Source organism: Lolium perenne, chromosome 2, assembly GCF_019359855.2.
Source record: "Lolium perenne isolate Kyuss_39 chromosome 2, Kyuss_2.0, whole genome shotgun sequence".
NCBI classification, from domain to species: Eukaryota; Viridiplantae; Streptophyta; class Magnoliopsida; order Poales; family Poaceae; genus Lolium; species Lolium perenne.
In genome coordinates this window covers 38867653-38939192 of record NC_067245.2, presented here as the reverse complement: position 1 = coordinate 38939192, position 71540 = coordinate 38867653, and the positions used below count along the sequence as shown (strand labels likewise).

At 47.3% G+C, this 71540-nt stretch overlaps 3 protein-coding genes across 3 annotated transcripts; 1 reads left to right on the top strand and 2 right to left on the bottom strand.

Annotated features, from left to right (window-relative positions):
* Positions 1 to 32229: 32229 nt before the first annotated feature.
* Positions 32230 to 36498, bottom strand: LOC127331843 (E3 ubiquitin-protein ligase SP1). The gene is made up of 11 exons (XM_051358053.2): positions 36300 to 36498; positions 36163 to 36215; positions 35591 to 35715; positions 35415 to 35510; positions 34573 to 34710; positions 34431 to 34496; positions 34209 to 34321; positions 34013 to 34123; positions 33532 to 33575; positions 33347 to 33446; positions 32230 to 32791 (listed from the first exon to the last, which is right to left on the bottom strand). The coding sequence occupies exons 1-11, from the start codon at positions 36374 to 36376 to the stop codon at positions 32689 to 32691; spliced, it is 1026 nt and encodes a 341-aa protein (XP_051214013.1). The 5' UTR covers positions 36377 to 36498; the 3' UTR covers positions 32230 to 32688.
* A 267-nt stretch (positions 36499 to 36765) lies between these two features.
* On the top strand, positions 36766 to 39856 carry LOC127331842 (DEAD-box ATP-dependent RNA helicase 57). Its single transcript, XM_051358052.2, has 11 exons — positions 36766 to 37012; positions 37098 to 37234; positions 37461 to 37552; positions 37680 to 37776; positions 37870 to 37950; positions 38017 to 38249; positions 38434 to 38628; positions 38707 to 38797; positions 39044 to 39166; positions 39291 to 39441; positions 39519 to 39856. The coding sequence occupies exons 1-11, from the start codon at positions 36790 to 36792 to the stop codon at positions 39719 to 39721; spliced, it is 1626 nt and encodes a 541-aa protein (XP_051214012.1). The 5' UTR covers positions 36766 to 36789; the 3' UTR covers positions 39722 to 39856.
* A 922-nt stretch (positions 39857 to 40778) lies between these two features.
* LOC127328389 (scarecrow-like protein 34) lies at positions 40779 to 58853 on the bottom strand. Its single transcript, XM_051354992.2, has 6 exons — positions 58765 to 58853; positions 46624 to 46774; positions 44611 to 44689; positions 43842 to 44175; positions 43348 to 43426; positions 40779 to 42834 (listed from the first exon to the last, which is right to left on the bottom strand). Exons 1-6 carry the CDS (start codon positions 58851 to 58853, stop codon positions 40954 to 40956), a joined length of 2613 nt encoding a protein of 870 aa, XP_051210952.2. The 3' UTR covers positions 40779 to 40953.
* Positions 58854 to 71540: the final 12687 nt, after the last annotated feature.

The following is a 71540-nucleotide window of genomic DNA, read 5'->3' as shown; positions in this document are numbered from 1 at the left end:
GGAATCATCTCCCGGAGGACTCTTCATCGCCATGATCGCCTCCGGAGTGATGAGTGAGTAGTTCACTCCTGGACCATGGGTCCATAGCAGTAGCTAGATGGTCGTCTTCTCCTTATGTGCTTCATTGTTGGATCTTGTGAGCTGCCTAACATGATCAAGATCATCTATCTGTAATACTATATGTTGTGTTTGTCGGGATCCGATGAATAGAGAATACTATGTTATGGTGATTATCAATCTATTACCTATGTGTTGTTTATGATCTTGCATGCTCTCCGTTATTAGTAGAGGCTCTGGCCAAGTTTTTGCTCTTAACTCCAAGAGGGAGTATTTATGCTCAATAGTGGGTTCATGCCTCCATTAAATCTGGGACAGTGACAGAAAGTTCTAAGGTTGTGGATGTGCTGTTGCCACTAGGGATAAAACATTGATGCTATGTCTAAGGATGTAGTTGTTGATTACATTACGCACCATACTTAATGCAATTGTCTGTTGCTTGCAACTTAATACTGGAAGGGGTTCGGATGATAACCTGAAGGTGGACTTTTGAGGCATAGATGCATGCTGGATAGCGGTCTATGTACTTTGTCGTAATGCCCAATTAAATCTCACTATATTTATCATATCATGTATATGCATTGTTATGCCCTTTTCTATTTGTCAATTGCCCGACTGTAATTTATTCACCCAACATGCTTTTATCTTATGGGAGAGACACCTCTAGTGAACTGTGGACCCCGGTCCTATTCTTTACATCGCATACAATCTACTGCAATACTTTCTTTACTGTTTTCTTCGCAAACAATCATCTTCCACACGATACGGTTAATCCTTTGTTACAGCAAGCCGGTGAGATTGACAACCTCACTGTTTCGTTGGGGCAAAGTACTTTGGTTGTGTTGTACAGGTTCCACGTTGGCGCCGGAATCCCTGGTGTTGCGCCGCATCACATTTCGCCACCATCAACGTTCAACGTGCTTCTTGACTCCTTGGGGCCACGATTAAACCTTGGTTTCTTACTGAGGGAAACTTGCCACTATGCGCATCATACCTTCCTCTTGGGGTTCCCAACGGACGTGTACATCTACGCGCATCAAGCAAATTTCTGGCGCCGTTGCCGGGGAGATCAAGACACGCTGCAAGGGGAGTCTCCACTTCCCAATCTCTTTACTTTGTTTTTGTCTTGCTTTATTTTATTTACTACTTTGTTTGCTACACCTAAACAAAACACAAAAAAATTAGTTGCTAGTTTTACTTTATTTACTGTCTTGTTCTCTATATCAAAAACACAAAAAAATTAGTTACTTGCATTTACTTTATCTAGTTTGATTTATTTACTGTTGCTAAAATGAATACCCCTGAAAATACTAAGTTGTGTGACTTGACAAACACAAATAATAATGATTTCCTATGCACACCTATTTCTCCACCTGCTACTACAACAGAATTCTTTGAAATTAAACCTGCTTTACTGAACTTTGTTATGAGAGAGCAATTTTCTGGTGTTAGTTCTGATGATGCTGCTGCCCATCTTAATAATTTTGTTGAACTTTGTGAAATGCAAAAGTATAAGGATGTAGATGGTGATATTATTAAATTGAAATTGTTTCCTTTCTCATTAAGAGGAAGAGCTAAAGATTGGTTGCTATCTTTGCCTAAGAATAGTATTGATTCATGGACTAAATGTAAGGATGCTTTTATTGGTAGATATTATCCTCCCGCTAAAATTATATCTTTGAGAAGTAGCATAATGAATTTTAAGCAATTAGATACTGAACATGTTGCTCAAGCATGGGAGAGAATGAAATCTTTGGTAAAGAATTGCCCAACCCATGGACTGACTACTTGGATGATCATCCAAACCTTCTATGCAGGACTAAATTTTTCTTCGCGGAATTTATTGGATTCAGCTGCTGGAGGTACCTTTATGTCCATCACTTTGGGGGCGGCTACAAAGCTTCTTGATGATATGATGATAAATTACTCTGAATGGCACACGGAAAGAGCTCCACAAGGTAAGAAGGTAAATTCTGTTGAAGAAACCTCTTCCTTGAGTGATAAGATTGATGTGATTATGTCTATGCTTGTGAATGGTAGATCTAATGTTGATCCAAATAATGTTCCTTTAGCTTCATTGGTTGCTCAAGAAGAAAATGTTGATGTGAATTTCATTAAAAATAATAATTTCAACAACAATGCTTATAGGAACAACTCTGCTAATAACTATAGGCCATATCCTGCTAGTGGTAATGATTATGGTAATTCTTATGGTAGATATGAGGAAAAGATGCTAGAAATTGAAAGATCCACTAAAAACTTTATGCAATCACAATATGAGGAAAATCAATTGTTTACTAAAACTATGAATGAACAATCTACCTTGTTGAAAAATATAGGAAATCAACTTGAAAACTTGAATAGGGAGATTTCTGGTCTGCAAACTAAAATTTCAAATGCTGAAACCCGAATCTCATACATGTCCGCATCACAATCCTCTTTAATTAATAAAATGGCTGCTAAACCTGAGGATATTGATAATAAGATTACTACTACAGCAAATGCCATCCAGGTTAGAATTAATGAGAATATAAGATTAATGGCTGAATTGCGTGCTAGGTGGGATAGAGAAGAAAATGAAAAACTAGCTAAAGAGAATAATGTAGCTAAAGTTTGGACTATTACCACCATTAGTAATTATAATGATTCACATGTTGCTGCACCTCCTACTATCAATGGTAAAATAATTGGTGTTGGCAATGTTTCTACTCCTAGTGCAAAGCGTACAAAACTTCCTGAAATTGCTAAAACTGCTGAAATCACTTGTGATAAAACTGCTGAAATTTTTTCCAACCTTGGGGACAATGATCCCATTGCTGTAGCTCATAATGATTTAGATTTTGATGATTGCCACATCTCTGAAGTTATAAAGTTCTTACAAAAACTTGCTAAAAGTCCTAATGCTAGTGCTATAAATTTGACCTTTACAAAACATATTACAAATGCTCTCATTAAAGCTAGGGAAGAGAAACTAAAACTTGAAACTTCTATTCCTAGAAAGTTAGAAGATGGTTGGGAGACCATCATTAAAATGAAATTCAATGACTTTGAATGTAATGCTTTATGCGATCTTGGTGCAAGTATTTATGTTATGCCTAAAAAGATTTATGATATGCTTGACTTGCCACCATTGAAGAATTGTTATTTGGGTGTTAATCTTGCCGATAATGTTAAAAAGAAACCTTTGGGGAGGATTGATAATGTGCGCATTACGGTTAACAATAACCTTGTCCCCGTTGATTTTGTTGTCTTGGATATCGAATGCAATGCATCTTGTCCTATTGTGTTGGGAAGACCTTTTCTTCGAACTGTTGGTGCTGTTATTGATATGAAGGAAGGTAATATTAGATATCAATTTCCTCTCAAGAAAGGTATGGAACACTTCCCTAGAAAGAGAATGAAGTTGCCTTTTGATTCTATTATTAGAACAAATTATGATGTTGATGCTTCTACTCTTGATGTTACTTGATTCACACTTTCTGCGCCTAGCTGAAAGGCGTTAAAGAAAAGCACTTCTTGGAAGATAACCCATGTGTTTATTTTAGTACAGCAATTTTTGTTTTGTTGAGTCTTGGAAGTTGTTTACTACTGTAGCAACCTCTCCTTATCATGTTTTTGTGCCAAGTAAAGTTTCTATGTTAAAGTTGATGTTATATTTGGGATCGCTGCGCAGAAACAACATTCCTGTCTGTCACGAATTCTGGCATAAGTCTCTGTAGAAAATTCGAAAAAATCTGCAAAATTACGAGCGTGATCCTCAGATATGTACGCAACTTTCATTAGTTTTGAGTTTTTCCATTTGAGCAAGTCTAGTGCCCCTTTCAGGTTCGTCTTTACGGACTGTTCTGTTTTTGACAGATTCTGCCTTTTATTTCGCATTGCCGTATTTGCTATGTTGGATGAATTCCTTTGATCCATTAATGTCCAGTAGCTTTGTGCAATGTCCAGAAGTGTTAAGAATGATTGTGTCACCTCTGAATATATGAAATTTTAATTGTGCACTAACCCTCTAATGAGTTTGCTTGAAGTTTGGCGTGAAGGAAGTTTTCAAGGGTCAAGAGAGGAGTATGATATACTATGATCAAGAGGAGTGAAAGCTCTAAGCTTGGGGATGCCCCCGTGGTTCATCCCTGCATATTTTAAGAAGACTCAAGCGTCTAAGCTTGGGGATGCCAAAGGCATCCCCTTCTTCATCGACAACATCATCAGGTTCCTCCCCTGAAACTATATTTTTATTCAGTCACATCTTATGTTCTTTGCTTGGAGCGTCGGTTTGTTTTGTTTTTGTTTTTGTTTGAATAAAATGGATCCTAGCATATGTATGGGAGAGAGACACGCTCCGCTGTTGCATATGGACAAATATGTCCTTAGGCTTTACTCATAATGTTCAAGGCGAAGGGTGAAACTTCTTCGTTAAATTGTTATATGGTTGGAATCGGGAAACGCTACATGTAGTAATTCTAAAATGTCTTGGATAATGTGATACTTGGCAATTGTTGTGCTCATGTTTAAGCTCTTGCATCATATACTTTGCACCCATTAATGAAGAAATACATAGAGCTTGCTAAAATTTGGTTTGCATATTTGGTCTCTCTAAGGTCTAGATAATTTCTAGTATTGAGTTTTGAACAACAAGGAAGACGGTGTAGAGTCTTATAATGTTTACAATATGTCTTTTATGTGAGTTTTGCTGCACCGGTTCATCCTTGAGTTTGCTTCAAATAACCTTGCTAGCCTAAACCTTGTATCGAGAGGGAATACTTCTCATGCATCCAAAATCCTTGAGCCAACCACTATGCCATTTGTGTCCACCATACCTACCTACTACATGGTATTTCTCCGCCATTCCAAAGTAAATTGCTTGAGTGCTACCTTTAAAATTCCATCATTCGCCTTTGCAATATATAGCTCATGGGACAAAATAGCCTTAAAAACTATTATGGTATTGAATATGTACTTATGCACTTTATCTCTTATTAAGTTGCTTGTTGTGCGATAACCATGCTTCTGGGGACGCCATCAACTATTCTTTGTTGAATATCATTTGAGTTGCTATGCATGTCCGTCTTGTCTGAAGTAAGAGAGATCTAGCACCTTAATGGTTGGAGCATGCATATTGTTAGAGAAGAACATTGGGCCGCTAACTAAAACCATGAATCATGGTGGAAGTTTCAGTTTTGGACATATATCCTCAATCTTATATGAGAACATTAATTGTTGCCACATGCTTATGCATTAAAGAGGAGTCCATTATCTGTTGTCCATGTTGTCCCGGTATGGATGTCTAAGTTGAGAATAATCAAAAGCGAGAAATCCAAAATGCGAGCTTTCTCCTTAGACCTTTGTACAGGCGGCATGGAGGTACCCCTTTGTGACACTTGGTTGAAACATGTGTATTGCGATGATCCGGTAGTCCAAGCTGATTAGGACAAGGTGCGGGCACTATTAGTATACTATGCATGAGGCTTGCAACTTGTAAGATATAATTTACATAACTCATATGCTTTATTACTACCGTTGACAAAATTGTTTCATGTTTTCAAAATAAAAGCTCTAGCACAAATATAGCAATCGATGCTTTCCTCTTTGAAGGACCTTTCTTTTACTTTTATTGTTGAGTCAGTTTACCTATCTCTCTCCACCTCAAGAAGCAAACACTTGTGTGAACTATGCATTGATTCCTACATACTTGCATATTGCACTTGTTTTATTACTTTATATTGACACTATCCATGAGATATACATGTTATAAGTTGAAAGCAGCCGCTGAAACTTAATCTTCCTTTGTGTTGCTTCAATACCTTTACTTTGATTTATTGCTTTATGAGTTAACTCTTATGCAAGAATTATTGATGCTTGTCTTGAAGTACTATTCATGAAAAGTCTTTGCTTTATGATTCATTTGTTTACTCATGTCATTACCATTGTTTTGATCGCTGCATTCATTACATATGTTTACAATAGTGTGATCAAGGTTATGATGGCATGTCACTCCAGAAATTATCCTTGTTATCGTTTACCTGCTCGGGACGAGCAGAACTAAGCTTGGGGATGCTGATACGTCTCCGACGTATCGATAATTTCTTATGTTCCATGCTACATTATTGATGATATCTACATGTTTTATACACATTATATGTCGTATTTACGCATTTTCCGGCACTAACCTATTAACAAGATGCCGAAGAGCCAGTTGCTGTTTTCTGCTGTTTTTGGTTTCAGAAATCCTAGTAAGGAAATATTCTCGGAATTGGACAAAATCAACGCCCAGGGTCCTATTTTTGCACGAAGCTTCCAGAAGACCGAGGGGGAAAGGAAGTGGGGCCACGAGGCGCCGCCACACTAGGGCGGCGCGGCCCAGGCCCTGGCCGCGCCGGCCTGGTGTGTGGGGCCCTCGTGTGGCCCCCCGCGTTGCCCTTCCGCCTACTTAAAGTCTTCGTCGCGAAACCCTCTGTACCGAGAACCACGATACGGAAAACCTTCCAGAGACGCCGCCGCCGCCAATCCCATCTCGGGGGATTCAGGAGATCGCCTCCGGCACCCTGCCGGAGAGGGGAATCATCTCCCGGAGGACTCTTCATCGCCATGATCGCCTCCGGAGTGATGAGTGAGTAGTTCACCCCTGGACCATGGGTCCATAGCAGTAGCTATATGGTCGTCTTCTCCTTATGTGCTTCATTGTTGGATCTTGTGAGCTGCCTAACATGATCAAGATCATCTATCTGTAATACTATATGTTGTGTTTGTCGGGATCCGATGGATAGAGAATACTATGTTATGGTGATTATCAATCTATTACCTATGTGTTGTTTATGATCTTGCATGCTCTCCGTTATTAGTAGAGGCTCTGGCCAAGTTTTTGCTCTTAACTCCAAGAGGGAGTATTTATGCTCTATAGTGGGTTCATGCCTCCATTAAATCTGGGACAGTGACAGAAAGTTCTAAGGTTGTGGATGTGCTGTTGCCACTATGGATAAAACATTGATGCTATGTCTAAGGATGTAGTTGTTGATTACATTACGCACCATACTTAATGCAATTGTCTGTTGCTTGCAACTTAATACTGGAAGGGGTTCGGATGATAACCTGAAGGTGGACTTTTTAGGCATAGATGCATGCTGGATAGCGGTCTATGTACTTTGTCGTAATGCCCAATTAAATCTCACTATATTTATCATATCATGTATATGCATTGTTATGCCCTTTTCTATTTGTCAATTGCCCGACTGTAATTTGTTCACCCAACATGCTTTTATCTTATGGGAGAGACACCTCTAGTGAACTGTGGACCCCGGCCCTATTCTTTACATCGCATACAATTTACTGCAATACTTTCTTTACTGTTTTCTTCGCAAACAATCATATTCCACACAATACGGTTAATCCTTTGTTACAGCAAGCCGGTGAGATTGACAACCTCACTGTTTCGTTGGGGCAAAGTACTTTGGTTGTGTTGTGCAGGTTCCACGTTGGCGCCGGAATCCCTGGTGTTGCGCCACATCACATTTCGCCACCATCAACCTTCAACGTGCTTCTTGACTCCTACTGGTCCGATTAAACTTTGGTTTCTTACTGAGGGAAACTTGCCACTGTGCGCATCATACCTTCCTGTTGGGGTTCCCAACGGACGTGTACATCTACGCGCATCACTTCCCTCTGCGAAGGGCCTATCTTTTACTTTATTGTTGAGTCAGTTTACCCATTTCCTTCCATCTTAGAAGCAAACACTTGTGTCAACTGTGCATTGATTCTTACATACTTGCTTATTTGCATTCATCATATTACTTTGTGTTGACAATTATCCATGAGATATGCATGTTGAGAGTTGAAACCAACTGCTGAAACTTAAATCTTCCTCTGTGTTGCTTCGATGCCTTTACTTTGAATTTATTGCTTTATGAGTAAACTCTTATGCAAGACTTTTGATGCTTGTCTTGAAACTACTATTCATGAAAAGTTTTGCTATATGTTATCTATTTGTTAGCAAATATAGATCATTGCCTTGAGTCACTTCGTTCATCTCATATGATTTGCAATGGTATGATTAAGATTATGTTGGTAGCATGTCACTTCAGAAATTATTCTTTTTTATCGTTTACCTACTCGAGGACGAGTAGGAACTAAGCTTGGGGATGCTGATACGTCTCCAACGTATCCATAATTTCTGATGTTCCATGCTTGTTTTATGACAATACCTACATGTTTTGCTCACACTTTATAATGTTTTTATGCGTTTTCTGGAACTAACCTATTAACAAGATGCCACAGTGCCAGTTCCTGTTTTCTGTTGTTTTTGGTTACAGAAAGGCTGTTCGGGCAATATTCTCGGAATTCGACGAAACGAAGACCCAGCACCCTATTTTTCCCGGAACCTTCCAGAAAGTCAAAGGGGGACCAGAGGAGGGCCACAGGGGGCCCACACATGTGGCTGGCGCGGCCCAGGGGGGGCCGCCCTGTTGTGTGGCGCCTTCGTAACCCCTCCGACTCCGTCTCTTCGCCTATATAAGCCCTTTCGACCTAAAAACGCGATACCGATTGACGAAACTCCAGAAAGACTCCAGGGGCGCCGCCGCCATCGCGAAACTCCAATTCGGGGGACAGAATCTCTGTTCCGGCACGCCGCCGGGACGGGGAAGTGCCTGATGTCTACGAGTGCTTCTATTCTTGTAGACAGTGTTGGGCCTCCAAGAGCAGAGGTTTGTAGAACAGCAGCAAGTTTTCCCTTAAGTGGATCACCCAAGGTTTATCGAACTCAGGGAGGAAGAGGTCAAAGATATCCCTCTCAAGCAACCCTGCAACCACAAAGCAAGAAGTCTCTTGTGTCCCCAACACACCTAATACACTTGTCAGATGTATAGGTGCACTAGTTCGGCGAAGAGATAGTGAAATACAAGTAGTATGGATGGTGGTAATATTGCAGAAAGTAAAGATGCAGTAAAACAGTAAACAAGTGGCGCCAGAAAATAGCTTGTTGGCGTAGGAAGCAATTCTTTGTGGTGGAAACAAGGCCTAGGGATCATACTTTCACTAGTGGACACTCTCAACATTGATCACATAATAAATAAGTTCTCTTCCTTGTGCTACATATACTCTTGTTTGATAATGAACACCATTCGTTGCGTAGGATTACACGAACCCTCAATGCCGGAGTTAACAAGCTCCACAACATTCGATATTCATGTTTAAGTAACCTTAGAGCATAATAGATCTTTGCAAAATAGACCGAGTACTAACATAGCATACACACTGTCACCTTTACACTATGAAGGGGGAATAAATCACATCAATACTATCATAGCGATAATCAACTCCATAACCTACAAGAGATTATGATCATAATCTACGACAAGAACTACACGATGCACACACTGTCACCATTACACCATGCAGGAGGAATAAACTACTTTAATAACATCACATGAGTAGCACATAGATAAATAGTGATACAAAACACATTGCAATCATAAAGGGATATAAATAAGCACTTCAATATGCTATCCATAACAGTGAATAAGTATTCTGTCCAATATAGCCTAAGAGACCCACACGGTGCACACACTGTCACCTTTACACACGTGGACAAGGAGTCTCCGGAGATCACATAAGTAAAACCCACTTGACTAGCATAATGACATCTAGATTACAAGCATCATCATATGAATCTCAATCATGTAAGGCAGCTCATGAGATTATTGTATTGAAGTACATAGAAGAGAGATGAACCACATAGCTACCGGTACAGCCCCGAGCCTCGATGGAGAACTACTCCCTCCTCATGGGAGACAGCAGCGGTGATGAAGATGGCGGTGGTGTCGATGGAGAAGCCTTCCGGGGGCACTTCCCCGTCCCGGCGGCGTGCCGGAACAGAGACTCCTGTCCCCCAGATCTTGGCTTCGCGATGGCGGCAGCTCTGGAAGGTTTCGCGTACCGTGGCTTTTTCTCGGGTTTTAGGTCAGGGACCTTTATATAGGCGAAGAGGCGGCGTCAGAAGGTCAACGAGGCGGTGACACAACAGGGGGGCGCGGCCCACACCCTGGCCGCGCCAGCCTGGTGTGTGGGGCCCCCAGGGCTCCCCTCTGGCGGCTCTCGGGTGTTCTGGAAGCTTCGTGGAATTTTAAGACTCTGGGCGTTGATTTCGTCCAATTCCGAGAATATTTTCTTACTAGGATTTCTGAAACCAAAAGCAGCAGAAAATAGGAACTGGCACTTCGGCATCTCGTCAATAGGTTAGTTCCGGAAAACGCATCAAAACGATATAAAGTGTGAACAAAACATGTAGGTATTGTCATAAAACAAGCATGGAACATCAGAAATTATGGATACGTTGGAGACGTATCAGTGCCCCCGGAAGCCATCTCCATCAACGCCACCGCCTCCATCATGCTCCGTGAGTAGTTCCCCCATGGACTACGGGTTCTAGCTGTAGCTAGTTGGTATTCTCTCCCCCATGTACTTCAATACAATGATCTCATGAGCTGCCTTACATGATTGAGATTCATCTGATGTAATCGGTGTTGTGTTTGTTGGGATCCGATGGATTGTTACATTATGATTAGTCTATCTATAAAGTTTGTGAAGTTATTGTTGCTACAATCTTGTTGTGTTTAATGCTTGTCACTAGGGCCCGAGTGACATGATCTTAGATTTAAGCTCTATACTTATTGCTTAGATTGTATCTACTAGTTGTTTGCACATGTCTATGTCCGGAACCCGAGGCCCCAAAGTGACAGAAATTGGGATAACCGGAGGGGAAGGCGTAGGTATGAGGATCACATGTTTTCACCAAGTGTTAATGCTTTGCTCCGGTGCTCTATTAAAAGGAGTACCTTAATTTCCAGTAGATTCCCTAGAGGCCCGGCTGCCACCGGCTGGTAGGACAAAAGATGTTGTACAAGTTTCTCATTGCGAGCACGTATGACTATATATGGGAAACATGCCTACATGATTAATAGACTTGATATTCTGTCTTAATGCTATTTCAATCCTATCAATTGCCCAACTGTAATTTGTTCACCCAACACTTGTTATTGGAGAGTTACCACTAGTGTAGATAGCTGGGAACCCCGGTCCATCTCGCATCATCATATACTCGTTCTATATGTCATTGGAAGTAGTATCAACTATTTTCTGGTGCCATTGCTCTCATATTACTGCCTCACTGTCGTATTCTTGTTACCTCTTTGCTCTCATATTACTGCTACTTTCACATCACCACTGTTACTAGTGCTTTTCCAGGTGCAGCTGAATTGACAACTCAGTTGTTAAGGCTTATAAGTATTCTTTACCTCCCCTTGTGTCGAATCAATAAATTTGGGTTTTACTTCCCTCGAAGACTGTTGCGATCCCCTATACTTGTGGGTCATCACTGGCGGCGACCGTGGCGGCGACGCCATCGCCACGAGATCGCCCAGGAGTTAGGGTTAGGGTCTGTGAGCGCGCGAGAGAGAGAAAGGAGGGGAAAGTGAGGCCGGTGGGCCGACCGACCTGGGCCGGTCCGATTCAACCAGTTGGTTGACCTGACTGGTGGGCCCAGGGGTGTTTTAGTCATTTCACAATTCAAATAACCCTTGAACTTTGTAAAATTCCAAATAAATTATAAATATCTTTAAAAATTCAAGAAAAATTGGAATATTATGTTAAAAATAATTCTTAACTAGAATAAAATAATAAAATAAATAAACAACACAAGTTCAAATTTTGAATTTTTGAATTTAATTATAAACTTGGAATTTGAAATTTACAATTTTCCTTGGATATTAAAATCAAGGAAAATTCCAAATGAATTTAAATATTTGTTTATCAAATATTCTCAAAAGAAAATTCTATTATTCCAAACCCTTTCTTTTAAAGGATAAATATTTTCCAAAAAGGAAATATTCTATTATTCTGAAGCCTTTTTTATAATCAATATTTCAAAAGGGGAAAATCTATTATTTCAAATTCTTTCTTTGAAATAAATATTTTCCAAAGGAAAATCCTGTTACTCTTAAATCCTTTTCTTTTTAAGTAAAACCTTATTAAAAAATCTATAGGGATTATAAATTATTGCCTAAGGCATAAATATTTAAATGAAACCTAAATCATTCAAATCTTAATAGGTACTCCGAGGAAAGGGATTCAACATAAAATAATGGACCCATGCATGCATCATTTGGATTTTATAACATTGTCCTTATCGGACAATGATGCTTCTTTTCAGAACAGAGGTCTAGGTTCCATCCAAACCATCGAACTGCATTATCTCGCAGTCACCAGGCAAGTTCATCGCTTGCTCATGTCATTTGATTATTTTTATCAAACTATATGCAAAGTACTATACTTATCATCCTTGCATTAAAAAGCAAAATATTATTTTACAATTATGAATATGATTATGTGGTGGGCAATGGAACCGTGGTATGTGTTGATTGGTGGAGGTTCCATTGCAAGGGTTTTACTCATCTAGGACTAATTACCAATGCCGTCTAGTGATTATAGCGCATTACATATCGCGTTAACCATGAGATCTATAATGGCTCTGGGGAAGTCAGCTGTATCTTTTCCTTCTGCATATCAACGGACTTGATAGAGCTTGGCTGGGTGTTGCGATAACACTGCAGTAAGTTGGGAAATCCTCTAAAATCCCCATCCGTGTGGATGAGAGCGCTCTACCGTCTATGATGGATTGTCTGTAGCACATCGTGTGTAAAGCCGTATGATCGGGAGATGTCTACAAGGGATGTGCGGATGGACAGAAGGGTGGGTATGGAGGGTCGCGGAGAAGGCAGTGATTGACTTGGTTCTTACACCTGGCCTCACACCAAGGAAGGGTGGACGAGCACGCGACTCGGTTGGCAACAAGGATAAGTTCTCTTATGGGAAAAGTAACGCACCTCTGCAAAGTGCATCAAATTGTGGCTGTCACTCCTTGTTCCGGGAAGGGAACTAAGAACGCTGCATGAAAGGAACTCCGTGAAGTTCTGGTCAACCTGTGAAGACTGGCGGGCATAGTTTTCAAAATAAAATAAACCTTTTGAAGAATTTTTTTCGAAACATGCATTGACCTGAGATTTTCTGATCAATAGTCGTAGCTAGTGCATCAAACACATTTTCTCTTTTGAACTTGCTGAGTACCTCTGTACTCACTTTCTTTCGACACCCTTGCTAGACTGTGACAATGAAGAGGAGGCCAACACCGGAGCACCAGAAGGGGACTACGAGCTGGTCTACGAAGAGCCTGATCTGTCAGGAGGAGTGGAAGGCTTGGACTATGGGATAGTCTACGGAGCTGACAACACCGAGGCGGAGGAATAGACTCTTACCCTAGACATCTTAGAGCCGAGCAGCATAGTAGCTTACCTAAATAAGTTGCTGAGCTCGTTATGATCTTTAAGTTTGAGTTGTAAGAGTACTTTAGTAATATCGTAGGGTGTTCTCATCGGACCTGTGAGAATACCAACTTGTTAATACCATGTTTGTAACATAATCTCGAGTGTTATGACCTGCAATGTTTCTGTTGTACCACTCTGAGGGATGTGATATTTGTGAAGAAGTCCCTTCATGAAGATCATATCAACGACTTGTATACTACAACATGCAGTGGTATGCTGAGTCACCGCAGCTGGTATCAGAGCAAATGTTGGACCTTAGGTTGGAAAAAACCTAGTAAAGGGAAAAACCTGTAGGAGTCAAGTAGGAATAGTAAAGAATTCTCTAGAAATATGATGTTTATTCACTTGAGAATAACAAAATCATATCTTTTAGTGCGATAATTCTTTATTATAACTATTACGATGCATCATCACTACTAATAACTCATGTATATAGCCGGAATGGCGTACACTTTTCTAACAAGGACATTAAGGAAGGTTGAAGGCTGAATTGGCGATTATGAGGGAAATCTTACAGATCTCCTACGAGGGATGCTGAAAGATCTTGGTTGCGAAACCAAGATTCCTGTTATCAAGTACATCTACTATGATGGCGAGATAGTAGCCAAGTGCAGAGTTGCAGTACAATTACCCAGAACACTGGAGATGAGCGCCATTATGCCATATGGAGAAGCCAAAACACTCACAACGGCGTACCACACGGCTATCTTTAAGGCCATTCTCAAACTCAGGCAACACAAAACTTTATATTTCCTGTGTTCAGAGTATTCTCATGTGCCTCATGCCGAGGAAGATGAGGATCCTTCTCTGAATCATCTACTCATGGCATATAAACATCCTGAAGAAGCAGCACATCACATGGACAGCTGCAAGTCCTTGTTGACTACGCTGTACTTACTTCACATGAAGATGGTGGAGGAAGTCACACACATGCTTTCTGAGTTCACGGACCCTGACAAAGTCCAGGCTCGAATGCATGATCTTAGGAAACGGCCCCAACATACAACACCTTTCTTCAGCCTGAACAGCTACGTAGATTTGAGTAACCAGGTGCCAAAACCAGTTCCACCTACACCCAACTTTGTTCCACATTATCCCAATGTGTCAGAGTCATATGATGCAGGATATGTGGGAGACAATTTGGGAAACCAGCTAATCCGGAGCCACCAATCGAGAACTCGACTGGTTGCCGTTTCGGGGAACCCTTTGGGGATGAAGAAGAACCTATTCCGTGTGATACGGAAGAAGAAGGAGGCGAGGTTAATCAGTATCGTACCTAACCCTACGGGCAGGGTGAGAAGGATACCAATTCCATTTCGCTTGATTTGGAGATGGGGGTATCAAACACATCTCGTTATGAGGTAGGTGAGAGTTCTAGAGTGAATAAGAAGAAGTAAATAAAAGAAGATGAGGGGGCAAGTTGATAGAAACCCTCCATGGATGGTGAATGAGGGAGGTGTGTATCTGATGGCGTGTAACTCACACGTTCGTTGGGAACCCCAAGAGGAAGGTATGATGCGCACAGTAGCAAGTTTTCCCTCAGAAAGAAACCAAGGTTTAATCGAACCAGGAGGAGCCAAGAAGCACGTTGAAGGTTGATGGTCGCGAAATGTGATGCGGCGCAACACCAGGGATTCCGGCGCCAACTAGGAACCTGCACAACACAACCCAAGTACTTTGTCCCAACGAAACAGTGAGGTTGTCAATCTCACCGGCTTGCTGTAACAAAGGATTAAACGTATCGAGTGGAAGATGTTTGCAAAGAAAACAGTAAACACAATTGCAGTAGATTGTATGCTATGTAAAGAATAGGACCGGGGTCCACAGTTCACTAGAGGTGTCTCTCCCATAAGATAAAGCATGTTGGGTGAACAAATTACAGTCGGGCAATTGACAAATAGAGAAAGGCATAACAATGCATATACATGACATGGTAAATATAGTGAGATTTAATTGGGCATTACGACAAAGAACATAGACCGCCATCCAACTGCATCTATGCCTAAAAAGTCCACCTTCAGGTTATCATCCGAACCCCCTCCAGTATTAAGTTGCAAAGCAACAGACAATTGCATTAAGTATGGTGCGTAATGTAATCAACAACTACATCCTTAGACATAGCATCAATGTTTTATCCCTAGTGGCAACAGCACATCACAACCTTAGAACCTTCATCACGATCCCATTCAATGAAGGCAAGTACCCCCTATCGAGCATAAATACCCCCTCTTGGAGTTAACAGCAAAAACTTGGCCAGAGCCTCTACTAATAACGGATAGCATGCAATATCATAAACAACACATAAACAATAGATTGATAATCACCATAATCATAGTACTCTCTATCCATCGGATCCCGACAAACACAACATATAGTATTACAGATAGATGATCTTGATCATGTTAGGCAGCTCACAAGATCCAACAATGAAGCACAACAAGGAGAAGACGACCATCTAGCTACTGCTATGGACCCATGGTCCAGGGGTGGACTACTCACTCATCACTCGGAGGCGACCATGGCGGTGTAGAGTCCTCCGGAGATGAATCCCCTCTCCGGCAGGGTGCCGGGAGGCGATCTCAGAATCCCCGAGATGGGATTCGCGGCGGCGGCGTCTCTGTAAGGATTTCCGTATCGTGGCTCTCGGTCCTGGGGGTTTCGCGACGGAAGCTTTAAGTAGGCGGAGGGGCAACGCGGGGGGCCACCCGAGGGGCCCCGGGGAGAGGTCGGCGCGGCCAGGGCACAGGCCGCGCCGGCCACCCCCGGCTGCCTCGTGGCCCCACTTCGTTAGGTCTTCGGTCTTACGGAAGCTTCGTGCAAAAATAGGACCCCGGGGCGAAAGTTTCGTCCAATTCCGAGAATATTTCTTTACTAGGATTTCTGAAACCAAAAACAGCAGAAAACAAGCTGGCTCTTCGGCATCTTGTTAATAGGTTAGTTCCGGAAAATGCATAAATATGACATATAATGTGCATAAAACATGTAGGTATCATCAATAAAGTAGCATGGAACATAAGAAATTATCGATACGTTGGAGACGTATCAGCATCCCCAAGCTTAGTTACGCTCGTCCCGAGCGAGTAAAACGATAACAAAGATAATTTCTGAAGTGACATGCCATCATAATCTTGATCATACTATTTGTAAACATATGTAATGAATGCAGCGATCAAAGCAAAGGTAATGACATGAGTAAACAACTGAATCATAAAGCAAAGACTTTTCATGAATAGTACTTCAAGACAAGCATCAATAAGTCTTGCATAAGAGTTAACTCATAAAGCAATAAATCAAAGTAAAGGTGTTGAAGCAACACATAGGAAGATTAAGTTTCAGCGGTTGCTTTCAACTTATAACATGTATATCTCATGGATATTGTCAACATAAAGTAATATAACAAGTGCAATATGCAAGTATGTAGGAATCAATGCACAGTTCACACAAGTGTTTGCTTCTTAGGTGGAAGGAGATAGGTAAACTGACTCAACAATAAAAGTAAAAGAATGGTCCTTCAAAGAGGAAAGCATCGATTGCTGTATTTGTGCTAGAGCTTTTATTTTGAAAACATGAAACAATTTTGTCAACGGTAGTAATAAAGCATATGAGTTATGTAAATTATATCTTACAAGTTGCAAGCCTCACGCATAGTATACTAATAGTGCCCGCACCTCGTCCTACTTAACTTGGACTACCGGGTCTTCGCATGCCATGTTTCAACCAAGTGTCACAAAGGGGTACCTCCATGCCGCTTTGTACAAAGGTCTAAGGAGAATGCTCGCATTTCGGATTTCTCGCTTTTGATTATTCTCAACTTAGACATCCATACCGGGACAACATAGACAACAGATAATGGACTCCTCTTAAATGCATAAGCATGTAGCAATGATTATTATTCTCATATGAGATTGAGGATATATGTCCAAAACTGAAACTTCCACCATGGTTCATGGCTTTAGTTAGCGGCCCAATGTTCTTCTCTAACAATTTTGCATGCTCCAACCACCAAAATGATAGACCTTCAGACAAGACGGACATGCATAGCAACTCACATGATATTCAACAATAGTTGATGGCGTTCCCCAGAAGCATGGTTATCGCACAACAGGCAACTTAATAAAATATAAAGTGCATAAGTACATATTCAATGCTACGATAGTTTTTAAGGCTATTTTGTCCCATGAGCTATATATTGCAAAGGTGAATGATGGAATTTTAAAGGTAGCACTCAAGCAATTTACTTTGGAATGGCGGAGAAATACCATGTAGTAGGTAGGTATGGTGGACACAAATGGCATAGTAGTTGGCTCAAGGATTTTGGATGCATGAGAAGTATTCCCTCTCGATACAAGGTTTAGGCTAGCAAGGTTATTTGAAGCAAACTCAAGGATGAACAAGTGCAGCAAAACTCACATAAAAGACATATTGTAAACATTATAAGACTCTACACTGTCTTCCTTGTTGTTCAAAACTCAATACTAGATATTATCTAGACCTTAGAGAGACCAAATATGCAAATCAAATTTTAGCAAGCTCTATGTATTTCTTCATTAATGGGTGCAAAGCATATGATGCAAGAGCTTAAACATGAGCACAACAATTGCCAAGTATCACATTATCCAAGACATTTTAGAATTACTACATGTAGCATTTTCCAATTCCAACCATATAACAATTTAACGAAGAAGAAACTTCGCCTTGAACATTATGAGTAAAGCCTAAGGACACATGCGTCCATATGCAACAGCGGAGCGTGTCTCTCTCCCACAAAGTGAATGCTAGGATCCCTCTTATTCAAACAAAAACAAAAACAAAAACAAAACGACGCTCCAAGTAAAGAACAAAAGATGTGATTGAATAAAAATATAGTTTCAGGGGAGGAACCTGATGATGTTGTCGATGAAGAAGGGGATGCCTTGGGCATCCCCAAGCTTAGACGCTTGAGTCTTCTTAAAATATGCAGGGGTGAACCACGGGGGCATCCCCAAGCTTAGAGCTTTCACTCCTCTTGATCATAGTATATCATTCTCCTCTCTTGACCCTTGAAAACTTCCTTCACACCAAACTTCAAGCAAACTCATTAGAGGGTTAGTGCACAATTAATAATTCACTCATTCAGAGGTGACACAATCATTATTTTCACTTCTGAACATTGCATAATGCTACTGGACATTAGTGGATCAAAGAAATAAATCCAACATAGCAAAAGAGGCAATGCGAAATAAAAGGCAGAATCTGTCAAAAACAGAACAGTCCGTAAAGACGAATTTAGAAATGGCACCAGACTTGCTCAAATGGAAAAACTCAAAACTAATGAAAGTTGCGTACATATCTGAGGATCACGCTCGTAAATTGGCAGATTTTTTCGAATTTTCTACAAAGAATTGTGCCCAGATTCGTGACAGACAGCAATGCTGTTTCTGCGCAGCGATCCCAAATATAACATCAACTTCGACATAGAAACTTTACTTGGCACAAAAACATGATAAGGAGAGGTTGCTACAGTAGTAAAAAACTTCCAAGACTCAACAAAACAAAAAATTGCTGTAGTAAAAACATGGGTTGTCTCCCATAAGCACTTTTCTTTAACGCCTTTCAGCTAGGCGCAGAAAGTACAAATCAAGTAACATCGAGAGTAGAAGCATCAACATCATAACTTGTTCTAATAATAGAATCAAAAGGCAACTTCATTCTCTTTCTAGGGAAGTGTTCCATACCTTTCTTGAGAGGAAATTTGTATTTAATATTACCTTCCCTCATATCAATAACAGCACCAACGGTTCGAAGAAAAGGTCTTCCCAACACAATAGGACAAGATGCATTGCATTCGATATCCAAGACAACAAAATCAACGGGGACAAGGTTATTGTTAACCGTAATATGCACATTATCAATCCTCCCCAAAGGTTTCTTTTTAGCATTATCGGCAAGATTAACATCCAAATAACAATTCTTCAATGGTGGCAAGTCAAGCATATCATAAATCTTTTTAGGCATAACAGAAATACTTGCACCAAGATCACATAAAGCATTACATTCAAAGTCATTGAATTTCATTTTAATGATGGGCTCCCAACCATCTTCTAACTTTCTAGGAATAGAAGTTTCAAGTTTTAGTTTCTCTTCTCTAGCTTTTATGAGAGCATTTGTAATATGTTTTGTAAAGGCTAAATTTATAGCACTAGCATTGGGACTTTTAGCAAGTTTTTGTAAGAACTTTATAACTTCAGAGATGTGGCAATCATCAAAATCTAAATCATTATGAGCTACAGCAATGGAATCATTGTTCCCAAGGTTGGAAAAAATTTCAGCAGTTTTATCACAAGCAGTTTCAGTAGTTTTAGCAATTTCAGGCAATTTTGTACGCTTTGCACTAGGAGTAGAAACATTGCCAACACCAATTATTTTACCATTGATAGTAGGAGGTGCAGCAACATGTGAAGAATTAGCATTACTAGTGGTGGTAATAGTCCAAACTTTAGCTACATTATTCTCTTTAGCTAGTTTTTCATTTTCTTCTCTATCCCACCTAGCACGCAACTCAGCCATTAATCTTATATTCTCATTAATTCTAACTTGGATGGCATTTGCTGTAGTAGTAATCTTATTATCAAGATCATTATTAGGCATAACTTTCAATTTTAGAAGATTTACATCAGAGGCAAGTCTATCAACTCTAGAAGCAATAGTATCAATTTTATCAAGCTTTTCCTCAACAGATTTGTTAAAAGCAGTTTGTGTACTAATAAATTCTTTAAGCATGGCTTCAAGACCAGAGGGTACACTCCTATTATTATTGTAAGAATTCCCATAAGAATTACCATAACCATTACCATTAGCAGAAGGATATGGCCTATAGTTATTACCAGAGTTGTTCCTATAAGCATTGTTGTTGAAATTATTATTTTTAATGAAATTCACATCAACATTTTCTTCTTGAGCAACCAATGAAGCTAAAGGAACATTATTTGGATCAACATTAGATCTACCATTTACAAGCATAGACATAATCACATCAATCTTATCACTCAAGGAAGAGGTTTCCTCAACAAAATTTACCTTCTTACCTTGTGGAGCTCTTTCCGTGTGCCATTCAGAGTAATTTATCATCATATCATCAAGAAGTTTTGTAGCCGCCCCCAATGTGATGGACATAAAGGTACCTCCAGCAGCTGAATCCAATAAATTCCGCGAAGAAAAATTTAGTCCTGCATAGAAGGTTTGGATGATCATCCAAGTAGTCAGTCCATGGGTTGGGCAATTCTTTACCAAAGTTTTCATTCTCTCCCATGCTTGAGCAACATGTTCAGTATCTAATTGTTTAAAATTCATTATGCTACTTCTCAAAGATATAATTTTAGCGGGAGGATAATATCTACCAATAAAAGCATCCTTGCATTTAGTCCATGAATCAATACTATTCTTAGGCAAAGATAGCAACCAATCTTTAGCTCTTCCTCTTAATGAGAAAGGAAACACTTTCAATTTAATAATATCACCATCTACATCTTTATACTTTTGCATTTCACAAAGTTCAACAAAATTATTGAGATGGGCAGCAGCATCATCGTAACTAGCACCGAGAAAATTGTTCTCTCATAACCAAATTCGATAAAGCAGGTTTAATTTCAAAGAATTCTGCTGTAGTAGCAGGTGGAGCAATAGGTGTGCATAGGAAATCATTATTATTTGCATTTGTGAAGTCACACAACTTAGTATTTTCATGGTTGGCCATTTTAGCAACGGTAAATAAAACAAACTAGATAAAGTAAATGCAAGTAACTAATTTTTTTGTGTTTTTGATATGGAGAGCAAGACAGTAAATAAAGTAAAACTAGCAACTAATTTTTTTGTATTTTGATTTAGTGCAGCAAACAAAGTAGTAAATAAAATAAAGCAAGACAAAAACAAAGTAAAGAGATTGAGAAGTGGAGACTCCCCTTGCAGCGTGTCTTGATCTCCCGGCAACGGCGCGAGAAAAAGAGCTTGATGGCGTGTAACTCACACGTTCGTTGGGAACCCCAAGAGGAAGGTATGATGCGCACAGTAGCAAGTTTTCCCTCAGAAAGAAACCAAGGTTTAATCGAACCAGGAGGAGCCAAGAAGCACGTTGAAGGTTGATGGTCGCGAAATGTGATGCGGCGCAACACCAGGGATTCCGGCGCCAACTAGGAACCTGCACAACACAACCCAAGTACTTTGTCCCAACGAAACAGTGAGGTTGTCAATCTCACCGGCTTGCTGTAACAAAGGATTAAACGTATCGAGTGGAAGATGTTTGCAAAGAAAACAGTAAACACAATTGCGATGATTGTATGCTATGTAAAGAATAGGACCGGGGTCCACAGTTCACTAGAGGTGTCTCTCCCATAAGATAAAGCATGTTGGGTGAACAAATTACAGTCGGGCAATTGACAAATAGAGAAAGGCATAACAATGCATATACATGACATGGTAAATATAGTGAGATTTAATTGGGCATTACGACAAAGAACATAGACCGCCATCCAACCGCATCTATGCCTAAAAAGTCCACCTTCGGTGTTATTGTCCGAACCCCTCCGGTATTAAGTTGCAAAGCAATGCACAATTGCATTAAGTATGGTGCGTAATGTAATCAACAACTACATCCTTAGACATAGCATCAATGTTTTATCCCTAGTGGCAACAAAGACATCACAACCTTAGAACCTTCTCACACGATCCCGATTCAATGAAGGCAAGAACCCACTATCGAGCATAAATACCCCCTCTTGGAGTTAAGAGCAAAAACTTGGCCAGAGCCTCTACTAATAACGGAGAGCATGCAAGATCATAAACAACACATAAACAATAGATTGATAATCACCATAATCATAGTACTCTCTATCCATCGGATCCCGACAAACACAACATATAGTATTACAGATAGATGATCTTGATCATGTTAGGCAGCTCACAAGATCCAACAATGAAGCACAACAAGGAGAAGACGACCATCTAGCTACTGCTATGGACCCATGGTCCAGGGGTGGACTACTCACTCATCACTCCGGAGGCGACCATGGCGGTGTAGAGTCCTCAGAGATGAATCCCCTCTCCGGCAGGGTGCGGAGGCGATCTCGAGAATCCCCGAGATGGGATTCGCGGCGGCGGCGTCTCTGTAAGGTTTTCCGTATCGTGGCTCTCGGTACTGGGGGTTTCGCGACGGAAGCTTTAAGTAGGCGGAGGGTCAACGCGAGGGGCCACACGAGGGGCCCAGGGGATAGGTCGGCGCGGCCAGGGCCTGGGCCGCGCCGGCCACCCCCCTGGCTGCCTCGTGGCCCCACTTCGTTAGGTCTTCGGTCTTCTGGAAGCTTCGTGCAAAAATAGGACCCTGGGCGAAAGTTTCGTCCAATTCCGAGAATATTTCTTTACTAGGATTTCTGAAACCAAAACAAAGCGAACAAAGAATCGGCTCTTCGGCATCTTGTTAATAGGTTAGTTCCAGAAAATGCATAAATATGACATATAATGTGCATAAAACATGTAGGTATCATCAATAAAGTAGCATGGAACATAAGAAATTATCGATACGTTGGAGACGTATCAGTATCCTGCTGGGGATACATACGAGTCACTGTCCAGCTATTTCGGCATGACAAATCTCTGTCTCGGCACTTCGTCTGATTCAGACTACATTCCAACTAGAAGGACTTATGTTTCAGACGGTGTTCGGAAGACCAACCGTTGTACCGGATGCACTCCATGCATGTACACGGAGACAAACGAAGATGACGTGTTCTTCCGAACACCGTCCGAAACATAAGTCCTTCCAGTTGGAATGTAGTCTGAATCGGACGAAGTGCCGAGACAAAGATCTGTCATGCCGAAATAGCTAGACAGTGACTCGTATGTATCCCCAGCAGGATACACACCTCCCTCATTCACCATCCATGGAGAGTTTCTATCAACTTGCCCCCTCATCTTCTTCTTTTTCTTCTTCTTCACTCCAGAACTCTCACCTACCTCATAATGAGATGTGTTTGATATCCCCATCTCCAAATCAAGCGAAATGGAATTGGTATCCTTTTCACCCTGCCCGTATTGTCGGGTACGATACTGATTAACCTCGCCTCCTTCTTCTTCTTCTTCCGTATCACATGGAATAGGTTCTTCTTCATCCCCAAAGGGTTCCTCGAAACGCCAACCAGTCGAGTTCTCGATTGGTGACTCCGAATTAGCTGGGTTTCCCGAATCGTATCCCACATATCCTGCATCATATGACTCTAACACATAGGGATAATGTGGAACGAAGTTGGGTGTAGGTGAAACTGGTTTCGGCACCTGGTCACCCAAATCTACGTAGCTATTCAGGCTGAAGAAAGGTGTTGTATGTTGGGGATGTTTCCTAAGATCATGCATTCGAGCCTGGACTTTGTCAGGGTCCATGAACTTAGAAAGCATGTGTGTGACTTCCTCCACCATCTTCATGTGAAGTAAGTATAGCGTAGTCAACAAGGACTTGCAGCTGTCCATGTGCTGTGCTGCTACTTCAGGATGTTTCTGTGCCATGAGTAGATGATTCAGAGAAGGATCCTCATCTTCCTCGGCATGAGGCACATGAGAATACTCTGAACACAGGAAATCTAAAGTTTTTTGTTGCCCGAGTTCGAGAATTTCCTTAAAGATAGCCATGTGGTACGCCGTTGTGAGTGTTTTGGCTTCTCCATATGGCATAATGACGCCCATCTCCAGTGTTTTGGGTAATTGTACTGCAACTCTGCACTTGGATACTATCTCGCCATCATAGTAGATGTACTTGATAACAGGAATCTTGGTTTCGCAACCAAGATCTTTCAGCATCCCTCGCAGGAGATCTGTAAGATTTCCCTCATAATCGCCAATTCAGCCTTCAACCTTCCTTAACGTCCTTGTTAGAAAAGTGTACGCCATTCCAGCTATATACATGAGTTATTAGTAGTGATGATGCATCGTAATAGTTATAATAAAGAATTATCGCACTAAAAGATATGATTTTGTTATTCTCAAGTGAATAAACATCATATTTCTAGAGAATTTTTTACTATTCCTACTTGACTCCTACAGGTTTTTCCCTTTACTAGGTTTTTTCCAACCTAAGGTCGCAACATTTGCTCTGGTACCAGCTGCGGTGACTCAGCATACCACTGCATGTTGTAGTATACAAGTCGTTGATATGATCTTTATGAAGGGACTTCTTCACAAATATCACATCCCTCAGAGTGGTACAAGAGAAACATTGCAGGTCATAACACTCAAGATTATATTACAAACATGGTCTTATCAAGTTAGTATTCTCACTGGTCCGATGAGAACACCCTACGATATTACTAAAATACTCTTACAACTCAAACTTAAAGATCATAACGAGCTCAGCAAATTATTTAGGTAAGCTATTACGCTGCTCGGCTCTAAGATGTTTAGGGTAAGACTCTATTCCTCCGCCTCGGTGTTGTCAACTCCATAGACTATCCCATAGTCCACGCCTTCCACTCCTCCTGACAGATCAGGCTCTTCGTAGACTAGCTCGTAGTCCCCTTCTGGTGCTCCGGCGTTGGCCTCCTCTTCATTGTCACAGTCTAGCAAGGGTGTCGAAAGAAAGTGAGTACAGAGGTACTCAACAAGTTCAAATGAGAAAAGGTGTTTGATGCACTAGCTACGACCATTGATCAGAAAATCTCAGGTCAATGCATGTTTCGAAAACATTTCTTGAAAATGTTTATTTTATTTTGAAAACTATGACCGCCAGTCTTCACAGGTTGACCAGGACTTCATGGAGTTTCTTTCCTGCCGCATTCGTAGTTCCCTTCCCGGAACAGGGAGTGACAAGCCGCAATTCAATACACTCTTCAGAGGTGCGTTATTTTTTCCATGAGAGAACTTATCCTTGTTGCCATCCGGGTGTACCTTCCCGTCCACACTTCCTTGGTGTGAGGCCCAGTATAAGAACCAAGCCAATCACTGCCTTCTCCGCGACACCGCATACCCACCCTTTTGTCCATCCGCACATCCCGGTAGACACATCTCCCGATCATACGGCTTTACACGCGATGTGCTACGGACAATCCATCATAGACGGTAGAGCGCTCTCATCCACTTGGATGGGAATTTAAAAAGATTTCCCAACCTACTGCTGTGTTATCACAACACCCAGCCAGGCTCTATCAAGTCCGTTGATATGCAGAAGGAAAAATATACAACTGACTTCCCCAAAGCCATTATAGATCTCATGGTTAACGCGGAATGTACAACGCTAGAATCACTAGACGACATTGGTAATTAGTCCTAGATGAGTAGAACCCTTGCAATGGAACCTCCACTATAAACACATACCATGGTTCCATTGCCCACCACATAATCATATTCATAATTGGAAAAGTAACATTTTATTTTTAGTGCAGGAATGATAAGTATATTGCTTTGCGAGTAAATTGATAGAAAATAATCAATATGACATGAGCAAGAGTGAACTTCCCTGGTGACTACGAGATAATGCAGTTCGATGGTTTGGATGGAACCTGGACCTCGGGTTCTGAAAAGAAGCATCATTGTTCGATAAGGACAATGTTATAATATCCAAATGATGCATGCATGGGTGCATTATTTTATGTTGAATCCCTTTCCCCACAGTACCTATTAAGATTTGAATGATTTAGGTTTCATTTAAATATTTATGCCTTAGGCAGTAATTTATAATCCCTTTAGATTCTTTAATAAGGTTTTCCTTAAAAAGAAAAGGATTTAAGAGTAATAGAATTTTCCTTTGGAAAATATTTATTTCAAAGAAAGAATTTGAAATAATAGAGTTTTCCCCTTTTGAAATATTGATTATAAAAGAAAGGCTCCAGAATAATAGAATATTTCCTTTTTGGAAAATATTTATCCTTTAAAAGAAAGGTATTGGAATAATACAATTTTATTTTGAGAATATTTGATAAACAAATATTTGAATTCATTTGGAATTTTCCTTGATTTTAATATCCAAGGAAAATTGTACATTTCAAATTCCAAGTTTATAATTAAATTAAAAAATTTCAAAATTTGAACTTGTGTTGTTTATTTCTTTTCTTATTTTATTCTGGTTAAGAATTATTTTTAACATACTATTCCAAATTTTCTTGAATTCTTGGAAATATTTATAATTTATTTGGAATTTTACAAAGTTCAAGGGTTATTTGAATTGTGAAATGACTAAAATACCCCTGGGCCCACGAGTCAGGTCAACCAACTGGTTGAACCGGACCGGCCCAGGTCGGTTGGCCCACCGGCCTCACTTTCCCCTCCCCTCTCTCTCTCGCGCTCACGAACCCTAACCCTAACTCCTGGGCGATCCCGTGGCGATGGCGTCGCCGCCACGGTCACCGCCACTCTCCGGCCGATTCCGGTGGTCCTAGGGCTCGCCACTGGCCTCGTTCGACGCAGCGCGCGACGACGCTCCTTCCTATCCTCGTCGATCCGGTTCTCCTCTCTTCTACTGGCCATGCGCAAGGACTCCCGTGTAAGGCGTTGACGAGTTCATCGATGAACTCCGTCGATCTGAGCTCCTTGGACACGCTCGTGCTGCTCGCCGCCTTCTCCAGTGGTGGTGCGTGGCTGGCACCGGCCTGCCCACGGTTTGGCGCCGCCGTGGCTGGCCTGTGCCACCGTGCCGCCATGGACGCCGCCATGGACACCTCCAGGTATCACTGCATCTCCTTCTATTCCTCTATCTACTCCATCTCCTCCATCTACTCGAGTTCTGGCTACTGGTCTCTCTGATGCTTGTGCTGCAGGTGATGCGCTTGCTATACTATTCTACTGCCATGCCTAAGCCTACTGCAGCCATGCTCATGCTTGTCTTGACCTACTGCTTCTATGCTCATGCTTGTTTGATCCTACTGGATGATTGTGCTAGTCCTATTCTACCTGTTCATGCTCCTGTGCTGCTTAATTGCTTACTAGTGGCCTTTGCTGTTGACAGTGGCTAATAATCCTGACACTTGTGATGCCAGTGGTGCTCTCCTGTGTCTTGTACATGATCTAATTGGTCCATTAGGATCAATGCATGCTAGTGGCTAGGTTACAGGTTCCATTCTTGGATAATTTGTGTGCTTTCCCTAGCTACTGCAATAGTTTAAGCTTGCTCTAGCTGTTGCTCATGAGTTGCTGAGCTGTTGTTGCTGTCCATAGCACATTGAACATGATTCAATGGCTAGGATGCCTTTGGTCATCCTACTGGTTGCCTCTCACTGCTAGCTGCTGGTTGATGTCTATCTGGTCGACTGGATTGACCACTCCAGTTGATTCTGCCTATTTATACTCCCTGGTGGTTCATCCTTGCCTTGACACACAGGCCTGTGCATTTTGGTGACTATGCATTGGTTGCCTGGGTGTTGCTCATGCACATCAGCTTGTGAGCTGTGTGTGTGCTTGGGATGGGAACTTGAGCCCATCATTGCTCTAACTTTGGTCTACTGATGCGTATCTCACACTTCCGGGCATGGTTTTGGACATTGGCAAGTGGCATTGACACTTGTATTTCACATACTGGTTAGTTTCTATCTCTATGCAGGTGTAAAGCTCCATTTGATCCAGGGACAAGAAATCAAGACTAGTAGTTTAGGATTTTTGTTTATAGATCAATACTTGTAATCTTCTTTTATTTTATTTATTATATTTCTCATTCTTGTATATTTAATATTGTAAAGACAATGTAATTTGTGTGTATGATTAATAAAGCTCAAGGTTTTGTGTATGAGTTTTTATGTAATTTTATATTCACTTATGAATTATTTGTGTAAGTGTGATGTGGTTTTGAATTATTAATTCATAATTCATTTATATATGGATTACTTTATACTTCTTTTGTTTGAATTTAAATTTGAAATGCCAAATCAAATATTCTCCAAAAACTCTAAGTTTCAAAAGAGGTCATGTCGAAATTCATAACACTCACATTGCTCTAACCCTAATAGCAATGAGAGAGAAACCTCGACCCCTCTTAGGTTTTATGCAATAAGACGCGAAAATTTCCAGCGTTTTACGACGAAATGCACATCCCATTTCTAAATCTACCCTTCGCTGGTCCTATGTTCTGGGATATTACAAAGCAAAACCTGTGGCACCCCCGGGATCAGGGTTAGACAAATACCAGATCTTCGTCTGACATAAGCCTAACCTAGAACTCGAGAGACTACAGTGAGAGAATCGGTAACACAACAGTGACTCTACGACTCAAGAAGTAATGCAAGCTCATAACTGAGCGAAGAACCAAATGATTACAAGCAGAGGTCACTGACCTGACATACATCGATCAACGGAAGCGAAGTTATGCTATTAGACATAGCAAGATAGGAAAAGGCCTAAGAGGCCAGGAGCATAACGGCGACGTCCCAGCCCATAGATTCCAGGCTGCCACCTGGGAACACCAAGCTACTCGTCGATGTCGACCTAAAAACCACCATCTGTTGGAGCGACTTCGTCTGAAATAAAAACATGCAAAGATGAGTACAGGGACTCAGCAAGACTTAGTAAAACCTTTTAGCAAAGCGGGTATGCGGGCTTTCTGTAGAGCTTCTTTTGCATAAAGCCAGTTTTCCTTTACAAGAGGGAGAAGAAGCTCGACTACTCAGAACCTTTAAAAGAGGGATAATAGAGCGATATCTCTATCTCTATTGATCATTATATTATATCCACCAATCTTCATCAGGTCGAACCACTATCCTCGGATCACCCCCTCAACAACCCGGAGAAGGTATCCGTAAACACACATTGATTGCCAAGTTTTACGATGAGGTTCAAGTTGTCTATCATCACAGAATCCATTCCCAAGTCGTTCGTAACCGTGGACACGACTTTTTGAAAAGATTTAACCCTGCAGGGGTGCACAACTTTACCCACACGTACCAACCGACTCTTAATGTCAGATCATAAGGTCTCTTCCTTGGAAAGCCGGCAGAGGGTGGTTGACCACGACCTTTAACTTACTGTCGCCTAGACCATGACTCACGCGATAAGGATTGTTCCGCCGTAGCGGGTCAGGTCCCGAAGTCGTTCCTTAAGGATGTGAGCCGAGGTGGGTTTCACCAGAGGTCGCAACCCCCAGCCACCACAACCACGCTTACCTACCTGTTATGCTATGCACCTTTTCATAAACATTTTCGATGCATATGTCTAAATAACGCGCAACCTATGTGACTCATGGAATCTACTAGGCAAGTTAGTGAGTCGAGAGGTTACCATAATAGGGCCTCGCGTGGTTGTACGCTCAGTCTTGGTTCAGGAGGCGAGAACTTGGTTCTTAGGGTCGGCAGAAACGAAACAACCCACCACATCCCAATGTGGCCTTTCGTCTGAGCCTTTAGTCATGTTTAACAACTATATACTTACCACGTCAACCTGTCATGCTATTTCATTTCATTGTAAGGCTACAGACCGAAGACTAGAGTAGTAGCGTAACAAACTAAGCATGGCTAAGCATAATAAAGATATAAAGGCTCTATCGATGCACACATGCCAAACCTAGTTATGCTAGGAGCAGTGGATTAGGGATTTGAGGCTACAAGGGTGGAGCATGCAATAGATAGGATAACTCTACCTATCGATAAAAGACAGTTGAATCGTGTGCAATATGTAGGAATCAGAAGTAAAAACATTTAAAAAACATATATGAACCAGGCTAGGGCTTGCCTTTGTCCCTGACAAACCGAAGTGGATATTCGATAATCTTGTACTTGAATTTTTTGTCGGTGGACAAATATTGAACTTTGGTGTTGTTGATCTTCATCGTTTCAGACTCGTGCTCAATCAATCGCGAAGAAGCACACACTAGAAATAGAGAAATAACATTCAATACACGGCATAATGCAATGAACACTCAAAGATGATGACATGACATGTTAATTAGGTACTGAACTAACCCTAAGACATTATCAGATTAACTAGGGTCCGACGGGACTAGGGTTAGTAGTTCCGGAACCTCAAATGGGTACAATTAGTTCTTCTAAAACAACTATGGTTCAAAGTTGTTTAACAATGCATGATTTTGATACCGAAGTGTAGATCTCATTTTTCTGAAGATTTTGATATATTATACACATTTTTCTGATTTAAAATGAATAAGATATAGATTTTACAAGTTTTATTCATTTTCTTCAATTTCTGGAAATTCCTGTAAAATATTAAAAGCCTGACAGACTGGACCCACATGTCAGGGTTTTATTCTTTTCCTAAGCATTTTTGAAATGAATAAAACTCTGACGAAGGCCCCATCAGTCAGAATTTTAATAATTACAGAAAAATACAAAAATAAAAGAAAAGAAAAAAGAAAAGGCTGACAGACAGAGGCTCGTCGGGGTCAACCGCGTGGTCAACCGCCGGCGGCCTGGCGCCGGAGACGAGCGGAGCAGCCGCTCCAGGCCACGCCTGGACGCGCGACCAGGCGCGTTGGACGCGCGCCGACGCGGCGAGCCGAGGGGTGGTGGCGCCGCCCGAAGGAGGTCGCCGGAGCGGCTGTGCCGGCGAGCAGCGCGGCGGCCGGGCACGGGTGCACGAGGCGGCGGCGATACAGCGAGGGAGGGAGAGGGTAGAGGGGCGCCGGAGAACGGCCAGCTCACCAGGAGCGCGATGGTGGCGTCAGCGAGCTTGGAGGAGGCCTGCAGGCACCGCGGCGGTCGCCGGAAGCTTCGCCGGCCTCGGAGAAGACGGTGCCGGCGGCGGCGATTCGAGCCCTCCCCGGCCGATTCCTTCGACGGGGAAGCTAGGGGAGGCGAGGCGGAGCCGATGGCGTGCTCAGCTGGGCGCGGGGGTGGCCGGAACAGCGGCGACGAGCGTCGGCCGGGCTAGGGTTTCATACTTGCAGAGAGTTGGAGAAAGGGAGAGAGAGGGCGCGTGCGCCAGGGATGGGAGAACAGGGGGAGGTAGGGGGCGTCGTGGCGCGCGTGAAGAAGCTCCAGGGCGTCCCGGTGGACAGCAGGAGGTGGCACGCCATGCTCCAGGGAGCCTCCACGCGGTGTGTGCATGTGGAGAAGACAAAAGGGGTTTTATGATTAACCCCCTGCCCTTTGGAGATTTTCCCAAAACTTTGAAAACAACACTAAAACCATTTGTATTTTGCTATTTGGCAACCTTTTGAAGATTTGAAAATTACTCCAGAGTTTGTGTAAAATATTTACTGTCCTTCTTAGTACATGAGAAGGTTCACATATTTTGGTTTTCAAGATTTGAAACAATTTTGGGAGAATTTAAACAGAGGGGAGTTTGCATACATTTTGGGTTTCCACTTTATTTATTTGCAAATTTTTCTTACTGAATTTTAAATGATGCTCATGTGAACCGAGGCATAGCCCGGATGGTTGCCGGGTGCTAAGACCTGTGCTACCCGCGAGATCGTGAGTTCGAGTGCTAGCGCCCACTCTCTCGCCGTACACACCAAATTACCATCTATTGAATTGCTTGGAAGGCTTCTTACCCCCCAAGTCGCATTTTTTTTTTTAAAATGATGCTCATGAATGCACAAACAAATTCCTAATTAGAATTTTGCTAAAGAGGGATGCTTTGTTCTTTGTTGAATGCTGGGATCCTACAAAAACTAATATGGCAGATAATTTTATTGAAACAAAATACAGATCTGATAGAAGAGGCCAAGTTTTGGAGGATTTGGATTTGGAGTATTTCAACACTTATTTTCCTTATTCCCTTGTTTTTGGGCTTTTGCAAATCAGAGGCCCTAAACATCTAACAAAATGCATCTCTATTGGCTATACTGACGACATGCCATTTTTTGAACAGTTGAGAGGACTATGTAGAACTAACTGGACTTCATGCATACAAGAAAGCAAAGCTTGAGAAAACAATGACATATTACATTTTTTTTCTTCTGCGACCACAAAATCATCGGAGCAGTGAGCAGACAAGAACTATCAAGAGATGGTGACCCATACATCAGAAGAAAATATTATCTTTTACAGTGTAAAATAACATAGTACCTTCCACCAGTAAATACTAGCATCCATGTTGCTAATAAGAGCGCCGTTAGAAACAAGGCGTTACACAAGAACATTCTGTACAGAATTGCAGAGTACAAGCAAGATCAGTCACTGGCGGAGTGTCAACTGTGAACTATGAGTTCGTGAATTACTTGAAGTTCTGTTTGTAAGGAAAACTCCGGTGAACAAGAGCTCCGTATCGCAGTCTAAGATATTGGCAGACTGACATTCACGGCAACTGGAACTTGAAGAGTTCACAGTGGTGTTGTATGTGCAGGATTTTGCATCATATAGTGCAATCAGTGCCGGAATGTTCTGACAGCTTGGTCAATTCTTCTCCGGCAAAGCGGACAGTTTGTTACGTGTGAAGAGCAGGTCATACAGCAACACATGTGGCCACATCTGCAAAAGGTTGAATGGTCAGGCACATTTTGGATTGACATAGCAAGAGCAGAGCTAGCAGGGAAATATGCTTATCAACGAGCATTTGTGGAGACGGCTCAGGAAAAAAATCTTTGCTAATCAGAGCTAAAAATGTAAATAAGGTTTGTGAGGTCAGGGGAAACCAATCAGATTCCAACAGAAATTGAAATGAATAGCTTTCGATAATGTTTACTAAGTTGCTTCATCATTTAGAAATATTCCCACTGGTAAGCAAGTTAAATGCAAGGCGTTAAACAGAAAAATGTGGGTTTTTAATTGAGGAGAGACAAGCATGATGCACCGCTCCTGACAGGGATCAAACATGGGTGGCAGGCTGCACGCAAACAGCTAGCCAACTGGTCGAGGCTCAGTTCTTGATCAAAATAAAACAGTTCACCCAAGATGGAACAGCAAACAGTACAATGTTTATAACGTATACTTGGAATTATCCAAAATGAAAATGTCAAAAAGCATGATGCACCGTCTCCACAAATACTACGCAATGAAATGTGGAGTGTAAAATAAGGTACTTACGGCACAAAAACTGCATTATACTCCTGTTCAAGGCATATGACACATATTTCCAGGACCAACTGATCCTTCTTACTGTTAGGCTCACCGCCTGATGTACCATCTGCCATTTCACATAATAATAAAGGACATCATAAGATAGGAACTAGTACAGACAAGATAGCCTAATCAATCTATAAGAAAATCACCTTCAGCTTCCCTAGCCTGCCTTTGTGCTGCAGCAGCACGAGCCCTGTATGGATAAAATGAACACGTTATCTTACATAACATCATTGTTCTGAAACTCCATATCAACAACATGCTTAGTGCTTGGTAAAGTATCTTAGAATTGCCTATTTGGCCCCATGCATGATTGCTAGTTTGTGGTGTTCATCGAACACACCAGTGTAAAAACATTTGTCATACAGTGTGTCTAGTGCATTCTTTTTCAACTGCATGTGACCTTTAGAATACATGGATTAGCTGCAGGTGTCTGATATGCAGTTTTTGCAATTGAAAGCATACGGAAATTTAAGTACTACTCAGTGATCAAGATGAAAAAAAGGGTCATCCAACCATGTCCAGCACATATGAATGAACCTCAGGAACAAATGAAAAAAAAGGACGGAATTGCTGTCCAAAGAACCTAGCCCCTATACTCTTAATAAAGGAACTGATGTTTGTCCATACTTCCTGTGAAATTCATGCTGACGCTTTTTCTGTAGAAAATGCTCTAGTGCACGCTTAGCAAGAAGAAAGACACCAAAAGCTGCAAAGCCCATGGAAGCAAGCTTGTACAATCTGTCAAAAGAAGACATGCCATCATCAGCAAGACCCTTGAGGCCTTAGCAGAGATAGAAATATGGTTCTAACATCATTTCCATACTTGGCCCATTTGCCGAGATTCAAGATAAGTTGATCGATGCTTTTAGGAGATGCATAAAATGGTCCTTTGTGTGGTCTCTGAATTCGAATAGTTCCAACATCGTCTTTAATGGCCTGGTCAAATAGCATAACAAACAAGAACAAAATTAAGGGACTAAAGAAATCAGCCATGCCAACGAAAATTCACAACAGCCTGAAATCCAATTAAATCTATGGAGACTACCTCACCAACAACAGTCAATGAAGTTCCAGTTGGAAGAACTCTTTCAGTTCGCTTTACTCCGAGCATCTACAAAAGTTATTGCTAAGATTATGAATAGCAGTTCCACAAGCATTGGCCTTGCTCAAAATTTGGTTGCACAAACCTTCAGTCCTTGTAAATAATCTAGAGTTCCACGTACAAGTGTTCGCCCTGACTCCTCAAAAACCTCACTTGCAACAGTTAAAACTAACCCGGCTGCAGAACGAGCGCCGACTACATAAACACGCCCAGTGCCATCATCCTGGCGATGAATTGGATGTTAGAAAAGTAATGAAGCTGAGCACATAGTGAATTTATAAATACAATTATCTTTTCTCTTACGAGCAGTCACTTCATTTACGTTTACATAACAATTTGGAGCTTAAGCTTAGGAATATTGTTTTTACTGTACATGCATTAACAATGCCCAATAAGCTAAGGTCCTAACGTCAATACATTAACAATGCATAAGCTAAGGTCTTAACGTCTAAAGTCGGTGCTGAGGGAATGCTCTTTTCAAAACAATACTGCTACTCTTGACATAGCCCATAGCATATAGCACCACATATAGGTGCTAACTGATACCAAACATTCACAGGTTCATTTTACCCATGAACAGATGATTTAGCATCACCATCCAAGCTTAGCTTTGTGCCATAGATACTGGAGTTGGCAACCATGGCTACAATACTTAGCATCAACATTACCAACATTTTCTCACCTACACGACTATCCTAGCAGCTAGGGGCACAGGGTGTTGTTGTTTGGCATAGATCTGGTCAGCAAACAGAAAAGGTAGTCTAGACTCCAGAGTACAAACAGAGACAGCTAAAACCCAAGCTTTCCACAAATACAGTTCTAGATAAACTCAGTTTGGACACATAATAGCAACATCAATATTCAAAGTAAGGCTTAAAATTAACTACTTGTATCGGCAGAGGAAAAAAAAAGCCCACAGAACATTACCAGGTACCATGGAACTTCTTTGCTAACAGAAAGCATCACAGCCGAATCTTGAATCCAGGATCCAGCATCATTGTGCTTTAGGAAATGTTGTTCTGCCTACAAATAGCAAAAGATTAGCATAATGTTACAGTTACTAACAACAAACCCATCAATAAAACAATGAAATCAGTAGCTACCGTTTCCTCGACTATTACGCCTCTCATACCACTTTGTTGGCAGACAAGCGGTGTATCTGAACTAACTCGCCCAGAGACTGCCACTACAAGTGGCAGGACTTTACTCGCAGCGTCCAAGATAGCAGCTGTCAAAGAGAGTGAAGCATGTTAAAACATAACTTTACATATTTAACCAAGCATGTCAAGTTATATTCTCCTTTTCCGTATGCACACAGACATCTATGATCTATCTACCAACAAATGCAAGCAAATCACTGATAGCTAAACCAGGTACTACCATTTTACCAGTGAACAGCACGCAATATCGTTATCTGCAAACCTAATCATCGACATCATTACTCTAACTCCAATCTCCCTTTTAAGAGTTCATCTCATGGGAGGAGGGCTAAGAAATTAAGATCAGAGTAGCTCAGAGGATAAGCAGTTGCTGAAAACTAGAGCACAAATGACTTCACTGCCGCAGTGCCCAAGAAACTGCAACCCAGTTCAAGTTGAAACCCAGTGCACCGCTACTCAGGAATTCATCGGACAGCCTAGAACACATCGACCAAACCCTAGCTCAGCTCACCCACCCAAATCCTTCAAGCTGCCAGTCCTCGCCACCGATCGCAGCACCTCCGCGTCCCTGAGGATCAAACCAACCACAAGTCAGCACCACCAGAATCCCCTCCTAAATCGCCAAATGGAAAACAAAAAAGAAAATCCGCACCTCCCGCTGCTCCTCCCGAGGAGATACAGCGCCGCGGCGCTGAGGCAGCACCCGACCCCGCCCCACGGGATCATCATCTCGCGCCAAGGATCGAGCAGAATCCGGCGCGCGGGAACGGATTACGCAAATTCGGCTGTTGGGGAGAAGAAGATTTATTTTCCTTCCCCTGTTTTTGGGCAGGATTACGGCGATGGTGGGCAAAGCACTGGATACCAGAACTGCAAGCGGACGGCATTGGTCACGAGCGGGTCCCACCTGTCATTCAGCAAACTCCACTGACATGTGGGGCCGATTAACTGGATAAGCACGCGCTCGTGGGACCCACGGTAACCGACGCATTTTGGACGGCGAATGGCGTCGAGGTCAGATCTGGACCGTCGAATTTCGATCGGAGGGACTGTCCGATCTCCGTGGCTGACATGTGGGACCGGGCTAGGGTTTAAGAGGGGGAGCAGGTTCCCCGGCGGCGGCGCATCCACCCACCGCCACCATGGAGAAGACGAGCCTGTCGTCGGCGCTGTTCGCCGGCACCCGCTTCGACCGCAAGCGCTTCGCGGGAGACATCGCGCGCTTCCGGAAGGGCGGCCCCCCTGCCCACGTCCCCGAAGCCGCGCCGCCGCCGCCGGCCCCGGAGAAGAAGCGGAAGCGCAAGAGCAAGAACAACGCCAAGAAGAAGAACAAGAAGAAGAAGCGCGCCGAAGGGGCCCCCTCTGGTGAGCTTTCGGTTCCAGGCTGCTTGGTCTCGGACGGTGGCTGTGCTGGTAAGTTTAATTCCGCTGGGTTTGCTGCTCTCTGCAGATGTCGTGGAGGGGTTCAGCGTGTTCAAGGGGGCGGAGGTGAAGGATGCCGCGGAGGACTCTGTGGAGGTGGAGCCGCGGAAGGACGAGGACACGGAAGCTGAACGCCGGCGGAAGGAAGCCGAGAGGGAAATCGAGGTAATGCTCATGGTTCATCATCCATTCTGTGGTTTGGCAAGCGTGTTGGCAGAAATATGTATATCTGAATATGTGATGAGCAAGTAGCTATGCTGCGAGGTATGAGTTGTGCTCCCATCGCCATGTTGATTGGGTAGAAACCAGCCGTGCTGAACTGTTTATGTTTCCAATTGTAAGCCTGTAACCTCCTGAGGTTGGATTTTTAATCTTGTGGGTTGGTTTCCAGAGAGCTGCCATTCTCCGGAAGAGGTTTGACATCCACATTTCAGGCCATAATGTTCCAGCACCGCTTGAGAGCTTCGAAGAACTGGTTTCGAGGTTAGCTGTTCGTCATTGCAGGGTCCAGAAATTGCTTGTCGTAGCCTTGTTGGTGTACACAACATCATGTCATCATGTAATTATCTAAGTTCGTTATGCTAAGCCTCTTTATTTGTGTGATGACCAGGTATGGCTGTGATTCATATTTGGTTGGGAACTTGTCAAAGCTTGGCTTCCAAGAGCCTACACCTATTCAGAGGCAGGCCATTTCCATTCTTCTTTCAGTGAGTGATTTCCCCCTCTGTTTTGGACTTCAGTACCCTTGGCACAGGAAATTATAGTTGCTTACAGAAATTGCCTCTCGGTGCTTGCTTCAGGGCAGGGAATGCTTTGCTTGTGCACCTACAGGCTCTGGCAAGACACTGGCTTTCTTGCTCCCTATACTTATGAAAATCAAGGTATTTATCTTTGTTATGCAGTTTAGATTCCTTAGACATGCTTTATGATGATTGTTATTCTAATAGCCAGGGTCCAAAGGAGCTATCAAAGCTGTTATTCTTTGCCCGACAAGGGAATTGGCAGCACAAACTACGAGAGAATGCAAGAAGTTTGCAAAGGGAAGAAAGTTCTCTATTAAGCTAGTTACCAAAGATCTTTCGCAAGATGGGAATTTCAAGGATATGCACTGCGATATCCTTGTATCCACCCCCCTTCGTTTGAACCATGCTATACAGAAAAGAGACCTTGACTTAAGTAGGTATGTGATCATACTGTAGAGCCTTGAGTATTAAGTGTTTTTATTTGTTAAGAAATATATCATCTTCGTCATCTGTGTCCTCATATTGTTTGCAGAGAACCCAAGAATTTTGCTTAAACATTTTCTTTATCTTTAGAACTATAAACAACATAGTCCAACCATAACACGGAATTGCCTCATGCAGGGTGGAGTACCTTGTCTTGGATGAGTCTGATAAGCTTTTTGAGCTTGGATTTGTTGAAGTGATAGACTCAGTTGTTAAAGCATGCTCAAACCCTTCAATAATCCGATCTTTGTTCAGTGCCACACTGCCTGAAACAATTGAGTCTCTTGCACGCACAATAATGCATGATGCTGTTCGGGTCATTGTGGGAAGAAAGTGAGTATCATGTCTTCTTGTGAATAGACAGATCTACTTTGCAGGGGCTATTTTCATAATGAATTATTGAACTTGCAGAAATTCAGCATCCTCACTGATTAAACAACGGTTAATTTTTACTGGAACTGAGAGGGGGAAGTTGATAGCTCTTCGCCAAAGCTTTGCAGAAGTAAGTCATGTTCCTTCACTGGCAGTTTCTCCCGGTTTCCATATATCTGGCATGGTTTTAGGACTGTTTTATGCCTAACCTGCTGAACACTAATGCATCAACATCCTTCTATGTATGCACATATATAAATGGTAAAGCTAAGCCTATCATTGTGTTATTAGCCTTAATCTAACTACTTGCAAAATAGGAGTTTCTATGTGTTTCATATTTTATTACGAGTTGTTGACCAACTGTCTTCAATTGTAGTCCCTGAATCCTCCAGTGTTGATATTTGTTCAAAGCAAAGAGAGGGCAAAAGAGCTCTACAAGGAACTGGCATTTGATGACATTAGGGCTGATGTAATTCATGGAGACCTTAGTGAAGAGCAGGTAACTTTTGCAAAATACATGTTACTACTGATTTTTTTATAAATGCTCATGTTATTTTGATTTTCACTTGTGTAATATTGTTGACATCGAGCTCACTAGCTCAATTTGTATTTCCTAACTGTAGCGCGAAGATGCTGTTGACAACTTGAGAGCTGGCAAGAGTTGGGTACTAATAGCGACGGAGGTCCTTGCCCGTGGAATGGATTTCAAAGGTGTCAACTGTGTAATCAACTACGATTTTCCAGAGTCTGCTTCTGCCTATATTCACAGAATAGGTAAGGAAGATATTCGGCTTTCCCACCTGGACATGGCCGTTGCAGTAAGATTATAAATCACGTGTCTTGTTATACAGGGCGGTCTGGAAGAGCAGGCAGATCGGGGGAGGCGATCACGTTCTTCACAGAGGAGGACAAGCCATTCCTGCGCAACATTGCGAACGTGCTGGTATCTTCAGGCTGCGAGGTTCCTTCCTGGATGGTGGCATTGCCGAAGCTCAAGAGCAGGAAGCACAGGGTGGACAGGGACCACATCTCCTTTTTAACTGATGAAGATTGAGATGCTGCGATTGTAAGTTTATAACCATAACGATTTGTTAGATGACACGTTTGGCTTCAGTTTTCCATGTTTGATTGCCTTGTGTGTCATTCATTCCGTTCGGCTAAAAATTAATACATGAGATGGGCTTATGCATGTTTCTTGCTACAGTTTTGTGGATAGGTAAAGTAGGTTGGTTCTGGAATTTGACTTATAATTAGGTACATCTCAGAACATGATACAAAGAATAACGGACGTAATTGAGTCGTTTCGGACCTGACCTCGTGGCTCAGCTTGTTTTGTTAGCTCATCCCCTAGATCCGTGCTGCTGAACAGGATGCACAGCTCCTCGTTGCCGGTCTCTCAGAATCTCCATCCTGTGTACCCTTGAGCTTTATGAATTCTAGTCCCGAGTCCTGACTTTTGTCCTCGACTTTTCTCCAAAAGGAGAAAAAAGGCTTTCAGCCACCTCAACCTCGTTGATAGGCAGCGTTTCTAAGATTATAATATAGATATGACTACAATTGACGGCACAAATAAAAAATTTGATGCAAGGTGAAGAAATTGACAGCTCTGGCGGTGATGACGCCGATGCACATAGTGACATACCCCCTCCGGACGGATTTAATCGACGCGGAGGGAGCCTGCACATTCATGTTGTTACTCCTGCGCATTGGTCAATTAATTAAGACCAGAGGTAGTACTGGTGGTTGATGAGTGTGATCGTCTTTTCGGTTCCGGCAGAGGCATCCTCTCTAGGTTGCTAATATTCCTCAATCTGTGCTATCTGCTCGTTACTAGCGTAAACAAAAGAGCAATGCCCCTAGTCTCCGGGGCAGGGGAAGAGAGTCAGAGAGACCCTGCTCCACTTGACTATTTGAGGCTATAAAAACGCCGGCAGGCCGGCTCCTTCTCCACTAGCAAGTTACGCTCAGCTCAAGCTAAGACCCTGTTCCTCATATATCATCTCATGTCTTATTGACGGATCTGTATCTCAAATATCATTAATTCTAGAATTGCAGAAAGATATCCAGCCAAGCTGATTGATTTTGATTTTCAACGTAATCTTATGTCTCTCACAATGCAGTGAGAAACTTTCACGGTTAAGATAGATTTATATGTGCTCACTACAGCTCTGAAGAACATGTTCAACTTGACAACCTGATCATGGTCTCCGTTACTAAGCTACAGCTACAGAAATACTGGAGAAAACACGCACACACACAAATCTGATGCTATCAATCTATCTGATTCTACGTGGGTTGGGAGCCATTAGCATCATCAGCTGCCCATGTCGAGAGGGCGTAGAGCACCCTGCCTTTCCATCCCAGCAGAAGCCAGCGGCCGTCCTCATTGATTATGAAATGCCTGTGGTACTGCTCCTTCACTTGGTCCTTGAGTATCTCAACAATGTCACGGTCCAATGGCAGTTGCCTCAGGCCCGCTCGCTGGTTTTGTGTCTGCCATTCCTTGTAGTTCTGAGGGCGCTCCACCCGGTCAGCGCCCTCGCAGGCAATGATATTCACTGCGCGCCGGCCCAATACTTTGCGCTCAAGCAGTAACCTCTTGCCGCTGTCCCGCTCCCGCGGCATGGTGGTTGCCATCATGTCAAACTGCGCCGTGAAATTAGAGAGCGCTTGGTGGAAACGAGTCTTGAAGAGTGCAGAGCTGTAAGGTCCGTTTATGGTGGCGTGGACGAACACAGACGGTTTCATCTTCCTGACAGTGTTGAGCACCAAGTCCCTTGGGTTTACCATGTCGAAGGTGAGGCTTTCGTCCATCAAGGTCCTAAAATGGAAAAGGTTGTTCACGACGAGCACCTCATCAGGATCAATGTCGAGGTCCTCGGCACGGATGACCTCTAATTTGGCTATGATAGCATGGAACTTGAATGGCACGCCTAACTGGCTTGCGCAGTGGCTGAGCCTGTGTTTCGTCTCCTCGGCATGCTTGACCGGACACAACCCGGGCTGTGGGCTAGTAATTCCGGTCAACCTCACCTCCGGTGGCCCACCCTCCCTTTCTGCTAGCCACCGGAGCAGCTCCGGCCACTGGAACCCGTTGTTGACGCCGTAGTGCACAATGTGCAGCTTCTTCCTCCCCACCACTGCATTGTAGATGTTCTTGTTGGAGAAGTGGATGGACACCTTCAGGAAGCAGCAGGTGGCCATGTACAGGTGGTAACCCTTGAGGAACTCCATGATGTTGGCGTGCGTCGCCACGGTGATTGAGTGGTAGAGTTGCCACCCTGTGCCTGCCAGCCGTGCCTCCAGCCCCTCGGCAAAGTAATGCGCTAGCCGCTGCGTCGCGTCCCCCGTCGGCAATGAGTTCCTCTTGATCCGCTCCAGAAGATCGCCCGCTCTGCGCCGGTCGATGGTAGCCACCGCCTCAGCGCAGCGGATCAGCAGTGTTTCTAGGTCAGCCACCATCATCTGCGTTGCAGCGCGCCTCACACGCGGCGCCTTCCTGCAAATGCTCTGATGCGCCGCCTTGTCGCCCCTCTCCTTCATCGTCTCACTGGGGTACATGTCGTAGCCATCAGGGGTGAGCAGGTCGTCTGACATCTCAACCGTGGTGTGTTCCTTCACAGATACTATTTTCTTGCTGCTCCTGCCCATGCGCGGCACCGTCTCACCATCCAAGTCGTCAAACCTGTTCTTACGCCTTCTACCATCGATGAAGCCGTTTTGTGTGGGTAAGAACCTGTTGGCTTCCTCCATGCCTTGGAGAAAAGCCATGCTGGACAGCATGCCCATGCTGGTGCTGCTACTGCTGGGCTCCTCCGCCACGGCGACTGTGCCATTCAAGAAGGTAGGATTGTGTACCTCGGTAGACAAGAACCCAGATGAGGTGGTGCCGGAAGCAGAGAGGATCTCGGCGAAGGGCTGCTCGGCCTGCAGGATCATCGGGTGGTCAGGGTATCGGTAAAAGAACTTGTCGACAGGAACATCCTCCTCCATGAGCATCTGTGAGATGTATGCCAGGGCCAGTTCATCCTGCGTCTTCTGTGAATCGCCATGGGTTGTCGAGGGACAGTCGAGGAAGAGGGAAGGAGACAGTGGTGCAGGCTCGACAAGTGCAAACAACTTGCCCTGGGTGGCAGCCATTGTATGCACGGTGCATGCGTGGTGGTTCTTGGTTATGGTGTACAGGAAATATCATCTGTATCCATCCCATATGAAGCCAACGAGCTCATCCTTTTGCAGTTGGAACCATCGAAGCATTTCATTGCAGAAGATCGGTTTAACCATCCCAGCGCCTGCACGTCTGGACAAACAACGGTCTGCTGTGAAAAAATATGTTTGTCTCGCTGTTTCAGCCAACCTTTTGTCCCTTTTATGATCAATGGCCGGCGCCGATTTTCTTGTGCAAAAATCAGTTTGTGCGGAGATGATGTGCTGTACTGCTGTGGTGAGTTCATATTATGATTCATTTGGACAGATATTTGGGTTTCTAGGGATTCAGGCCTTAAATATTTATTCCAACACCTGGCTTCCAGGATCACGAGGTCAGATACCCATTTTTGTGTTTCAAACGAGACCTTTTCTTTAACACCTGGCTTCTAGGACCATACTTTCTGTTTAATTAGCTAGGTGTAGTATCTTGTACTATTGTTACAAGGCCGAATCCTCATGCCCAATACTGGCCTTCGAGCCAAGCAGGTATCTTTTCCACACGCACCAGTCGGGCCTTGGCGTGCCTCCATCGTTAGTAGATTCTGATATCCTGATAGGAAATCGGACTAGAGAAATGGCTCAGATTAACTTGTTTAGAGCATCTCTAACAGAGCCCGAAAAAGTGCAAACCAAAAAAGTGGTTTTCAGTCTTCCGAAAACGATAGTTCGTTCGAATTTGGCAGTAGCGCAGAGTAGAAACCGTAAAAATGGAACTGAATAGCGGAATTTAAAATGGCGCGGGTAAATTAGGCGATGATCATAGTTCGACATCAAATTGATGCTCCGATTGAGCATCAAAACATACATTATTCGTAAAATTAAAGCTACGTTACTGGTACACCGGCGGGCGCTAGTTATCTAAAGCAAAATGCGGCCACTATATTGACCTACGCGCGCGGCAATGCTGGTGGTGGCGCAGCGGTTCGGCGGCAGAGGGCGCCGACGCTGTCGTCGATGAGCTTCACGCGTCGTCGGCGTCAAGCTCGACTATTTCGAGCTTGACGCGGCGGACGCGGGCCTCCCGGCGGGCCGCCTCGTATTCACGGACGAGGCGAACGGCTTCCGCCTCCTCCCGGCGGAAGCGCGCGCGAGCCTCCGTCTCGCTGATGGCCTTGGTCTGCGCGAGGACGGCGTCCTCCTCGTCGCTGCCGTGGACATAGTCCCTGGCGGAGAAGGTCGGCGACCGCGCGCGCATGAGGTCCTCGTCGTCACTGCTGTCCGCGACGGGGAGCCGCGGTGCGCGGCTTGACTGGCCGGAGGACGAGCCCTCACCGGCGTTGGCGTACCTGGCGAGCTTCCCTGGGGGCGTGAGCCCCCAGTTCGTCCACCGGCGGGCGCTGCGCTTGCGCGCGCCCTCCGACCGGTTCCATTTCGGTGCGGAAGACGGGCGGGCGTGGCGGCGAGTCGCCGCCGCCCAATCCGGCGCCACGGCCTTGGGAGCCTCCATGGGACGACATCGCGTGGCGGCGGGCTTTGGATCGGTGGCTGGGGCGAGCTGGATTGCTCACCGGAAATGGTGAATGGCGGCGACGGAGGGAGAGGAACGGCGGAGAGGAGTAGGGTTTGCGACCCGAACTTCACTCCGCGAACCCTTTTAATAGGAGCCGTTCGGGGACCGATTCGGGCCTCTGAACTTATTTTACGGGCCGGCCCATCTTTTCGGTCGCTGATCTGCGACACATTCGGCCCGAACCCGTAAATCCGCCGGAAAAGTTCGGTTCCGGCGGGATTTACGGGTTCTGTTAGAGTTGCTCTTAGAGAGGTAGTTGATGCCTGTGAGGCTGTGACAAGCCCAGGCTTGCCAATCACTTAACTGACGAACATGATTCAGAAAATACACACCATAGCACATAATTCAGAGATCTATTATGAGCGATCTACGCAATTACAAATGAAGTTTTAGACCGGACCTCGAACAGAAGCGGCTAGGGTTTCAATCCAATATTACAACCCTGCCTAGTATCTTCTAGATCCGAGGCTAAATACAGGGGAAAGTAAGGATAAACAAGGGGGCAGCTGAGCTGCTAAAGCGACATGGTATAAAGTGATCTTGTCCGATTTCAAACAGCAAAACTCTGATGAAAGTTAGCCATTGGATCAACGATGGACGCTCCTTGAGTCACATCGATTGGTGCGAAGCAGTATATATGTTGTCATATCAACGGTTGACGACGCAAACTACACGGAAGGCGACAACTATAGTTAACTGATGACGAGAACTTGTTCTACATTTCTTCATACAGCGCCCCAAAGGTTGAAAGGCCGGAAACAGTTTCAACATGAATGCCGAGTCTTCCCATGGTACTTCTGCTTCAGGTAAATTCGTCCATTTGTTGAGCCACTGGACCACTGTGAATCTGTGATTGAAATGGAACCCTGTACTCTGGGAATAAGCTTTCGTTACAATACACTTCAGGTGCAATTATAGTGGCACCATCTGGATTCAGGAGAGGGAGATGTTTGGTTGGCACTGCCATAGGACCCAGATGTTTCTTGAGCTGGCTAATGTCAAAAATCTGATGAAGTTAACAACCTTCTGGAAGTAGTAGCTTATTATAAGATGTAGTGCCAATCTTTTTAACACACCTTGAAAGGCCCATAATATTTTGAATGTAACTTGAGGCATCAGTGGATGCTAAGGGAGGTGTGCCTGCAAGATTGAGCTTCAGATACACCATATCTCCAATTTACAACTGTCTTCCAGACCCGTGTTTGACAGCCTGTGTTTTCATTCTTTCTTCTATTTTGAGCAAGTTTTTCTTAACCCGTTGTGCAAAGGTAGCAGTAGGTATGAGATCAACTTGAGTTTCTTCAAGTTGTAGTAACTTTTCAGCAATTTGAGGCGTCTATGGTGACTTTCTCAATATTAAGATCCGTCGGATCAATCTCTCGGAGGTGCTTATATGGTAGGGTGTGCGTGCGTGCCTTCATAGGGATAAGTGTGTGTATGTATTTGTGAGCGTGTGTTTCGCAAAAAAGAATACGAGGTTTGCCATATAATAATGCCTGAAAAGGATTAATTTGGAGATGTATGAAAAGTGTTGTTGTACCACCGTTCTGCAAGTGCTAATTAATTTGGAGAGATGTATGAAAAGTGTTGTTGTACCACCGTTCTGCAAGTGCCAGCCCATGGCGCCATTTCTTGGATTGCAGGAACCATGTCCCTCGGGTAATTTTCTAGGCATTGATTAACCCTCTATGTTATTCCGTCTATCTGTGGGTGATAAGTAGTGTTGAAGTGAAGCTCGACTCCCAATGATTTGAACAAGTCTTGCCAAAGATTGCTGGTAAATATTCTATCCCACACTACTAGGAAAAGGCCTATTGTTCGGTGCACCATTTTTCGCTACCGCCAGTGCACCAGCGTACGCCGGTGCGAATACGCCGTTGGTAACGTCTTACTGCTGGTGCGATGACGGCAACACAACTTATCTCCGGCACACCTGTCTTGTGCGCCGGCGGTATTTTTTTTGAAATAAAAAAAGCTAGATCTAGATAGGTTCTTGTCGTCGGGATGTAGGTATGTTCATCGGTAACAATGGCTATGTGGGCGTTGTGTAGGAGATGATCGCCGGAGCATGGAGGAGGGTTGTCGCCGGAGGGCCACTAGAGCATGGAGGAGGTGGTGCTGGAGGGCCGCTGGTGGGAGGTCGCTAGCGAGCTTGAGGAGGTGGTCTCCTTGAGGGAGGTCGCTGGCATGATGAGATACTCGCTGGAGAGAGGTCACCGGCTTGAGGAGGTGCTCACCGAACTATCGCCGGAGGTAGGGGAAGAGGTGGAGGAGGAGGAGGAGGAGGATGATGACGACGAGGAGGAGGAGGAAAAGAGGAGGAGGAGGAGGAGGAGGAGGAGGAGAAGAAGAAGAAGAGAAAGTGAGGAAAAAGAAGTGTCCGTTGGGCTGGTAGCATTATGTACTCTAGGTTAGGGGTAATTTTTCTTATTTTTTATTTTTTCATCAAAATCTTAAACCTCCAAAAGCGGTTTTAGAAACCGTGTGCTTTGTTTTGGCATATCGTCCACCCTTGCATAGCGACGGTTAGGTTTATTGTGTGGACAACCTATTTCAACCGTGTGTGACGGCTCAATTTGTACTAGTGTCTGTATAAGAATGAACAGGTATAAGAATTTTTAAAGCAAGGCGATGTGATTGGTAAATTATGAGGATCGGTTATAAGTTTCCTGATTAATAAATTAAACAAAGGTGAATACTAGTCAACGATGAACAGGACTATGATATCTCAAGGTGCAACAACAATATGGGCGAAAGATGTGTGAAAATTTAAGAGTACAATGTGTTGTGACTTGTTTGTCATGGAGGGGTCAGAGAAAACAACTCCTCGGTGAGTGGTCGGGTGCTCGAAAATACCAGTTGCACCAAAAACGAATTGTATCTGAGGCTGGGCGGTCAGAAAGTTTTGAGATTCGTGACAGAGGCTGAGGTTTGAAAGATCCGATCGAGAACGGACTCAAATGAAAAAAAAAAACATTAGCGAGAAATGCCACCTAATTGAGAATTTGAGATCATGTGAACAGATTTTATACGAGAAGAAAAAATGCGCCAGTGTGGAAGAGGTGTGTCTCCTCTAATTGTGTGATACACCATATCAGATTATCAATCAATCTAACTTGGTCGAAATGACGTGCCTGGCACGGCGCATTGCCCACGAAGGGTGGAACACTCGATCTGCCACCTGACTCTGAGATCTGAGATCACTTGAACTGATCAGATTTAAAATAGCGCGCTATTTTAAATATTTTAGCGTGCTATAGCGAATTCTAACTGCGGATGTTAGGTTTAATCAAATATGGTTGCTACAACCCTATGTACGTTATACCTCGCTAAATCGTGCTAAAATGCATAAAACTTTTGACTGAAAAAATAAATAAATAAGTCAAAAATCGCAGGCCATGACATTGGTTCAAAAGTCCAATATCATGTTCTCCCTTTAGACCTAACCCAGACTATAATATTGTCTTTCTTTTTTTGCGAAATCTTTCATTCTTAATTATGGTTATGAAATTATGCCTCACATCTATGTTTACACAATGGATTTGGCTATTGTAGATAATTTGAGAACTACTTTAAATAATGTGGTTGTGCATGTATTCTCCTAGACAAAATTTTAGCCGGTGAAATCTTTAAAATATGCCTTTGTTTTTTTAAGTATAGCATACTATAATTAACATGCTACAACTTGTATAATGTTAGGAGAAAAGTCACGCTAAATAAAATAACCCGCTATTCTAAACCTTGGTATTGTATAGTATGCACTAGATGGAAAATGCTCCAATGGGAAAGAGGTGTGTCTCCTTTAATTATGTGATACACCATATCATATTATCAACAAATATGTACGATCAAAATTACCTGCTGGCGGTCCGTGCATTCCCCGCAAATATTAGAAGAATCGATCTGCTACCTGGCTGAGATCATGTGAGCCGATTGGAATAGTTTGATAAGGGTGGTACAATATTTTATAATATGCATTAGAAGGAAAATGCCCCGGGTGGAAGAGGTGTGTCTCCTCTAATTATGGGATACACCCTGTATCGGATTATCAACCAATTCTTTTGATCGAGATGACGTGCCCGCCGTCGTGCATTGCCCGTGAAGATTGGAAGACTCGATCGGAATAGCTTGTACAAGTTGTATTTTGTAATATGCACTGGAACTAAAATGCTCCAGTGTGGAAGAGGTGTGACTCGTCTAATTGCCTCGTGCACGACTATCAAATTATCAACCAAAGTCTGCTTGATCAGAATTTTAGATAATATGCTCGAGCATAGACCAACTTTAAATTAATAAAGCCACACCGGCAGCGTATTGTTCGCGAAGGTCTGTAGACTCGATCTGCCAGAGAACCAACATGTGGTTGGATGGTTAGGAGGGGAGTGGCACCTCCAACCCACCAGAGTCCAAATCCCAGATTTGACACTTTGGTGTCTCATAAAGGCGAAATATCGACGTTTCCATTGACAGTGATGCGTCTGTGGTGACTTCGTCAATCTCAAGACCCGCCGGATCAGTTTTCTTCGACGCAGTCTCTTGGAGGTGCTCATAGGGGTAGGGTGTGCGTGCGTTCATAGGGGTGAGTGTGTGTGCGTATGTGTGAGCGTCTTTGGTTGTATTGTGTTTCACAAAAAAAAAAGACTCGATCTGCTACCATTCCCCTTTTAATAAAATATTGTAAGAATATCAAGCGGATATCAATAACACCCGGTCTCTCCATGATATAGCTTATAATGTCAACGACACACACAAGGACCTGCAGCTGCTATCTTTCTTTGTGGAGTGTTTAATGATACTATTTTCGAACATTGTTCTACGTAGTCTAATTTTGTAGCTCATGTTCTAGCTAGGGAGGCGGTGGATAATCCCAATTGTGGAAGAATGATCCACCTTAGTTTATCGTTGATGTAATTGCAAATGATGTATCTGTATTTTCTAAAATAGTATAATCCACCACGGCGGCTTTCTCTAAAAAAAATGTTAGGAATGCTCCACCAAAGAAAAAGTAAAAGAAAAAAATCCAACCGAGATTAATGGTGAAGCAGCGGGAACTATCACCGCCAAATGCAACACCCGAACTACAGATAAGGTTGTCCTATAAACGACGCCTATATCAAGGGAATAATGCACAAAGCACCTGAAAGGGTGAATTAGCGACTAGAGGGAGGTTGTGTGAATAGGAGCTAACAAGTTTTTAGCTTTTTTAATTTTTATGATGGTTGCAGAAATGTAAAGGTATTGCACAAAAGGAAAGATGATCATATATGTCATGCAAACAAGAACAAGGAAACACAAGATGCAAAACAAATATAAAGGGAAGCAGCACGACCGGGGAAAAGTGCAGAGATGAGAAGACGTGATATATTTCCCATAGTTCCCTCCATAAAAGGATGTATGTCTATGTTGAGAAGGTGTGACACCACAAAGGTGCCAATCGACACAAAGGCATCACCTTGTTCCTCGTAGGCACACCACAAAGGCATACCTACTTCTCCACTAAGCAAGGCCGGTCAAGGTGGCTAGTCTTCACATAAAGTTGGGGCGAACTCCACAAAAGATGGAGGCTCCAAAGTCCCAAACGACATCACGAACTAGTTACAAGAAGATCTAGAACGTGATGCCATATTCAACAACAAGAACCGCACAAAAGGAGATCTAGGGTTTTCAAGTTCACAAAGGATAAGTATGGGAATCACGAAATTTCTTGGGTAGATAGATAGATCTAGCCCTCCTCCTTTGATTCCCAAAGTTTGGGAGGATTTGGTTGGGTAAGGAGGGAGATCCACACGTCTGAAGCTTAAGATCTATGGATGAGAGAGAGTGTTCTTCGTGCTGTCAGATCTGATTCGAGGAGGAAGAAGGCTCCCCCTTTTATAGCCCGTACGGGTCCTTGGTGCCTCTGAAGAGTTGGATGCGGATGATCTGGGCTTATTAACCCCGGATGCCCCCCCCCCCCCCCCCCCCGATGATCTGGGCTTGGCGAGGTATGGTCCGACATGCCTTGAATATTGGGATGTGATTTCCTTCCGCCCTAAAATCTGGGGGTGCGCCAGGGCTTGGCCAAAACTTGTGAACTCTCAGAACAGGGGCCAGATAAAAATGACATCCCAGGGGCAGATGGAAAATACTTCCGCCCCTTCTTTCTGCACTTGGCTGACTCGCAGAACCTGGGCTGGAATAAAATCACGTCCAGGGGCGGATGGAGTTTTCGTTTGCCCCCAATACTCTCAGTCGGCACTGGGAGCTTTTTGACCAGCCGCTCGGGGGCCGAATGATCCGTTTTGCGAAAACTTTCAGGCTTCTCTCCACTTCCTCTTCTCACATACACTTTTCCTCCACAAAACCTTTTCCACCAATAATAAAGATCAACCATCCAATTCAGAAGAACCAGACATTGGACCAATATAAAAAGGTGGATCATCATAAGTAGTGTAAAATTGATTCCTACACACTTGAGCACATATGATAAAATTCTTATTCGACTGTTGTTATAAAACGCATAAAACGCACAGAACCGTAAAGATAGAGCATGCTCTTTCAACACCGTCATTGTCTGGTCATCAGATCATGGGTTTTCACCTCAAAAATGTCCGAGCAAACACCAAGCAAGGTCTTCATAAAAGAAATGAAAATAGATCCGTCATTGCTAGGTACAACTAGTGAAGATCAAACCTGGGGGTTTCACCCTAGAAAATGAGACTTGGTGCCCAAAGAAGAACACTCGCTGTGCGGACGCCCGCACCGGCTGGCGCCGCCCAGCAACCAGCTGCGCGCAGGCTTCGCCCGCTCCTCCAGCTGCTGCGCTCCTCAGCGCCCGCAGCCTCAGCAGCATCCGCGCCGTCGCGGCCACCTCCAACTTCGGATGTCGCTCGCGCCGGTGCGGCCCCACTCTGGCTTCGCCGCGCGGCCAGCTGTGCCGCGCCCTCTTCCGGCTCCCGTGTCCATAACAAGGCAGGGCCTTTCCCAACTTCAAATAATTATTAAAAATTATCTATAATTGATTTTAAGTTGATTTCAAATCTCATAAATCACAATTGACATACTCTAATTGATTCTGCAAAGAGATAGCATAGTTGCTTGTATGATCATGGACTAGAGCAACATAATGGCTATGTGGCCATTTCTAGTGCATTTAAATCACCCCAAATTAATTAGTCAAATAGTATGAGAGCTACTCTCTCATTTAAATTGTGATCCTAAGTAATTCAAAGAGAGGTAATGACCTTGGTCTAATAAACCTCATGCTTAGTTACTTAGAGATATTAAATCATTACCATGCTAATTATTAAGAAGCTTGAGGTGTAGCATCTCATTTAAATGATACTCCCAAATAATAAATATGAAGGGTTGACCTCGGTCAACCTATGTTCATACCTTGTTATTATTTGAGGAGATTAAATCTTAATAAGATTTAATGAGAGCAAATTATCTCCAAAGAAATAAATAGAAATAATAATCAATAATTGTAATGAGGGGAAATTATTTTTCGTTAACATAAAATTAAGTCAATCACCATGTTGATAAAGATGTGATGCTAGTTTAGGCTTGTGTGAACTTTGGGTGTTTAGGAGCATGTTAAGTTTGTGTGGTAACTGTATACTTTATATCCATGTATAGACGCTAGCACCGAAGAATACCCGGAGGAGGAAGGGTACTCTCAAGAGGAGGAGGAAAACTTTGATTCCTATCCCAACCAAGGCAAGCTAATATTCTTGCAAGCCACCCTAAGGCTAAGCTCTTCATGAGCAAGGCACCATTACATGTTACATTATGCTTAATGATCCTATCCCATGTTTTGCCTTACTATTATTTTACTTATTATATTTCAAAGTTTACTTTTTGATTCATGATTCACTTGGTCTAAATAGAGCAAGAGCATCAAGGTTAGCCTAAGCAAGCAAAGCTAGATAGCACCCCTTCATGAGTAGTTGACATTGCTAAGTAATTAAAATTGACTACTCTAGATGGGAACAAGGTGAAATGAAATGACTTTGAAAGATTTTGAAGGTGATTGTGACTTGAATGACTTGGTGAAAGTTTGTGAAAACTGATGATTGGGTTCGGATGCGATACCCTTCCAATTATACAAGTACCCCCACAATACCTGATTATGGGTAGGGCTTAACTAGAAACTTATGTAGTTTAGTATGGGTTCCCTCTAACAAGCATCATAGGGGTTATGCCGAGGCTGCCTCCGTTGAAAGTGAAATGATGTGAATATGAGGTGAATGTACGACCCAAGCCCTGTGCAGTTCCCGGGTTGACGGTTTGTGATGCGGGGTGGCCTTTGGACACCTACGCCTCAAGACCAACAAGTGAAGCCCCGACTATCATCGACGCTACACCATGGCCAAGGAGTCCCCCAAGTGGACCAACAACACAAACCCCCGCCATATATGTCAAGGTGAACTCCTTCCTCTCGATACTCGACCTCGTAGATACCTTGGATGGAATGCTACCTCATGTCGGCATGTTATATGTCATTAGGTACAAGAGTCATCGAGGACCGGAGAGGAGGAACACCCATGGTGCAAGGAAGAAGGAAGAAGGAAGGAAGAAGGAAGGAAGAGGAAGAAGAGGCGAGAGGAGGAAGGCCGGCCGGTCCCAGGGCCGGTCAACCGGGCCACAGGCCGGCCCACCCGGCCCCAGGGCCGGTCTGACCGGGCCCCTGACCGGCCTGGCCGGTTTCGACCGGAAATTCCGCTTGTGCCATCCGGACGCGTTCCCGGGGCTTCGGGAGCCTCGCCCGGTCACGGCCCGGCCCAGAATCCGGTTTGGACCGGATGGCCCGGTCCCAGACCCGGTCGGACCGGCCCCTGGACCGGATTTCACGGGTTTGACCCACCAACTTGTAACCGTTCGACCCGAGCTGCCTTGTATGCCTATATAAGCCCCCCGGTCGCCCCCTTACCTCGCTAGACAAGATTTAGGCTTAAACATGACTTTGAGCTTTGTCTCCCTAGGGTTTCATCCCCTTTGTATCAAGGCACCCCATGTTGTATGATTGGATCTATGTGAGTGAGATTCTAGTGTAGCCCACTCTCTCTCCCTCACCTACCTCCATCCTCAACACCGATCTCTCACTCCGGGATTCTACCTCGAGTCTCTCCCGTGGTGATTCTATTGGCGTGGTCCATCGAGCCACGAGGGTAAGTATCGATTGTATCGGGTTGGTGTGTGTTGTGTTCTTCGCGTTCTTCGTGTTCTTCCGCCTCTCCCTCTCTTTCCCCTTTGATTCTTGGGTCATTCGCAAGATCGGGCCACACACGGGGTCTTAGACCTTAACATATGGTATCAGCAGCCTTTGGTTTCCGCGGATTTGACCCCCCACCCATCCAATTTCGTCTCTAAAAATTTTCCCAAAAAAAAAAATCCCCCAAAAAATAGCCCTAATTTGCCTTTGGATGGATCTGCGATTTGGTTGCGTTTTGAGTGGTTTTGGTCCATGGATTTGGTGTTGGAGTGCTTGATCTACTATTTCCCCCACTTTCTAGCCCCCAATTCCATCGTTTCCTTCGATTTGGGTCGATTTGGTTTGGTTTGCCTCAAGAACAGGAGAGAGAAAACGCCCAGCCTGTTGAGAACCTGGTCGACCGGCCCACAGACCGGGCTGCACGGTTACAGCGTCCGGCCGACCGGCCGCCAGACCGGGGCAGCCGACCCGTGGCCCGGCCAGACCGGCTCCCAGACCGGGCGCCGCACCACCACCACCGCCGCCGACCACCACCACTCCTCTCCACCGCCGGCAAGCACCGCCACCTCCCCAACCCACGGGTAAACACCGCCGCGGCCCCACCACCACCACCGCCGCATCCGCAAGAGCATCGACACCCCCACCACCGGCATACCACCGCCACCACCGCCGAGCTACTTTGACCCATCTTATCCGCTAACTTGTGTTTGCTTGTTCCGGTTTGAGTGCCTTGTTTGTGAAACTAACCCGCAGCTCCGAAGCAACCGACGACAACCTCGGCACCCCGGACTTGCAAACGTACATCTTGACACCACCGCCATCATCGCAAGTTGCGTGTTCATCACCGCCTAACATCTTAGGTATAACTTGCATTACCCTTGTAACCCCTCTTCTTTTGCGATCTATCCTATCGAGCATTGCTTATCTAGTGTTGCGAGACATTGCACGTGGCCCCGATTGTGAGGTGTGTGTGTAGTGTGGAGTCAAGCTTCTAAGCAAAACTCGTGTGGCAAGATAGCAAAAGCGAGCTAACGCTAACATAGTGCGAGAAAAAGCCGCCAAAACACAAAAAGAGTGCAAGTGCACCATAGAGCAAAAGTGTGCAAGTGCCATCATACATACATAGATACAAAAGAGTGCAAGTGCCACCAAATACAAAAGAGGAAAAAGCTTTTAAGCAAAAGAGAGAAAAGAGAAGAGAGGCCGCGTGTGAATCTTGTTGTCTCATCGTTTGCAACCAAAGCTTTGCCTCTCCTTGTGTTAGTGTGACACCGAGCAACCTTGCTTTCGGGCTTCATACACTTTTCCGCTCATTCCTTGGTCGCACTAACCCCGCTTATCCCGTGTGTGAGTTCCACATCTTTTCCGTGTTTATAGTGATCATCGCTTTGACATTTGAATTTTTGGATCTTACCCACCCTTAACAACAACCTTGATTTCGGATTTCATCTTTTGGCTTTCCACCATACTCACCTACCACCATATTTGCTAGCTTTTGCGTGTGTCTTTGTGTGAGTACCCGATACAATTGTTCTAACACTCGGTTTGTTGGATCACCCCAATCTTGTCATACCACGGTAAGATTGCGAGGTAGTGTTCTTCCACTAACATACACCATATAGATCTTGTCGTGCTAACATGGATAGCGAAGACGAGGATACGGAGGAGTACACGAAGCACTTCGAGGAGGATGCCTCTTCAAGCACCGCCGATGTGGAGGAACATGTGGAGCTCTACACCGACTATGGCTCCACAAGCATCGCCAACATGACCGACATCGAGGAGCTCTACACCGACTATGGCTCCGCGAGCATCGCCAACATGGACGACATCGACGAGCTCTACATCGACACTTGCTCAACAAGCATGGACGACATGGTGGAGCACCACCACGAGGACGACATCGACCCCACCATGTCCACCGCCGATGCTCCCACATACCCCTACTTGGCGAATGGAGCTACATATGAAGATAGAGGACCTCCACGATGGCATCATCATGTGGATCATCAAGAGCGTCCCCAACATATTCGGCATCGACACTCTTCTCCGAGCTCCACAAGGCGCCATCACGAGAGTGCCTATGCACAAGATCATCGACATCACGGACATCATATGGAGCATCAAGAGCGCCCTCAACATGAGCCATCACCTAGGCATGGCAAGGACCGTCATCGACTCACACCATCTCATGATCGTCGTCGACCACCACCACCTCATGGCCTACATCGACATCCTTCCACACATGATCTTCGACGACACCACTCAAGACATGGTGATGAGGCAAGAAGACGAGAGCCTCGACATGAAGACCTTCCTCATAAGGCGACTTCTACCTCTTGCGCCACCACCACAATGGCCCCTACCTCGTCATATGCCTATGGACTCCGATGCTACAAGTGCAAGCAACAAGGCCACCTTCCACGGGAATGTCCCAATCTCCTATGTGAGGTGTGCAAGGCCAAGGGTCACGTGGCATGGCAATGCACAACGCCAAGCGCCAAGAAGCTATACTTCGACGAGCTCAATGCACAAGTCTCCAAGATGACACCACTTGAGGATGACTTAGGAGGCGATGGAGTTGAGCATGGTGAGCATGGGATTCTCCCTTCACCCACGGAGGCGCATGGAGTTGAGATGGTTGAGCATGGGAAGTTCCCTTCAACCAAGGAGGCGCATGGAGATGAGCAAGTCGAGCCTACTCCTATATGCTTGATTGATGAGTTGGTACCAACCCCATGTGAGCATGAGAGCCACTTAGCCCACTTGAGCGAGAGTGATAGTGAGTTGAGTGACTTCCACCCCATATGTGAGTTTGAGTGCTTCCATTTGGAGGACATGAGTGATACACGAAGTGAGTTGAGAGAGGTAGATGATAGGTCCATGGAGGACATCGCATTTGCTAACACATTAACCTCTCCCTCGTTTGTGTCTTCTTATGTTGCACTAGGTTCCACGGAGGATGAGTTCCCGCTCATGGAGACGATGTACATGGTGCATGAAGACGATGATATCTCACCATGCTTGCTCCAAGATGGACATGTCGACCACATGGATCCTCCTACTTCCACAACACCTACATCACATGAGTCGGCCTTCAAAGGTAACAACATAGGTGTTGATGATGCCATGATCCCACTAGTGGACATGATGACTTACGAGTGCATGCATGATCTTGATGATACATTTTCTACGTCACTTGATTCTTTCACATTCCCATGTGATGCTTTGCTTGCTAACATTGTTGATCATGTGGAGTTGATTGATGGTGATACCATGAACATGCCATGCTATGAAAGATTCATATTTGCTCCGCTTGCTTGTAATGATAATGATTATGATCATGCTTGTGTTGTGACACCCTTGATGAACACTTGCTCTTTACATAGGGTTGTCGACAACAATGATGACATTAGCTTTCACATGCTTTGCCCCACATGTTTGCACTATTCCATGATCCTTGCATCCAAGATTATGAACAATTGCTCTTTCTTATGCTTGGTATGCAAGAATGCTTATTTCATTGTCCATGAGATGGCCCCCATAGCCTTCTCTATTTTTGATGATCATGAGTTACCACATGCCATTAATGCACCTTCTTGCCATATGCACCATCGCCATGCATTTCATACTATCTTGCTTGACACTAATGGTGATGTGCACAAGACATGGAACATCATGATGGATGATGTATTCATCTACCATGCACACACGCTTTTTGTCTTGTTTCTTCCATGTGTAGGTACACGGACAACCACTTCCACCGCTACGGAGCATGATCTCACGAAACGCGCAATTGAGAGCTACCCCACCAAGGACCTAACCCATGGGAATCACACCAAAGAGTATGTTCCCACAAGCCTTCGCCCTCATGTGTTTCCGGTTTGCCTTGTCGAGTTTCCGGTTTGGTCCAATTCCTCGTCATCTCTTTTGCCTCTTATGCAACATATCTTGACACATCTTGTTGGCACAATGGTTGTTGTATGTATTGTTGTCATCATACACTCCGAGAATCTCAAGGACCATGTCATAAATGTGAGAGACACCTTATGCATCTTGTGCCACATGTCATGTCGGGGGGAAGACCCCGGGTAGGGCAATGGACGCGGAGCAGCCGGCTGACCACTGGCCGGCTAGCGGCAAAGGCCGGCTGAGGAGCAGCCGGCTGGCGCCGTAGCCGGCTGGTCTGGAAGTCGGTTGGCTCCAGATCCTAGTCGGCCTAGTTACGGCCGCCAATGCTGTAGCTGGGCCGGCTTCTACAAGCCATATCCGACTGGGGGTCTGTACCTCAGACCGACTCGAGGCTGGCGAGTCTTGCACTGGAAGGAACCAGGTTGGTGATCCGGGTTCCCAAAGTCCACGCTGACTTCATCTTCCGTAAAGCGCGGGGCACTGTGGAGCAATAGTGCCACGCGCCGGACAGGCCATCATGGCTTACGACGCGCCGTACAGGCTACAGTGGCTGACGGCGACAGAGACGCTTCCTCTCCATACCGCTGACCGTGGCAGCCGGATGGGACAGGCCATGACGCCTCAACGGCTCCTGACGTCACCGCCTCGGGAAGGAGCGGAAGCCGAAGCCGGCCAAGCCGGCTAGTAGACTATAGGGTCTTATATGTAAAGTGCCGGTGCCTATATAAGCCGCACTACCCCCTCTCGTGGAGAGGATCGATCAGTTACCATTCACTAGTCTTAGAGCTGCCCTGAGAGAGAGAGACCTTCGTCCACCTCAGAGCAGCCGGATACAGCTCAAGGAGCACCATTGTACCGTGTTACACATCATATACACTCATAGCAGGAGTAGAGGTGTTACCTCCATCGGAGGGCCTCGAACCTGGGTACGTCGCCGTGTCGCTCGTGCCCATACCCGCTTCCGGATACCGCCGTGAGACCATTAGGAACCACCTCGATTAGCCACCCTATGGCATATGTCATGACGATACCACGACATTTGGCGCCCACCGTGGGGCCTTCAGCGTCCGCGGCCGGTGTCTCCATCCGGACGGGCCTCACCATCACCACCGGCGAGAGGGTCGCTTCAGGCTTGGTCTGGAGATTCGGCTCCCTCAACTGCGTCAGCGACAACGCTGGCTGCTTCGCCGACCGGCCATTCCCTACCGGCGGCAACATCATCAGCTTCGGCGGCTTCGACGTCTACGTCGCCACCGTCGCACCACCACGCTACCCGCGCGAGATTGTGCGCTGCGCAAGCCCTCCCCCTGGAGCCGGCGCCAGCCTCACCACCACCGGCCCCTGCATCATGCAGGAGGTCATGGCCACCGGCGACGACGCCCCCGACAAGACCACGCGCATCCGCGGTCCCGCGTTGGAGCGCAACAAGGACGCCGGCGCATCCGCCTCAGGCGCGAAGGCGCCGCCACCACCATCCCGGCTGGACGAAGTCCGGGCCAAGCTGAGCACTCCGCTCACGCCTGGTGCCGACCCCACCACCATCGAGAAGGACCTGGAGGAGCACCGCCAGCTCCTCCTCAAGCAGACGGAAGAGCTGGCTGCTGCAAAGCGCCAGTGGGAGATCTCCCAGCGCGAGTTCAACCGCGCCCACGGCCTCACGCCAGCCAGCGACAACCCAAGCCGAGCCGGCCAGATCCGCCGCAGAGGAGGCGGCCTGGGCGCAGAGATCGCCCGGGACGGCGCTGCATCGCCGGCTCCGTCTACGGAGCTACCCATCTACAACACCCCCGACAAGAACATGCTCGCGGCTGAAGCTGCCGCGGAAGAGCTGCACCGCCTCGAAGGCGCAGAGTTACGCCGCCAGACTGAGCGGGTGACTGAGTTGCTGAAGGCAGCCAACCGGCTGACCAAGGACCCCAGGTACGCCCATGCCCCCAGAGCTTCTCACGCTCATGGCGCTGCAGGCAAGGACCGAGACGGTCCGAGGGACACGGCCGAGTCCACCTCCCTCGCACCAAGCCGGCGGGCCGACAGCCGGAACACCCACGCAAGCTCCAGCCGCACAAGAAGGCCGCCCAGTGGCAACAGTGGTCGCAGCCGGCCACCATCAAGCCGGCACGACGACGAAGAGTACGAGTACGAGAGGCCGTCCACCATCAAGCACCGCGCGGCTCCAGAGGCCAGTGGTCCGCGCCAGCCGGCCCGCTCCCGGCTGGGCCCACGCGTCGAGCCGGCAGACGCCAGAGATCGCCTCGACCGGCTGGTCGAATCCCGCATCGCGGAGGAAGAAGGGCCAGCCGGCCCCAAGTGCTTCGGGCCGCGGATTCTCAACGAGCCCATGAGAGCCGGCTTCCAGCTCCCCCGCGACACACCCAAGTACGACGGCACGACCAAGCCGGAGGACTGGCTGCAGGACTACTCCACCGCAGTCGGCATCGCCCAGGGCAACAAGCGCTGGGCCGTGCGCTACTCCCCCCTCATGCTGCTCGGCTCCGCCCGCACCTGGCTCAACAACCTGCCAGCCGGCAGCATCAACGGCTGGCTCGACTTCGAGGACGCCTTCATCAGCAACTTCACCGGCACCTACCGCCGGCCAGGTCGCCCCCAACAGCTTGAGATGTGCAAGCAGGGCGCCGACGAGACGGACCGCGCGTACCTGACGCGCTGGTGCGAGATGCGCAACTCCTGCGAGGGCGTGCACGAGATCCAGGCAGTCGGCTTCTTCATGGCCGGCTGCCGGCCCAACACCATGCTGTGGCACAAGCTGCACCGCAGCGACCCCAAGACGATGGCTGCCTTGATGGCCATCGCAGGCAAGTACGCGCTGGCTGATGGAACCAGCAGCACGCCGGCTGAGATTTCGCCGGCTCCAGCCAGGCGGGACAACAACAAGCCGGCTGAGCACAAGCCGGCCGAAGGCGGCCACCATGGCAGCCGGTGGGACAATTACCGCGGCAAGAGGCACAGCGACCAGCCGGACCGCCGGTACGGCTCCGCCCACGTGGCGGCAGTGTCAGACCACAAGGCTGGCGCAAGCCGGCGCCAGAAGCAGACGGACCGGCCCTGGAAGCCGAAGTACACCTTCGAGCAGATGCTCGACTCGCCGTGCAAGTACCACAGCGGCAAGAACCCCTCCAACCACTCCACCCGCGACTGCCACTTCATGAAGCGGCTGACGAGCGGCGAGCCCCTTCCGCCTCCACCCCCACCACCACCAGCCGGCGGGCCGGGTGGCCAAGCCGGCGCAGAAGCCAACAACCTCGAGCACCACGAGGCTAACCAAGTGCACCATGGCGGCCGGTACCTGGCTGAGGATGCCACCTACATCATCTTCACCTCCGAGCCCGAGGACAAAACGAGCCAGCAGCGCCGTTCCCTCGAAGTCAACGCGGTCATGCCGCCGGTCCCCCAGTACCTACACTGGTCAGAGCAGGCCATCACCTTTGATCGCCGCGACACACCGGCTGTCCTACCAAAGCCGGGCAGCTACGCCATGGTCCTCGACCCCACCATCGGCACAACCCGGCGCAGCGTGCGCTTCTCGCGCGTCCTCATGGATGGGGGCAGCAGCATCAACATCCTCTACCGCGACACCGCCCGCAAGTTGGGCATCCAGGAGGCCGAGTTGCGCCCCACCCCCACCGTCTTCCATGGCATCGTGCCAGGCCATTGCTGCCAGCCGATCGGCCGGATCACCCTGGAGGTCATGTTCGGCAAGCCGGACAACTTCCGCACGGAGAACATCGAGTTCGAGGTGGTGGACCTCGTGAGTCCCTACCACGCGCTCCTGGGCAGGCCTGCCCTGACAAAGTTCATGGCGGTGCCCCACTACGGGTACCTGAAGATGAAGATGCCTGGCCCCAAGGGGGTCATCACCGTAGCCGGCGACTATCGCCGCTCCATGGACTGCGCCACGCAGAGCTCCAAGATGGCCCAGACGCTGGTCATCGCCACCGAGAAGCAGCTCATCCACGACGCCGTTGCCTTGGCCAAGGCCGCGCAGGCGGACATGCCGGCTGTAGGCAACCCGGCTGGAACGACTCATTTCCAGCCGGCCGACAACACCAAGAAGATCCTGCTCGACCCGGCCCAGCCGGACAAGTACGTCACCATCGGTGCCGGCTTGAGCAGCAAATAGGAAAGCGAGCTCACCAGCTTCCTCCGTGAGAATCGGGACATCTTTGCATGGTCTCCAAGGGACATGCCGGGTGTACCGAGGGAGTTGGCTGAGCACCACCTCCACGTCAGGCCTGAAGCCAAGCCGGTGAAGCAGCCTCTCAGGCGCTTCGCCGAGGAACGAAGGAAGGCCATCGGTGAAGAAATCGCCCGGCTCCTAGCTGCCGGCTTCATCATGGAAGTGCTGCACCCGGACTGGTTGGCGAACCCGGTCCTGGTTTTGAAGAAGAACGGCTCCTGGCGCATGTGTATCGACTACACCAGCCTCAACAAGGCGTGCCCGAAGGACCCCTTCCCCCTGCCGCGCATAGATCAAGTCATAGACTCGACTGCCGGCTGTGAACTGTTGTCTTTTCTAGATGCCTACTCAGGCTACCACCAGATTCCTTTGAATCCGGCTGATCAAATAAAGACTTCGTTCATTACCCCGTATGGGGCTTACTGCTACACGACTATGCCATTCGGCTTGAAAAATGCAGGCGCCACCTACCAAAGGTGCATGCAAAAGTGTTTGCAGGATCAAATCGGCAGAAATGTTCACGCATACGTGGATGATGTCGTTGTAAAAACCAAGGAGATGCCTACCCTCCTTGATGACTTGAGAGAAACCTTCACCAATCTGCGAAGATTCCGGATGAAGCTCAACCCGGCCAAGTGCACGTTCGGCGTGCCAGCCGGCCAACTCCTGGGCTACCTCGTCTCTCAGCGAGGAATCGAAGCCAACCCAGAGAAGATCAGTGCCATTGAGAAGATGGAGCTGCCGCAGTGCCTCAAGGACGTCCAGAAGTTCACCGGATGCCTGGCCTCCTTGAGCCGCTTCGTCAGCCGGCTGGGGGAGAAGGCACTACCCCTGTATCAGTTGATGAGGAAGTCGGACAAATTCGTTTGGTCACCACAGGCGGATGAAGCCTTCCGTGACTTAAAGCGCGTGCTCTCAACCGCGCCAATCCTCGCAACACCGGGTTCAATGGAGCCGATGCTGTTATATATCGCAGCCACCAACCGAGTGGTTAGCGTTGTCCTGGTGGTGGAGCGCAAAGAAGCCGAAAACAGAGAGCAGCTGGTCCAGCGCCCAGTCTACTACCTCAGCGAAGTGCTCTCCCAGTCGAAGCAAAACTACCCCCACTACCAGAAGGTCACCTACGGTGTCTACATGGCGGCCAAGAAGCTCAAACATTACTTCCAAGAGCATCCCATCAGGGTGGTTGCCACAGCGCCCCTGGCGGAAATTATCGGCAGCAAGGATGCCAATGGTCGGGTTGCCAAGTGGGCCCTGGAGCTAGCCGCCCACACCATCCTCTACGAGCCACGCACAGCCATCAAGTCGCAGATCCTCGCGGACTTCTTTGTCGACTGGGCTGAGATGCAATACCTGCCGCCTGTGCCGGATTCCACACATTGGAAGATGCACTTCGACGGCTCGAAGATGCGCAACGGCTTGGGAGCCGGCGTCGTCATCACCTCTCCCAAGGGGGACCGGCTGGACTACGTCCTGCAGATCCACTTCGCCGCATCCAACAACGTGGCGGAGTATGAAGCGCTCATTCATGGGCTGAAGCTGGCCAAGGAGATTGGCGTGCGTCGCATACTATGCTTCGGCGACTCCGACTTGGTCATACAGCAAGCATCTGGCGACTGGGACGCGAAGGACGCCAACATGGCCTCGTACCGCTTCCATGTCCAGCAGCTATCCGGCTTCTTCGACGGCTGCGAATTCCACCATGTGCCACGAGCAAACAATGAGGCGGCTGATGCCTTGTCCAAGATTGGCTCAACCCGGCAAGCCATTCCGCCGGGCATCGCCTTGGCGGTTATCAAGAAGCCGTCCATCATACCGTCACCGGACTCGGATTCCATATTCGTGCCGGCTGACCCGGGGGCTTCTCAGCCGAACCCGGGGGCTTCATTGCCCAAGTCGGGGGCTCATCAGCCAAACCCGCCGGCTTCTCAGCCGAACCCGGGGGCTTATCGGTCCAACGCGGGGGCTTCTCAGCCAAACTCGGGGGCTTATCAGCCAAACCCGCCGGCTTCACAGCTGAACCCGGCGACCACGCAGTCGAAACCGGAAGCTCCGAAGATGGAGGCCTTGGTGGTTAGCGTGTTTGAAATAAAATGCGTACCATCATGGGCACAAGAATTCCTCTCCTACCTCACCGACGGTGTGCTGCCTGATGATAGAGTCCAGGCCAGGCAGATTGAGAGAAGGGCCAAGGCCTATACAATCATCAACCACGAGCTGTACAAACGCAGCGTAAGTGGGGTGTTCCAGCGGTGCGTCGAGCCGGCTGAAGGGATTGAACTCCTACGGGAAATCCACCAGGGAGAGTGCGGCCATCACGCCTCCTCCAGAGCCATAGTGGCCAAAGCCTTCCGGCACGGTTTTTACTGGCCGACTGCGCTCAGAGACGCAGAAGACTTGGTGAAGAAGTGCAACGGCTGCCAGCGCTTCGCAAAGCAAAGGCAAACGCCGGCTTCCGCCCTGAAAACCATCCCCATTACCTGGCCGTTTGCCGTATGGGGCTTGGACATGGTTGGCCCATTCAAGACAGCTCGAGGCGGCATGACACATCTCTTGGTGATGATTGACAAATTCACTAAGTGGATCGAGGCCAAGCCGATCAAGAAGCTGGATGGCTCCACAGCCGTCACATTCCTCAAGGAAATAATCGCGAGATATGGCTACCCGCATAGCATCATCACCGATAACGGCAGCAACTTCGCCGAAGGCGTTTTCAAGCGCTACTGCGGGGAAATGGGGATCCGAATGGACCTGTCGTCCGTGGCGCACCCGGAGACCAACGGCCAAGTGGAGAAGGCTAACGGCCTGATCCTAGCCGGCATCCGGCCCCGGCTGGTGGAGCCGCTTGAGCGCTCAGCCGGCTGCTGGATTGAAGAGCTGCCCAGCGTGCTGTGGAGCTTGCGCACAACGCCAAACCGCTCAGTCGGCTTCACACCCTTCTTCCTCGTATACGGGGCCGAAGCCGTCCTGCCGACTGATATCGAGCACGACGCGCCAAGAATCAAGCTGTATACAGAAGCTGAAGCCAAAGAAGCTCGCGAAGATGGAGTCGACCTGGTTGAAGAGGTCCGGCTGATGGCCGAGTCCAGGTCAACCGTATACCAGCAGAGCCTCCGTCGCTACCACAGCCGGAAGGTCAAGACCTTAGCATTCCGAGAAGGAGACCTAGTGCTCCGGCTGATCCAACGGACAGCCGGACAGCATAAACTAGCATCCCCATGGGAGGGTCCCTTCATCGTGAGCAAGGCAGTAGGCAATGATTCCTACTATCTCATAGATGCCCAAGAGGCTAAGAAAAACAAGCCAGACAAGGCTGACGAAGAGACTAAACGTCCGTGGAATGTCAGGTTACTCCGCCCATTTTACACATGAGAGGAGGAATGTATGTATCCCTTGTATCCCTTTTATGAGTTATGAAAAAGCTTGCGCCAAGAGCGCCGTTTCCGACAAGTTTTCGCGTACTTTACATTGTTTCGCCAATTGGCTTGAACCCTCTCACGCGGTCGGCTCAGTAACGTGATCCGGTTTCCGACAGCCGGCTTCCGATCCAGCTACAGACCGCAACCCGGCTGTCCGGCTGGCGGGAGTAAGGCCTAGGGAGCCGGCACGCGAAAAACGACTAAGGGAAAGAGTAAAAGCGAGTTGACTTGCAACCTTTCATAAAAGTGCCGGATTGCCGAATTCAGCTCGTTCGACTGAAATACTGTCGGCCTCACCCCGCGGCCCGCTCTTGATCCGGCGACGGATCGCAAGTCGGACGTACGACCGGCAAGGGCACAGCCAAAGAGTGGGGCGGATGGGAAAAAGTGAACGAGTCGGAAGAAAGCAACTCGGCACACAAATGATTAACAAACACATTAAAGTGCGACATAATTAAAGGGCGATAATATTCATACATCTGCACCCGGCATCCCGGGGATTTAATAAATTGTCTTGGCAAGAGAACAACTGAAAAGCAGGAAATCTAAGCCAGAGGGGCATCAGTGGAGCCAGCTGCCGGGTCGTCCTCAGGCACGTCCTCCGCCTCCTCATCGTCCATATAATCTTCATCGGACGGAGGAGGGTTCGGGTCCGCGACGAAGACGGTCTTGTCGACGAAGTCGGCGATGGTGCTGGCTCGAGCAAGGCGGGCGGCCTTGAGATCGGCTGGAAGCTTGGTCTCCACGCCGGCTCGCCGGAACTCAAGCTGCCCCAGGTCCACCTCATTGTACCAGGAGAGGACAAAGGACAGCGCCATGTCGGCACCGGCGCGCGTGGCCGACTCCTTCCAGTCGAGGAAACGGTCCGGCGCCCGCTCCATCGCAGAGATGAGGCTGGAGATATCTTGCGGCACCGCCTCTTCGGGCCACAGCATGGGCACCAGCTCTTCAGCCGCCTTCCGAAGCTCCCAGCCGAGCTTGGTGATGGGCTCGACGCGGGCAGCCATGGACGCCAGGTGGTCCTCCATAGAGAAATACTCCGAGCTGCCCTCGCCAGTCGCCTGCCTCCTAGATTCGCGCGCAACACCAACGGCCGTCAAAGCCACCTCCTGCGTCTCCGGGAAGGCCGCTGCAAGAAGAAGAAGCATGTCAGAAGCCATCAAAACCGAAATAAGCTGAAAAATGCAAATTTTCGAAGTCCTAAAGTAAGACTGGCGGCAGCCGGCGCGAACCGACTGCCCCCAGCCCGAAGATGGAGATTCCGAAGTCCTAAAGTAAGACTGGCGGCAGTCGGCGCGAACCGACTGCCCCCAGCCCGAAGATGGAGATTTCGAAGGATCAAAGCAAAAGCCTGGCGGCAGCCGGCACGAACCGACTGCCCCCAGCCCGAAGATGGAGATATTGAAAAAGATAAGTTTCTGCTGCCGGCTACCAACCTAGGCCGGCAGCCGACAGCCGAAAGCCGGCAAGGGGGAGGAAACATAGATGCACTCACCCGCCAAGCCGCGATCAAGCGCGCCAAAACCTTCGGTCCAGCGTTTGGCGGTAGCCGTCAGCTCTGTGGACTTGGCGGTGACCTCCTCCTGCAGCGCAAGCCGCTGCTTCTCCACCTCCGTCAGCCGCCGGCTCAGATCATCCACCTTCTCCTTCTCCGCCGCCCTGAGGGAGTTGAGCTCGATGAGGTGATTCTGCTCCAGCTGGCGCAGCCGCGTCAGCTCCTGCTCAGCCAGCTTGAGTTTGCGGGCGGCAGACCGGCCCGCCTCCTCGCTCTCGCCGCACTGGGCGCGAGCGGCTCGGAGATCCGACTCCAGCCGCGGGACCTTGGCGGCTTCAACTACGAGGCGGCCAGAAAGAAATGTCAGACAACCAAGACTAGAAAGAAGATAAGACATCAAGTCGAAAGAAGCATAGAGCTTACCCTTGACGGCTTCCAGCTCGCGGGCCAAGTCGATCCGGTCCAGCTTGGCCTTGTGGTAATGGGTGACGGCGCGATTATACAAAGTAGTGCGCCGGTCCATCACAGCCTAAGGAGAAGAAAAAGTTAGTCGATCAGGCGAAACCCGTGCCGGCTCCAAGCAGCCGGCCCATGCCTCGGAGGGCTACCAGGATAATAATCAGATCAAAAACAGTCGAAGCTTACCTTGCCGGCCTCCTCTACCTTGGCGACGTTAGCCGCGGCCTCAGCCGCCCTGGCCTTGAGATTGGCCTGCAGGCTGGAGAAGAACATCTCCACCGACGTCTGGCCGGTGTTCCCCTCCCGGCTGGTCACCTCGTAGGAGTCGGCACTGAGCCACGCCTGCTCCATAGTGGCAGCCGAGCCGAGGCTGGCATCGGAGGCGGACGGCACCTGAAGAAGAAGTGCGCCCTTGGCCACGTGCAGGCCCTGCGGCGATGCCGATGAGGTTCCCGTCCTCACCAACGCGCGCGAGTCGGTGCCCTCCGTGCGCGCCGGCTCGTCCCTCGCCGGCTCCTGCTGGGCCGGCCCCTCCGTCGTCGGCTGCGGCGGCGGCGTCGCTCCGGCGCAGCAGATAGCCGGCCGGCCGGTCGTCTCCGGCGCTCGGGGTGTCCCCTCCGGGCTTTCGTCCAACACCACCGTGGGCGGCACAGCCCTGCCGGCTCCGGTTCCGATCGCGGGCGGTGCGGAGCTGTCGGCTCCAGCTCGGTCGACGGCGGCATGCCCGAGCCGGCCCCAGCAGCCGGAAGACGAGTCCGGCCCGGAACATGTCGTCCGGCGTCATCTGGCGGGCCGGCTCAGCACGCGTGCCGCGATCAGGCGCTGAGGCCAGCGGCACGGCGAAAGAAGGCGCCCCTGCGGCAGGCGGAGTACTCGCAGGCGGCGGCGGCGTAGGTGCGCGCGAGGAAGGCTGCGGCGTCTGCTCCCTCCTCTGGCGGGGAAGCGGCGACACAACGCGCGGAGCTTGCCGGGAGCCGCCGCCCTGGGCAAACCTAATAGGAACCCTAGCCGGATAAACAGAGAGATAATAAGCATAAAAGTAAGGAAAGAAAAGGAATCAAACAAGAAGGAGAGAAAGAGCTTACCCGGCCTGCTCCGGGACCGTCTTCGGCTGCTGCCGGCGCTGTTTCTTCGCCTTCGCCTCCAAGGCGGCTGTGGAGCCGCCTCGCTTCGTGCCCTTGGGCGCCGAAGTCGCCGTGGTGCTTGGCGGCCTCGTACGCAGAGGCACGGCGGGGATGGGCCCCGTGCCGGACGTCGCTGGCTCCTCCTCCTCTTGCTGCTCCGGTGAGGGGGGCGGATTGCGCTCCCCCTGGCCGCCTAGATCAGGCGCCTGCGGCAGGTCGTCGTCGCCGGCCGTCTCGCCGGTTTGGTCAGCCGGATCGACGTGATCCGGCGTCCACCTCCTCGTCGCCAGGTCGCCATCCTCGACGCTCTGGCGCTCAAAAAGCTAGAGAGACAGAAAAAACATGAACATATGACAAGCCGGAAGTCGGCAGAGAAAAAAAAAAAAAGGGACACGAGGCTTACCCGCGCCGGTGGATGGTCCCTGTCGCGAGGCGCCAGCCCGTAGCTCCAGTCCTCCGACAGGTTCGCCTTGGTGATGTGGTTCACCCGGCTGGCCACCTGGGCCTTGTTGAGCAGCACCTTGGACGTACGGTTCGGATCGAACCGGCCGGACATGTGCCCGATCTTGTGAGTACGCATCTGGAGCGGCAGCACCCGGCGCTCGGCGATGGTGCAGAGAAGATCTTCGGCTGTCAGCCCGCCAGTGGCGGCTGTCGCCAGGAAGTCCCAAAGCAGGTTCACCTCGGCGTTTTGATCCGTCGAGCGGGCGTTGTGGCTCCAGTTGATCCGGCCGACTGGGGGAGCCGGGTTGAACTCCGGCAGGTTGATCCGGTCGACGAGCCCCCCCTCGTTGCGCACGTAGAAGAATGACATTTGCCAGTTCTTCACCGAGTCGACGGTGGGGATTTTGGGGAAAGGCGTACCAGGCCGGGTGTAGATCGAGGCGGCGCCGCAGGCCCGCAGGCGGCCGTCGTTGGTTTGGGCCTTCAGGTAGAAGAGCCGGCTCCAGAAGTCGATGTCGGGCCACAAACCGGCGTAAGCCTCCATGAACGCTACGAAGCAGCTCAGGAGGACGCACGCGTTGGCCGGCAGGTGATGCGGCTGGAGACCGAAGTGGTCGAGGAAGCGCCGGAAGAACGTCGAAGCCGGCAGGCCCAGCCCGCGATCGAGGTGCGCGCCGAAGACGACGCGCTCGTCGGGCTCTGGTGTGGGCTCCAACTCCTCGCCGGGCGCCCGCGTGATCACCGATCGCGGGATCCGCCGGAGGCGCACCAGGCGCTCGATGTCGTCCTCCCGCATGTAGGAGCCCCTCCACGATCCGCTGGGAGACGCCATGGACGAGGACGAGGAAGAAGACGACCAGGAGAGGCTGAACGGCGAGGAAGAACCTTGCGACCGCGGCGGCGACAACGGCGGCTGAGGACGCTCCGTCGAGACGCGCGGCCCCGTGGCGCCGGATTGATGAAGTGGCGGCGGCGGGTCGGTGAAGAATCGTTCGCCGGAGTTCGCCAGCGGGAGGCGTTCACCAGAGCGACGGCGAGCTCGAGCGCGCGGAGAGAGATGGAAGCAGAAGCGCGAGGAGGAAGAAGAGGGCCAGTGGACGCCTCGATGCCTCCCCCGCGGCATTTATAGCCGCCTGCCGCGGACGGTTGGCCTCCAAGTGGCGGTCGTGGGCCACGTCCCCGGATTTACTGCGCCGTAACTCCTCCCACGCCTACAACGGTTATCGAAAACGGCCACATCACGTCGCCCACTGCCGCACCAGATCCGGGGGGACATTGATGTGACCAGACGAACCGACGGCCAGGCCAGGCGTCAGACCGGTCAAGTCGGGCGCGGAACCCGAGGCGGCGGAGACCCCGGCGCACGGCAAGCCGGAGCCGGACAAAAAGTTCCACTCGAATCAAAATTCATCAGTAAGGCGGAGGCGCCATCAAATCTTGCGAGAAAGCGAAAACTGTAAAGTGTAAAACAGCGGCCGGCTGGAAGCATCCGGCAAGAGCGAGCCGGATGAGGGCGCAGCCGGCTGAATGAAAATTCTCAGTCGGCCCCTCCAAGTGCCGCCAAGTATATTCGAGAAGCCAGGAAAACCTGCCTAGGTCCTTCTAAAACGCAGGACCTTGCCAGCTTCGGGGGCTAATGTCGGGGGGAAGACCCCGGGTAGGGCAATGGACGCGGAGCAGCCGGCTGACCACTGGCCGGCTCGCGGCAAAGGCCGGCTGAGGAGCAGCCGGCTGGCGCCGTAGCCGGCTGGTCTGGAAGTCGGTTGGCTCCAGATCCTAGTCGGCCTAGTTACGGCCGCCAATGCTGTAGCTGGGCCGGCTTCTACAAGCCATATCCGACTGGGGGTCTGTACCTCAGACCGACTCGAGGCTGGCGAGTCTTGCACTGGAAGGAACCAGGTTGGTGATCCGGGTTCCCAAAGTCCACGCTGACTTCATCTTCCATAAAGCGCGGGGCACTGTGGAGCAATAGTGCCACGCGCCGGACAGGCCATCATGGCTTACGACGCGCCGTACAGGCTACAGTGGCTGACGGCGACAGAGACGCTTCCTCTCCATACCGCTGACCGTGGCAGCCGGATGGGACAGGCCATGACGCCTCAACGGCTCCTGACGTCACCGCCTCGGGAAGGAGCGGAAGCCGAAGCCGGCCAAGCCGGCTAGTAGACTATAGGGTCTTATATGTAAAGTGCCGGTGCCTATATAAGCCGCACTACCCCCTCTCGTGGAGAGGATCGATCAGTTACCATTCACTAGTCTTAGAGCTGCCCTGAGAGAGAGAGAGACCTTCGTCCACCTCAGAGCAGCCGGATACAGCTCAAGGAGCACCATTGTACCGTGTTACACATCATATACACTCATAGCAGGAGTAGAGGTGTTACCTCCATCGGAGGGCCTCGAACCTGGGTACGTCGCCGTGTCGCTCGTGCCCATACCCGCTTCCGGATACCGCCGTGAGACCATTAGGAACCACCTCGATTAGCCACCCTATGGCATATGTCATGACGATACCACGACATGTCACTCATACAGTTGCTCTTCTTTGGATTTCTCATTTCATCTTTGGCATTTGCAATGGATTCTTTCACACTTGAGGACACTCATACTCGGCTCAAGCCAACCATACTCTCCCAAGTTTGAAGTCTCCATCGCTTTGCCATTGCACATAACAATTTTGCGCCAAATTTTGCCGCCGATACTTGCCTTTTGTTTGTTCCATTTGCTTGGGACAAGACTACACCACACATTTTTGACACCATACAACTCTTACATGCACAAATTTTTGCCCTTCCACATGTTGGATACACCCACACTATTTTGGTTCCCATTTTTGCCAAATGCCTCTTGGAGCTTTCCCTTCGCAAGTGGTTTTTCCCCTTGTTCTTCTTCGACCGAGACTTGGCCCCTCCACCA

Bases quoted from the DNA above. Each gene is read 5' to 3' on its own strand.
- LOC127331843 (XM_051358053.2), bottom strand. From the start codon at position 36,376: ATGATGATCCCGTGGGGCGGGGTCGGGTGCTGCCTCAGCGCCGCGGCG. The intron at 33,576-34,012 runs GTATGGACAAAC...TTATCCATACAG, and splicing joins CAGCATGAATTTCACAGGAA to GGCTCGTGCTGCTGCAGCAC. The intron at 33,447-33,531 runs GTGATTTTCTTA...GTGAAATGGCAG, and splicing joins GCAGGCTAGGGAAGCTGAAG to ATGGTACATCAGGCGGTGAG.
- LOC127331842 (XM_051358052.2), top strand. From the start codon at position 36,790: ATGGAGAAGACGAGCCTGTCGTCGGCGCTGTTCGCCGGCACCCGCTTC. The intron at 38,629-38,706 runs GTGAGTATCATG...TTGAACTTGCAG, and splicing joins CGGGTCATTGTGGGAAGAAA to AAATTCAGCATCCTCACTGA. The intron at 39,167-39,290 runs GTAACTTTTGCA...TCCTAACTGTAG, and splicing joins GAGACCTTAGTGAAGAGCAG to CGCGAAGATGCTGTTGACAA.
- LOC127328389 (XM_051354992.2), bottom strand. From the start codon at position 58,853: ATGACCTCCTGCATGATGCAGGGGCCGGTGGTGGTGAGGCTGGCGCCG. The intron at 44,176-44,610 runs GTAAATCCCGCC...TCACGCCCCCAG, and splicing joins GAGCAACTCTAACAGAACCC to GGAAGCTCGCCAGGTACGCC. The intron at 43,427-43,841 runs GTGAAGCTCATC...ATTTCCTATCAG, and splicing joins GAGCTTGACGCCGACGACGC to GATATCAGAATCTACTAACG.